The sequence below is a fragment of the Ictidomys tridecemlineatus genome, chromosome 9 (genome assembly GCF_052094955.1).
Source record: "Ictidomys tridecemlineatus isolate mIctTri1 chromosome 9, mIctTri1.hap1, whole genome shotgun sequence".
Classification (NCBI taxonomy): domain Eukaryota; kingdom Metazoa; phylum Chordata; class Mammalia; order Rodentia; family Sciuridae; genus Ictidomys; species Ictidomys tridecemlineatus.
This window is the reverse complement of record NC_135485.1, coordinates 135894595-135966683: the sequence shown is the minus strand read 5'-3', so window position 1 is coordinate 135966683 and position 72089 is coordinate 135894595. Positions and strand designations below refer to the sequence as shown.

At 33.8% G+C, this 72089-nt stretch overlaps 1 long non-coding RNA gene across 1 annotated transcript; it reads left to right on the top strand.

The window, feature by feature from the left end:
• Positions 1-13486: 13486 nt before the first annotated feature.
• On the top strand, positions 13487-56388 carry LOC144366948 (uncharacterized). Its single transcript, XR_013426158.1, has 4 exons — positions 13487-13614; positions 33184-33274; positions 33615-33688; positions 55825-56388. It is a non-coding gene; the product is annotated as an uncharacterized LOC144366948 (long non-coding RNA).
• Positions 56389-72089: the final 15701 nt, after the last annotated feature.

Genomic DNA, 72089 nt, shown 5'->3' with positions numbered 1-72089 from the left:
TCTCTGTAGAGCAGACCTAACATTAAGACTATTTAATAGAGAAATTTAAATGTGGTGAAAATAATCCCAAATGGTAAGAGACATATAGCATTACTCAACCACAAAGTAAGGCTGAGGTGGTTATCATAGCAGTCAGAACAAGAATCATCAAAACCTGACCCAGACAGACCTATGACATTGAATAGTTGATCACAGTATTCCTAGAAATGAAAATTACTTCTTGATCAGTATAAGAATAAATAAATAAATAAATAAACAACAACAAACATTCCAATTCAAGTGAACAAAAGTTTAACCATAATCGCAAAAACAGAGAGTTATGGCCTCTTGATAAATTCCCATAATGAACCCACCCCTCTTGAATGTAGAGGCAGCTGGTTCTCCTTGACAAGGAACTCTGTCACACTGCCAAAGCTTATACTGTTGATTATTCTTCTAGCCTTTTAGAAAGGGACCTATGGTCGTTTACTAGAGCAATTGCCCATGTGAAAAAGGAAATAAGACATTATATAGACTAGTAGAACACTGAGTATTGAATTGACACAAATTCCAGAAGAACTAAAATATCACCCTAGTTGACCAGAAAGTTTAGGAGCTTGTAGTGGTCAGATGTAATATATATATGCTTAAATGGATCAAATAGTTTTCTGAAATCATAATGTGACTACTCCTCCACTTCTAGATAGAGTATAGAATTGGAATAACCATATTTAGGAGCTCACAGAATCCTCCTTTTAGTTCCTTGATATGATATAGCCAAGTGGGTCTACGTACAAAAAAAAAAATTAGTAACCACAGCAAAACTGTATTCCTGGGACAATTTTAAATTAAATGTCACCATCAAGTGTGTGAAATACATAGGGGCGATGATTCCTACTATATCCCCATTCATGTATCCTATTTGGTCTATGCTGAAATCAGGTGAATCATAAGCCATGACTGTGGATTATTGTGAGTTTATTATGTGGGTTCTGCAGTTACAACTAATTCAACATATGTGGCTTCTCTTCTTGAACAAATTAACATATACCTTGCTACCTGATGTACAGTTATTGAGCTATGATCTTTTATCGATATTTGCTAGTAAATATGTCTAGAAGCAGTCTGCTTTCAGTTGTCAAGGCCAGCAGTGCACTTTCACTGTCCTGCCTCAGGAGTAAACCACACCCCAACCCCATAACATTGTTTAGTTTTCAAGGAACTCCATCAACTTTCCCTTACACAAGATGTCATGGTGGTCTATTACATGGGTTAAAACATTCTTACTGGACATAAGAGCAAGCAATGACAAGTACTCTAAACTTATAGGTAAGACATTTGCATTTCAGAGGAAGTGAAATAAATGTGACAGAAACTCAGAGGACCTCTACCTCTGTAAGGGTTCTGTGTTTGGGATTGAAGTGTCTGATAGATTTATGACTGTGGCATGCTTGGTGGCTAGGAAGTTTCTGTGCAAAGACACCGAATACCTGGCTACTGAAAAAGCTTCTGTGCAAAGACACAGGATGCCTGGCGGCTGTAGCAATGTCCTTCATGAGGAGGCTGATCTCAGGCACACAGCTTCTGAAAATAAAGAAACTCTCTTGTTAGGCAACCACAATGTTTCACTGAGCCTAAACCTGCCCACATAACAGTAACTTTATACAGTGTACTTTCTTGAGAGCTACACAAAGCTCCTGACATTTCACATGCAACTTAGTATGTAAGGGAAGAATAAGCTGCAAAATGTTGCTAAGTCTGTAACCTGCCCTGTAAGACAATGAACAATATACAGTAACGATGACAATGACCTACAGGAACCTGTTGATATAAATAAAGCTTGGCAGCTTGGCCTCTTGCCATTCTGTCCTCCATCTTTCCTGCCTCTGCATCTTGCCTCTGTGTCTTGTTCTCATTTTCCTTAGTGAAATTACTGGAAGTTTAGTAGTGCGGGATAAGTAAAGATATCCCTTCTAAGATGAAAGATGATTTCTTTATCTAACATCTCCTGCAATGTTCCAAAAGGAGTATTATGATTCACTGTCCTTATTTACCTTATTGGCATTAGAAAGAATAGACTGTCTCCTTTCTTTTATCTGAAATCTATTGTCTCATGAGGAATTCTCCATAATCTATTGCAAAAGGAAGAAAAAAAAAAGATTCAGTCTGGTTTATAGGTGTTCTGCGTTCTGCAGATACATGTAGTGACCATAAGAAAAGTAGACAGCTTCAGATTAATGGACCATTCCTGGGACATTCCCAGAGAAAAAATGGTAAAGGGAGACATTTTCCAAGTTGATGGCACTTCAAACAGTGCACCTAATCATTTAATTTTCTTGAAAGAAGAAATGGTCAAATTTCTCAAATGATCAAATGGATTTATGAACAAGGTGGAATGGTGGCAGGGATGGAAGTTATATGTGGGCTTAGTAACATGTACTTTAACTCATTGAGGCTGGTGTGACTATTGCCTCTACTGAGAGCTCAGTCTGCCAGCAGAAAAGACAAACACTGAAACTCTTATGTGACACCAATTCCCCCATATGATCAGTCACAGGTGTCCCATGTTGGCCCATTGATTATATTGAAATCTTTTTATCCTCATAGGGACAACATTCTGCTTTAGTGGAATAGGCCCTTATTCTGGAAATGAATTTGTCTTCTATGAATGCAATGTTTCCAACAAAATTTCCATTCCTGGACTTATAAAATGCCTTATGCATTGTCATGTTATTCTATACAGAATTGCTTCTGATTAAGAACTCCCTTCATAGTAAACCAAATGTGACAAAGGGACTATGCTCATGGAGTTTACTGGTCTTACCATGTTTCCCACCATCATGAAGGTGTTGGCTTCCTAGAGCAATGAAATGGTCTTTGAAGGTGTCAGCCAGGTGTAATAACTTGAGTAACATGTTCTCCAGAAAGTGCACATACCTTGAATCAGCTGCATGCATGACACTGTTTTTACCATGGCCAGGATTCATGGGTCCAGAAATCCAAGGGTAGAAATGAGAGTGACACCACTAACTATTATTCATATGACCCACTATCACAAGCTTTGATCTCTACTTACACAATGTTTTACTCTGTCATCATGGAGCTAATTCCAAAGGGAAGAATGGTTAAGGCAGGAGATAAAATTATGACTCTGGAAATTAAGAAGGTCACTCTGGCAGTTGGACTTCTCAGATCTATAATCCACAGGTAAAGGAAGGAGTTACTATGTTGATTGAGCTGATTGATTCTGTATAAGGATTCCCAGTGCATTTAGGAATTCAGTCTGGAATACAGTAGATCCCTAGGGCATCTCTCAGTATTACTGTGTCCTGAAATTAAGGTAAATGGAAATCCATGACAACACAGTCCAGACAGGACCATGAATGATTCAGATCCTTCAGAAATGAAGAGTTGGGTCACCAAACCAGATGAGAAATTATGACTGGTTGAGGTGCTAGCAGAAGGAAAGATAAAGCAAAATGAATAGGAGGAATAAGTATAATCACAGCTATAACCACATGGCCAGTTACAGCTATAATCACATGTCCTGTTACAAAAATGAAGACTGTAGTTTATAGGATTATTTTACCCTTATTTTGCTATAGGTATGTTTGCATGCATTTATATATTTAGCCAATATCTTTTTTTCTTATCTCATTCCTTTATCATGTAGCATGAACTATATTTCATATCATCAAATTAATTCAAGTGTTGTTAATTTTAAGAACATATTATTTTAGTTACAGTTTATCAAGTAGTAGAGCACATATCAAAGGATTTTTCTCTTCTGGGGGAGATTTTAGAACATTTTTGATTGTACAATAAATAGTTAAGTCATGTTGCACAGAAATATAACATGCTATTGTTTATGTTGGCAATAGTATAGTTTAAGCAGATGAGTATGTGTACCAAGATGACAATGAATAGATTTATGAAAGTGATTTGAATTTGAACTTAACAGAACCAAGGCTATTCAGATTTTGGCCAAATGTTATTCTGAGTTTGTCTTTAAGATTTTTCTGTGTAACCGATGTGATTCTGCAATCTGTATATGGAGTAAAAATGGGAGTTCATAACCCACTTGAATCAAATGTATGAAATATGTCAAGAGCTTTGTAATGTTTTGAACAACCAATAAAAATGAAAAAAAAGATTTTTCTGAATGAGATCAACATTGGAATCAGTAAATTGAATAAAAGAGATTGGCTGCCTCCGCAATGTGAGTGTGCCACATTCACTCAGTTTAAAGTCTGAACAGAACAAAGAGGCTGACCATTCTGGGAGATTAAGGGAATTTCTTAATCTGACTTTCTTCAAGCTGGAACATTGAATTTTTCTGTCTTTGAATCAGAACTGTATTATCAGCTCTTGCAGGTATCCAGTCCTTTGGGTTTCACATGATCAACATCAGCTCCACTAGACCTCAGTTCTTCAGAGTTTGGACCTGGAATGAAAGTACAGAATCAGCTCTCCTACACCTCCATCTTGAAGTCAGATATGGATGCAGATACAAATTTACATATAGAAATAGATATGGATATAGATTATTATAGAGATACAGATATAGTTAGTATATTGTCTGAAATGTCTTTTCAGAACACTAATAGAAAAGTAGAAAATTTTGTTATAATTTTGATGATTGTACACTCCAAACAATTTTTCCCCACACAATGTTTTTTTTTTTTTATATGATATTGTTTTCGCATCTGCTCTTCTAAATCACAAAACCGTTTTTTGGCAGACACTGTCAATAAAAATATGGCATTTAGGTTAGGGCCCTATTACAGAAGTCTTGTTGTATAAAATTTTGTCTCTTTGTATTATATTATTCAGGTCTCATAGCTCATCTAAGTCTTAGTTTCCTAATGCAGATTAATAAGCAAGTTTTACTGTGTTTATGTACTTATTTGTGCCATAAAAACATTTAACAATTGGTAGATTAAGCTAATTTCTTTCTTCATGATTTAGTCATCTGTCAGTATTTTGAGAAAAGAAAGCATAAAACTTGGGAGCTTTTAACAAATAGAAGGAGAAGAAATTTGAACTTGTCAGTCATAATGCATAGAACTTTAGACAGTTTTGCTATTGAAAAAACATACTTGAAAATCAAATCTCCTTCAATAGGAGGAAAAAATGAAGTTTTCATAGAAATTGTAGTGAAAAAGTAAAAGGATATTGTAAAAGAAAAATACATGTTCATGAGGGGGAACTTTATACAGGTTTTTTTTTTTTTTTTTTTGCTGGGATGAAGAATTTCAGTATAATGACTGGATTCTTTGCACAGAATTAGACTTGAAATACCATGAAAGTTAAGGACATTGCTGTTAGCTCTCAGGTTGGCTATCTCTGATGGTAGAAGTGTGAGATTCTGTATATTGAATTAATATGGAATCTTAAAACAGGGACTTTTCTCCATATTATGCTTCTCAGTAGCCTGTGGTATGAATATAAAAGATTTAAAGATTTCTTCTTAGTATCTCTCTCTTTCTCTTTTTTTTTTTTCCTGCCACAGGGAAAAGTGGGACTCTCAACTGAAGTCAGTATACCTTAATCTAACCCAAATTACGCCCAAAGGGCCAAACAGCCCTACTATCTAATAGTATATCTTTTTGATGTCTCCTTCAATGGTTGTTTGGTCTTGGGAAATAAGAACAGAGAAAAGAGATTCTTCCCTGTTTAGTGTCAAGGGCAGATTTATTCTTCTCAGCTCAACTAGTGCAATAGTTATTCTTAACTTTTGTATTGAATTTCTTCTTCAGTGAGATGGTATGCAACCTAATTCTCTACATACTTTTTTTGCCACAAGAATTAACTCACATAAATATGAATTTGTTTTGAGTTAAAACTAGAAATACATAAAAGGGTTTTATATCTAAAACAGAATAGTATAAAAGCCAAAAATAGTCATTGATAACCAATGTCTAAGGCAGAGCATGGATTTTTTTTTTTTTTGTAGAAAATAGTCTGAATTTCTATAGTCATTACATGAACTCTCACAGAAACTGAAATTTTTTTTTTAATTTAAGTTTTTGCAGGGCAAATTCTGCTATTATTCTTTTGAAATGGTGAAAAATACTAAAATATGTTTTTGTTACCATGAGAGTAATTATCTAGACAAACAAATCAAAGGAATTTTAGAAAGAAGTCCTCTTGTGTATCTTACTCTTAATGATCATTTAAAGCTGCACTTTTAAAACGGAGACAATTTTTTTTCTCCAAAAATAATTTAGTTTTATTGGGAGGTATTTTGGGTTGTCATACCAATATAGACGTAGAAGAAAATGATTCTACTGACATCCAGTGGGTAGAAGTAAGGGATAGTGCACAGAATCCCACAGTGAAGAGGAATACCCTCTAATAATAAACAAATTGCCACCCGAAATGCCAGCAGTACTGAGACAGCTTCTTTAAATGGTTGAAAGAAAGGTGACTGTTGTATATTTGGAAAATTGAGAGTTGTTATCATATTTATAATATTATATTCAACATTGTGCAATATTAACAATGTAGACACATTATGAAAGGTGTTCCAAAAGATTCTGTGGTTATTTTTCATAACTGTGTTCTATCCTCATTTTACCATGTTTGTATATCATTGATCTACTTAGATGGATCTTGTAAATCATTGCTTCCTAAGTATATGTTGACATGAAAATCAAAATATCTCTCTACACATTACCTTTGCCTATGTTTCCCTTAATTCTTTATTTCTGTCTTTTTTTAATAGATGTAGGTTATTTTTTTTCCTCCAAAGTCTTGTATATATGCATTCAAAACCTATTTATTAGACAACATTTTATGATTCACATGTTATCTACACACTAATTATGAAGGAAAAAGTACAATAAAGAAATTGGTGACTTGCGAAGATTTCAGGGAGAATCAGCTTTTATCTGGATCCTGAAGTTGAAGTCATACAATGAAAATGCAAAAGACAATAGATATCCAACGAGGAGGAAGGTGTAAGCACAGGACAGCTATTGAAGAGGAACATCAATTTGAGGAATAGGAATACATGAGAGCAAATGAGTAAATATTTTTAAGTCAAAACATAGGGAAAGATAAGTGTGCTTATGCTACTGAAGGCCTCATTGACATTCTGAGTGCCAAGCTAAGAAGTCTGGGTTTTGTTTTTGCTTTTAAACAAATGAAAGATGCAAAAATCTTTTGATATAGAGACATGTCACAGGCAAAGAAAGTTTCTAGGATGACTAATCTGTTAGTAATATGTAGAATGGATTTTGTTGGGGGGAAGCCACTGGGAGCAAATTAAATATTGGAGAATGGATTTGAAGAGGAATACCAAGTCTGGAGATAAATATAAGAAGTAAAGACATTAGACTTTAAGTCCCCGGAGAAAATATAGATCAGCCAAGGAAAAAAATTCTAATGACTGAATATTGATGTCTTCTATACAGAAGTGAGAGGAGGAATAGAACAGTGAAGGTGATCCATATAGCTTTTAAAAGAGGGAATAAAATATAGTGAAAATCAGTTATCATCTAAGTGTAAAATCACAATGTATGAATTATTGCAATATGTTCATTATGATTCACTGTTATTTAGAGCTATTTTCATGTTGGTAAACAAGATTGGCTTACAATTTGTCATTGCATATAAACTGTCTGTTCATTTAATACTAAAGTAGAATAAATTAGGAAATCCTATTCCTTGCACTCTGCATTGGAGATTTTTATAGTAAAGGATATTTTACTTTAATTTTCACAGAAAATCTTCAGGCTGATGTGTTCATGGGTTAAAAGTTTAGGAGATGGGCTTTTGCTGCTACACATGGGGGGGCGTCAAAATAACTTTTCTAAGATAAGCTTAATATATGTTTGCATAGTTAATTTATTCCTTCAAAGTCCATTTCATCAAGATTTCAAAATTAATAAGTATGTAATTGATCATAATGGTCTTCAAATTGAGTCCTATTAGCAGGTATTAATATGTTGGAACTTGAGAGCATGCATGTTATAGATGTCATTTCTTTTGTCACTGTGTTTTAGAATGTAGTAGTTTTGCTAATGTCAATTTCCTTTAAAATTTTTTATGGTCACTTTAACAAATGTGCGTATTCAAATGACTTAACTTTTATACGCATCTATACATCACAGTTTTTCTTGGGAATGAGTGAACTATTTGATATAGATTTTGAAAATATCTTTAATTCAAAGGTATTTCCCTTTTTGATATGATTTACCTTTTTTCTTTTGATTCTATTCTCTTTTTCTACAATTTCTCAATCTTATGCTGTGGTACATTACAAATGCTTGACAGAGCCAAGGAAGGACACCAATCTCCCATGTTCATTGAGATTGTCTGCTTACCTCTGGGTGGGCTTCATTCTGTCTATGGAGATTTTCCCTAATGTTCTTTCTACAATCTGAGTATAGACTGCTCAAGTAGGACGAGGCTTTAAATGAGAGAGAAATAATTAGGTTATCATGACAGAGGAATTTTCTACTTTCATATTTTGAACTTATATTTTCTTTTCTGGATATTATGGTGAGCAGCCTCAGGTCTTATCTGGAGTTTATAACACAAAACATTTCTCAGGCATTAATGTGGTAGAAATTAATGAACAGAGATAACTACTGTTAACAGTTTGGAGTAGGAAACACAGTCACATTCTCTGAATACATTACACAGGTTCTGGCTATATTTTGTGTATTTAACTCACTCTTATAAGTACTGTATGATTTCCCCAAGCTATCTTTTTTTTTCCAGCTATAATTTTTTGGGGGCTGTTTTTTTTTTTTTTTAAAAAAAACACTTTTGATGTTTTTAAGGGAAAAATCATTCTTTTTTGTCAATCTTGTCACAATTGTGCTAAAACTAGCAAATTCACTTAGAATTTCTGATCATGTTTGGCACAATTATTTCTCTATAATTATCTCAAGGATTGGTTTATACTTTCATGTTTCTTAATTTATGTTTTAGAACATATTGTGAGGGAGGATAACATAAGAGTTTAAAATTTACCTTTTGACTTGAAAGTTTTAATCATTAATCTTTTATAGTATTTAAATGAATCTTAATATTATACATTCAGAAAAAAAACTTATTTTCTTAACCTATCTAGACTATCTTCATACCCCAAATTACTGTTATCTGAGATATGGATAACTGTTATAATATTCTAATATGTATTATCTGGGTTTATTATATGTATTATTTTTTAATATTTGAAATTAAATACAATTGATACAACATTCTTTTTTATATGATTATTGAGTTGAAAAACATGTTCATAAATTAGGTCATTTTGCCAGCATAGTTTTCTCAAGATTTAGGATATAACTCACAAGAAGGAAAATAGTAAACAAGACCAAAATTGCCTTAGGGAAATCCTCCAGAAATATTTGTACTGACATAAAATTTTGTAATCTTTGTGGTATAATATGTAATTTTGTTGTAAGATATCAAAATTTCATTTTTTAAAATTAATAAAATTTGGGACATTTATTTATTTATTTTACCAGGATTAGACCTGAGTGTACTTAACAACTGACATATATCCCCAGACCTTTTTACTTTTTATTTTAAGAAAGCATCTGGCTAAATTGCTTAGAGCCTGCTAAGGCTGGTTTGTGAGATACTCCTATCTCAGCCCTTCACATCACTGGGATTATAGGCATGCACCACTACACCCAGTTTTATTTATTTATTTAATTTGTGGAAAATATGTGCTATTTGTTGAAACAAACAGAGAGAAGGCACTCACCAAGCATTTTATCAAGATAGAGACTAGATGGTAGAAAGGGGGTTCATAACAATAAAGAATAATTCTTTAATTACTGAATTTGAGGTACAGCTCTGCTAGTTAAAAATAGATGGCCTTTGCAAGGCAGCTCAATTTCTCAAAACCATTTAATTTTTTATAAGATAGTGGTATAGTTTACAAGTTTTGTACAGAATAATCAGGAGGGGAGAAAGAAGAATTATAAAAGTCAATTTTAACAATGACAAGATACTATGCCAATACAATATTATTTCATTGAATAAATACATATTTTATTTGTCTAAAATCATTCTGATTCTGATGTAGTTTACAATGGAGAGTGTATGACAACTTCTAAGGACACACAACACAAAATCCTTAGGTGACTAAGAATGCAAAGGTTTGTCTGGTTACTGGAAACAGAGGTTCAGAAAAACAGGTCTTGCATTCATGCACCAAACCAATGAAGTTGGCAATATATTTTCATATGTTGAATAATAAGCATAATATTTTTATACATACCTTTCTCTGACAATCAAAATGCTCCTTATTATCTCTCCCTCACTTTTTGTATAATCTAAAAAAAACAAAGATAATGGTATCTAGATGAATCTTACTATTAAAATAGATACCAAAGATAATGGTATCTATTTTGAATCTTACCTTTTCATAAAAAGTAGCGGAGGCAGGGGAGAGCAGGGAAAAAATATTTAAAAATGCTTATCTATTTACTTTTAAAAAGACAAGTTCTTCTCCCAAAACCATCTGCCATGTAATCAGATTCACTGGTCATCACAGACAAACTCAGTCAAATCAAAGTACAGATGGCCGTTTATTACAAAACAACACAGGAGGCTTCGAATAGATGATACATTTGGTCATTTTTGCACATAAAGTCTCTGATTAAGTATGAAAAATGTGAACATTTGTTTATCTTGGAAAAAATGCTATTACTTGTCAGGCATGACCAATTAGTTATTTCTAAACTGTTATCCATATAATTAAGAAAAACAACCATCTGTAAAGTCAGAAGTTTGTGTCTCTTTTCCGATCCACATGTAAATGTAATTCCTGAAATCTGATTTACTTGAAAGAGAATTATCAGACACAAAGCAAGACAGATGATAGAAACTGATGTATTTTTTGTAATTGTCATTTTCTGTTTATCCCTTCATTTATGTGATAGTGTAAAGCAAATGTGGCTGAAATAAGGAAAACCAAAAGAACATTTAAAAAAATCTTCTTAAATTATTAATTTTCCAAACATGAAACATTGTTATAAAAATTTTTGAAAATGTCACATAATAAAGTTTTAACTGATTACACTTCAACATTTTACATATTTTGTTAGTCAGTGCTCCAGAAAAAGAGAAAGATATAAAGATAAATGGATGTTCAGATAGATGGTAGGTAGAAGGATGGATGGATAGATAATTATGATGATGAAATAGGATAGATAGATAGATATTAGATAGATAGATAGATAGATAGATAGATAGATAGATAGATAGATAGATAGATAGATAGATAGATAGATGCACAAACACACCGGGAAAGCCAATGGTATAAGTTCCATTCTGAAAGCCTGTTGTCTTGAACCAGGGAATGGCCTACATTTTATTCTGAGCCCAAAGGCTGAAATAGACTAGGGTTCCAGCTCAAGCAGTCAGACAGGAGGAATTGCCTTTGTTAGTCTATAGTTGCCTTCAAGCCTTCAGTAGATTGGACAGTGCCACCACACAGCAGAAGACAAACTGCTATACTCCACCTATCCATGAAAACGTGAATCCCATCCACAGACACCTCATAGACATAGAGTAATGATGGCCAAATGTTTGGGTATCCCGTTTTCCATTCAGGGTAACACTTAAATCTAACTATCACACATACTTAACATAGGGGAAAAAAATGAATACAAACAAGTCTTTAAAAATAGCATGATTGGAATATAATTTTAAAGTGCAATCTGTATTTTAATAGGTACATATAGGTGCTTGATTTTAATAAATATTACTTCATGGTGTATTAACCTTCACTTTTAGATTTATCTAATCATCAATTTTATATATAAAATATTTACTTATATTCCATTTTTTCTAAACAGTGTTATTTAACTCAAGCAATATTCCTACATCACAAAGTTCAAAATCAAATTGTGAGCCAGTTAATTAATTTACATAAGTGCAAAATGTAAAAATATAATTTATATAAATGCAATTTCATCCTTTTCCCCATTTGAATTAAATACTGTCCTGAATTGCCAGAATGGTGGAGGATGTCACGTACAAGAATTCATGCATCACTTATCAACTCCAGATGTCCTCTAACCTAGTATTTTTGGTATTTAATCATCATAAACACAGCTGAATTTTCTTTCTCTTGGACTTTTAAGTATTGAACCCTTTAAAAAACCCACAAATTCTATTTTAATTGAAATTATTAATGCAAAAAGCAAAAGTACTTGGCTTATATCTCTCATAACTAATTATTCTTAGTTACATGTTATTATGGTTTAGAATTTCCAGGAAAATATGAAATTCCTTACACAAGTGGCAGAAGAATAAACTGATAATATAATAATTTCCAATTACTTTTAGTCAGTCAAAAAATAAGGAAATTCAGGATTTTAGTAACATGACACATATATGTATAAACAGCAAGAATTTCTGCCATATATTAAACTGATGTAGCCAGAATATTTAGTCAAATCTCTTTCTGTGTGATACATCATATTTATTACATGGAAGCATTTTTAAAACACTTAAAGCTACTTTTTTTTTCCTTAAAAATAAAATGTTTAATAGCAGATATATTAACATGATGGAGAACACTGAATTTTCATGTTTAAGATGAAGACAGCTTCTGTGGAAGCAGACTATAAAATATTTGTCACAAACTATACTTGTGTGTGTGTTGGGGCGGGGGGTGTTGAGGATTCAAACCCTGAGCCTCACATATGCTATGCAAATAATCTACCACTGACTTATACTTACAGAAAACTATTCTTAGATTTTACACCATTTGCAAATAATCCAGGAAACAGCAACCCATGTATTTCCCAAGTCTTTTTGTGGCATTCCTAAAAGAAAAATAATGTATGGGCTTCAAATTATATATTTGCAAAAGTTTTAAAATGGATTTTCTCAAAACAAACTTAATATGTAAAAGTAAATTCCAATGAGAGAGAAGAAACAATCACTTCAATAAAACACACACAAAAAAACCTGAGAATGGGTTGTTATTGTTGTTATTTTATGTATTGAGGGGAAACTACCCTCTCAAACACTTCCTTTTCCTGGATGCCTTCTAAACCAGGTGTTCTAAAACATTTTGATATTAAAAGCTCTTTTCTGTCTTGGAAACTACTTAATATACAAATGCTCTTTGTCTTTTTTATCTTTAAATTCTGGAGTAACCAAAATTTTTAAAAAGTATGAACTTTGCTATGATTTATGTATGAAATGTCCCCCAAAGTCTCAGGTGTGAGACAATGCAAGAATTCAGAGGTGAACTGATGGAGTTATGTAAACTTTAATCAGTGCAGTAATACTTGATAGGGATTAACTAGGTGGTAGGGTATGGCTGAAATAGTGGGTCCCTGGTGTTGTGCCTTTGGAGTATATATTTTGTCCTTGTTGAGTGGAAATTTCTCTCTCTCTCCTCTCTCTCTCTCTCTCTCTCTCTCTCTCTCTCTCTCTCTCTCTCTCTCTCTCTCTCTCTCTCTCTTTCTCCCTCCTTCCCTCCCTCCCTCCCTCCCTCTCACTCTCCCTCTTTGCCTCTTGGTGCCATGTTCCAAACTGCTTTTTTCCAACACCTCCTTCCACCATGCTATTCTGCCTCGCCTGGAGCCCCAAGGAATGGAGCCAGCTGCCTGTGGACTCAGAGTTCTGTGAACTGAGACATCTGAAACTGTGAGCAAAAAAATAAACATTCCCTCCTTTAAAATGTTCTTGCTATGATTTTTGGTTGCAGCAGAAGGAAGGAAGGAAGGAAGGAAGGAAGGAAGGAAGGAAGGAAGGAAGGAAGGAAGGAAGGCGACAAAAACAAACTTCAATAAAATTATATGTTAAAAAGTTGTAAAATGGATTTTTCTTCTCACTTTCTTTTTCTCTCTCAATGTGTGTTAGAATTATATTTTTCAGCTTTATTGAGTAATACTTGAGTATATCTTTCAAATAAAGATTGTATTTTCTTACAGTGTACAATATGATGTTTTGATTCCTCTATGTATTATGAAATGATTATCAAAACTTAGCTAGTTAAAATACCCATTACTTCACATATTTATGATTTTTGTGTGTGTTGAGAACATTTAAAATCAACTCCTTCGGAAATTTCCATTCTATAGTACTCATAGCTAACTATAGTCCCCATGCTCTATAATAGATATCAAAGACAAATTCAAACTGTCTAAATGAAATTTTGTACCCCGTGACCAACTTCTATCTAGTCCCTTTTCCTTCTACTCTGCCCTGGGAACCTTAATTCTATTATGTGTTTGTGAGAGTTTCTTAGATTCCGTATGTAAATGTGATCATGCTGTAATTGTCTTGCTGTGCCAAGCTTATTTCACTCTTCATAATGTCCTTCTAGTTCATCCAAGACAGAATTTTCTTTCTTATAGCAGAGTAGTATCCGTGTGTGTGTGTGTGTGTTTGTGTGTGTGTGTGTGTGTGTGTGTGTGTGTGTGTGTGTGTATGTTGGGGCTGTAGGCTGTTTCCTTTACCATTTATTCATCAGTAAACACTTAAGATGTTTCCATCACTTGCTATTGTGAATAATGCTGCAATAAACACGGGAATGTAGGTATCCTTTTGATATACTGATTTCATTTCTTTTAGATATATATCCAGCAGTGGGATTGCTTTATTCGGTGGTAGTTGTACTTTTAATTTTCTGAGAGAGTAGCATATTGTTTTCCTAACACATATTTGTGCATAGTAGCTGTACAAATTTATGTTCTAATCATTATTGCATAAGAGTACCTTATTCTCCACATCATCACAAACACTTTTTATTTTGCTTTTTTGATACTAACCATTCCAAAAGTGTGAGTTGATATTTAATTGTGGGTTTAATTTGTGTTTTCCTAATAATTAGTAATGTTGAACATGTTTTCATATGCTTCTTGGCCACAAAAATGTGTCAGAAGACATTTTCCAATTATTTGTATTTTTGTTGTTGTTTCCTTGCTATTGAGATAATTGAGTTACTTATACATTTTGATTATTAACTCCTAATCAGATATGTGGTCTGAAAACATTTATTTTCATTTGAGAAGATTTTCTATTTACTAGGTTAAGTATTTCCTTTTCTGTGCAGAAGAATTTTAGTTTGATAGTATCTCATTTATCTCTTTATTTATTTTGATGCTGTGACTACTTCAGGAAAATTATATCTCTATCTCTACCTATATATCTATCCTTGAACAACACAAGACAATATATATACAATATATATATTCAGCATCACCAATGCCAAGAAACTTTCCCCCACATTTTCTATTTTCTTCAAATATTTTTATACTTTTAGGTATTATATTTAAGTCATTAATCTATCTTGAGTTTATTTTTATGGATAGTGTGAAATTAGTGCAATTTCATTTTATGCATGTAGGTATACAATTTTCCAAATGGCATTTATTAAAGGGAATTGACTTTCTTCTGTTACATGATATTGACAATTTTAGGAAAGATCAGTTGACTGTACAAACATGAATTTATTTTGAGGTCTGAATTCTGTTCCATTGTTTTGCTTATTTTTTATGCCAGTAACATCCTGTTTTATTACTACAGCTTCAAGGATGTTTTGAAATCAGGTAATATTGATTTGCCTATTTGGTTGCATATTTTACCTACATATGAATTTAAGAATTGCTTTTTCTATTTCTATGAAAAAAATGACATTGGAATTTTGATAGCTATACCACTAAATCTGTAGATTGCTTTGGGTAGTATGAACATTTTAACAATATTCATACTTCTAAGCCATGAACATAGATCACATTTTCATTTATTTGTGTATTTTCAATTTTTTTCATAATTATTTTATTGTATTCCCTATATCAACTTTTTACCTCCGTTATGGTTAGACATGGTTTGAGTGTGTCATGTTTTGGAAGACTGGTCGCTAGTGTGGTGCTATTACTAGGTGGTGGGATATTAAGAGGTGAGGCGTACTTGGAGGTCATTACTAACCCTCCACAGTTTTGCTCTGGATTCCATCTCTCCAGGTAGGCTTTTATCATTCTGTTGTCATCCAACACAAAGTCTTCACTAGAGCCACACTGATGAAGTTGCCATGATAATGAACCTCCAGAACCATCCTTTCTTTATAAACTATACAGTTTCAGACATTTTGCTATAATAGTAGAAAGATTAATAAAATTCTTTATTATACTTATTTCTAAGAATTATTTTTGTTGGTCTTGGAAGTGTTATTGGTCTTGCACAATTTTTAGTCTATAGAAACTTCTGAGTTTTGTATGTTTATTTTTGTATCTTGCAAATTAATTTATGGACTCTAATAGTGTTCTGTGGCGTCTTTAAGGTTTTCTGTATATAAGATCATGTCCTTTGTAAAGTAAGAATATGTCATGCAAAAAATGAGCGATTTAACTTCTTTCTGATTTGTGTCTCTTCATTCCTTTTTCCTGCCTAATTTCTCTGGCTAGCACATACATTGTCATCTTGAATAGGAATCTCAAGGGTGGCTATTCTTATTCTTGATCTTGGAGAAACTGTTTTCAGCTTTTCACCACGGGTATGCTGTATGCTGTGGGTTTGTTATTTATTGTGTTTGTTATGTTGATATACATACCTTCTCTACTGATTTGTGAATTTTTATCATAAAAGGATTTTGAATTATTGAAGCGCCTTTTCTGCCTCTTTTTAGATGATCATGATTTTTATCCTTCATTGTGTTCATGTGCTATCTCACAGTTGTTGATGTGTGTGTTTGGCATCATCCTTATATATCACGGGTAAAGCCTATTTGGTGATGGTGCATGGTCTATTAAAAAAAAAAAACTACTGAATTCAGCTTACTAGTATTATGTTGAGGATTATTGCATGTATATTCCTTAGTGAAATTGACCTGTAATTTTCTATTCCTATAGTGTTCTTATCAGACTTTGCTATTGGGATAAAGCTGATCTTATAAAATATGATTTAAAGTGTTCTCTTCAATATTTTGGGAGTCTGTGAGAAGGATTATTTTTTTTTTCCTTCACTGTTTTGCAGAATTCACTAATTGATCCATGAGGTCCTGGAATTGCCTTTGTGAGGAGACATTTATTTCCAATTAAATCTCATGTTTATCATTAGTCTGCTCATTTTTTTATATTTTTATTTCATAACTCAATCTTGGGAGTTTGTATGTTTCCAGGAAATTGTCCATTTCTTCAATAGTAACTGGTTTTTGTCATATGATTAACTGTTCACAGTGCTTTTTCAGATTTCTGAAATATCATGTGAAATTTCTCCTCTTTCATCTTTTTTCTCTTTTTTTCCCCCTCAGTTAATCTTGCTAAAGGCTTTTCAACTTTATTTTTTTGTGTTTCACCCAACTCTTTATTGTTTTTTTCTTGTGCTTTTCTAATCTTTATTTACTTTTACTCTGATATTAATTATTGCCTTTCCTCTGCTGTCTTTGGCTTAGTTTATTTTCTGTTTTGATATTTATCATTTTTTTCTTACAGAGGAATTTATTGCTCTACCCGGACCATTTAAAATCACTTTGGTTGCACTTAGGAGTTTTGGTCTCATATTTATGAAACCAAAAATGAAAAGTGAAAAGTTTTAAATTGTGTTTATTAATCAAGTAATACTCTTAATATAGTTATCAAAAAGTATATTAACCTAGACAACAAAAACATCCCATTTAGAAAAGTAATAAATACTCCTCATTTTTTAAAAATAAATTTTCCCTGATATTTCAGTCAAAAGTAGTTGGATTGTCTTCTCTCCTTTTTAATTGAAGGAACTATGATATTACATGTCATGTAGCATCTAAAAAGTGGTAGTTGTGAAAAAATGAGACAGCCAAAGGCAAAAATGTCATTGAATTGCTGTGAAAATAATTATTTTGGCTTCTAGACACAAAAGAGTTTTAAGAAATTTATGAAATTCCAGTAAACACTGTTTTAAAGTATATGTCACACACTCATCTGATTTTGAGAAATGACTTTAAAGCAATGTTTGTAAGAACATACAATATCATTTGAAATGTCTGTGTACTATGTACTAGTTACCATGTGTACCAGCCATATAATTGTTGATATCTGGTTAACCAAAATATAATAACATTGGTGTACTATAAGTTGAACAGTGATTTAAAAGTTAACATCAAGAAGGCATTGAACTGAGCATTATATTATTGATCTAAATTCAAAAACAGCATTCTACTTTGGGTTTTGCAAATTGACACAGTAGTTCAAATTATGCAATCTGAATTATAAATAAAACTCTCTAATTAGCTAATATTATAGTTTGAGTGTATCCCCGAAAGGCCGTGTGTGTGAAACTGAATCTCCAATCCAATAGTGTAGAAAGGTGGGACTTTTGTCAGGTGATTAGGTCATCAGGGCTCTGTTCTCAGATGGGGCAATGCCATTATCATGAGCGGGTTAGCCTTTGTACAGTGGATTCTGGATAGAAGAATGACTTGGGCCCACTTCCCTTCTCTTTCTTTTATGTTTGTTCTTGCCCTTCCAACTTCTGCCATGAGACGAGTTAACAACAAAGCCATTGCCCGATGCAGGCCCCTCAACGTGGGCCTCCCAGTGTCCAATAAACAAGAAATACATCTCCTTCATTAATTATCCAGTCTCAGTTACTCTAACAGTAATGAATGAACTAAGTAAAGTACTTTAATTTTTACACTAAATAGTACTGGTTATTGCTTGTAACATGATGAAATATTGGCACACATTATACTCATCTCTTGATATGGATGAAGACCTGTTTGTAAAACTCTCACATAGAGTCTTATATGATAAAACCAAAATGTAAAGCACTTGGATTTACACCACTCAGAATCTTAAGTTTTATTTTATTGTTTATTTTATTTTTTTATTCTTTTTAGTTATACATGACAACAGGATACCTTTTGGTAAAATTATACAGGCAAGAAATCCAACTTATTCTAATTAGGACCTCATTTTATTTTAACAAACAAGAGACCTTGCATGTAATGTCAATTCACATTGTTTACACTGTCTGTTAGTCTGTCTAAAAGCAAGAGTGATTTGCTATTATATTTTTAAGGCATAAATTAGTCCTTCAGAGATGACTGCAACTGGAAAATGAGCTTCATTACTAAGTGATCTGCATAGAAATCCCATACGATCATCTTTGCATTAATGCTGCACAACCATGTCAGACTCATCACATCAGAGTCAGGATGATTCATAAAGTTAATAACTAGAGAATAAAATGGTGAACACAAGAAATATGGGTATACATTTTCTGACTAGCTCCAGAACAAGTTGATGACTATGTGGGGAATGAACCAGAGTCCAGAAAGACAGCCAAGGACTTGTTATGATCCCAGAGGAGAGTGAATGACTCTGACTGAGAGTGACTCTAACCATCCACAGACAAGCAAGAGCCTCCCAGATGGGGGGTCCGTGTAGGTGGAAGATAATAATATCCCCTTTTATATTAGTTTCAAAATCACAACTAAGTGTAAAGTTACAGCCCCCTGCCCTCTCAATATCGCCTCCCTGCCCACCATGGTTTTTTTTTTTTTTTTTTGATGTCTTACTTATATGAAGTAGAAGATGAAAGGTGAATTAGAAGAAGTAAAAGGTGAGGATTCATTCTTTCTTTTCCTTCCTTCATTCCTTCCTTCCTTCCTTCCTTCCTTCTTTCCTTCCTTCCTTCCTTCCTTCCTTCCTTCCTTCCTCCCTCCCTCTCTCTCTCTCTCTCTCTCTCTCTCTCTCTCTCTCTCTCTCTCTCTTCTTTCTCTCTCTCTCTCTCTCTCTCTCGTACTTAGGGTTATTTATGATGACCACCCCATTCCACCATGACTCCTCCCAGATACCCCATCCCTTCTCCTCCCTCCCCTTTTCCCTATCTAAAGTTCTTGCACTCCTCCCTTTCTCCTCTCCCACTCACCCACACTGACTGCATTGTGGATCAGCCTCCTCATATCAGAGACAACAGTCATCCTTTGGTTTTCTCAGATTGGCTTACTATACTTAGCATGATATTCTCCAACTCCATTAGTTAACCTGCAAATGCCATGATTTTATTCTCTTTTAATGCTTTATAGTATTCCATTCTGTATATATACCAACAGTTTCTTTATCCATTCATCTATTGAAGGGCATCTAAGTTGGTTCCACAATTTAGTTATTGTGAATTGTGCTGCAAAAAAACATTGATGTAGCTGTGTCATTGCAGAAGGCTGCTTTTGAGTTCTTTGGGTATAAACCGAGGAGTGGTACCGCTGAGTCAAATGGTGGCTCCATTCCAAGTTTTCCAAGGAATTTCCATCCTGCTTTCCAGATTGGTTACACCGATTTGCAGTCCCACCGGCAATGTATGAATGTGCCTTTCCCCCAGAGCTTTGCCAACACTTAATGTTGTTTGTATTTTTTTTTTTGAGAGAGAGAGAGAGAGAGAGAGAGAGAGAGAGAGAGAGAGAGAGAGAGAATTTTTTTAATATTTATTTTTTAGTTTTTTGGTGGACACAACATCTTTGTTTGTATGTGGTGCTGAGGATCGAACCCAGGCTGCACGCGCCACATCCCCAGCCCTTGTTTGTATTCTTTTTTTTTAAGTGCTATGCAAAAGTGTGAGGCATTTTTATTGCTCTTTGTTTTTTTTTAAATTTTTATTTGTCTTAATTAGTTATACGTCACAGTAGAATGCATTTATATACTTTGACATATCATACATAGATGGGATATAATTAATCATTTTTATATATTGTATAATATTGTAGAACCACATTGGTCACATAGTCACATACGTACATAAAGTAATAATGTGTTTCATTCTACTGCTATCTGATATGTATGTGGTAAAACTTTGCTCCCATTCTGTAGGCTTTCTCTTCACATCACTGATTTTTTCTTTTGCTGAGAAGAAGCTTTTTATTTTGAATCCATACCATTCATTGATTCTTGATTTAACTTCTTATGATATAGGATTCTTGAGAAGGAAATTGGGACCTAATCTGAGCTGATGAAGAATTGGACCTACTTTTTCATCTATTAGGTGCAGAGTCTCTGCTCAAATTCCTAGGTTTTTGATACAGTTGACTTAGGTTTTATGCATGAGAGATAGGGGTTTACTTTCATTTTGCTGCATATGGATTTATGGTTCTCTCAGAATCAGTTGTTGAAGAGGATATCTTTTCTCCAATATATGTTTTGGGCACCTTTGTCTAGTATGAGATAACTTTATTCATGTGGGTTTATCTATGTGTTCTCTATTATGTACTATTATTGGTCTAAAAGTCTATTTTGGTGCAAATATCATGCCATTTGTGTTACTATTGCTTTGTAATATAGTTTAAGGCCAGGTATAGTGACATCACCTACCTCACTCTTAGTTTTCCAAATGAATTTCATGACTGCTTTTTCTAATACTATGAGGAATGACATTAGGATTTTTATTAAAATTGCATTAAAACTATGTAGTGCTTTTGGTAGTATGGACATTTTGACAATATTAATTCTGCCCATCCAAGAACATGAGAGATCTTTCCATCTTCTAAGGTCATCATTAATTTATTTCTTTAGCGTTCTGTAGTTTTCACTATACAAGTTTTTCACCTCTTTCATAAGTTGATTCTCAAGTTTTTTTTTGTTTGTTTGTTGTTGTTGTTGTTGTTTTGAGTCTATTGTAAATGGGATTGTTATCTTAACTTCTCTTTCAGAGGATTTTTCATAGATGTACAGCAATGCCTTGGATTTGGGGGTTTTAGTTTTATATTCTGCCACTTTGTAGAATTCATTTATTAGTTCTACGTGTTTTCTTGTGGAATTTTTGGATCCTCTAAGTATAGAATCATTTTTGTTGGCAAAAGTTTGAGTTATTTTCGTATCCAGATCCCTTTATTTTCTTTTGTCTGTCTAATTGCTCTGGCTAGAGTTTCAAAGCTATGATAAATAGAAGTGGTGAAAGAGGGCATCCCTGGCTGTCTTGTTTCAGTTTTTAGAGGAAATGCTTTCAATTTTTCTCTGTTTAGAATGATGTTGGCCTTGGGTTTAGCATAGATAGCTTTTACCATGTTGAGATATGTTCCTATTATCCCTAATTTTTCTTGTACTTTGAACATAAAGGAGTGCTTCATTTTGTCAAATGCTTTTCACACATCTATTGCAGTGATCATAGAATTCTTATATTTAATTCTTGATTTGATTAATTACATTTATTTATTTCCTTATTTTGAACCAACCTTGCATCCCTGGGATAAACCCCACTTGATTGTAGTGAATTATCTTTTTAATATGTTTTTGCATTTGATTTGCAAGAATGTTATTCAGAATTTTTGAATCTATGTTCATTATAGATATTGGTTTGAAGTTTTCTTTTTTTTGATGTTTCTTTGCCTGCTTTTGGAATCAGGGTGATATTGGCCTCATAGCATGAGTTTGGAAGTGTTTCCTCTTTTTCTATTTCATGGAATAATTTCAGGAGTGGTATTAGTTTTTCTTTGAAGGTCTTGTAGAACTCAGCTGTGTATCCATCTGGTCCTGGGCTTTTCTTGGTTGGAAGGCTTCTGATGGCATCTTCTATTTCATTGCTTGTAATTGATGTATTTAACTTGTGGATATCATCCTAATTAAGTTTGGGCAAGTCATATAACTAGAAATTTGTCAATGGCTTCAATATTTTCTTTTTCACTAGAGTACAAATTTTCAAAATAAATTCTAATTATCTTCTGTATTTCTGTAGTGTCTCTGGTAATATTTTCTTTTCAATCATGGATGTCAGTAATTTGAGTATTGACTCTCCTTCTCTTCATTAGCATCATTAAGGAAATATCAATTTTATTTATGTTTTCAAATAATCAATTTCTTTTTCAATTTTCTTAATTGTTTCTTTTGTTTCAATTTTATTGATTTAAGCTCTGATTTTAATTATATGTTGTCTTCTCCTGCTTTTGGTGTTAACTTGTTCTTCTTTTTCTAGGGCTTTGAGATGTAATGTTAGGTTATTTATTTGTTGGCATTTTTAATCTTTTAAGAATTGAATTCTATGCAATAAACTTTTCATTTAGTACTGACTTCATAGTGTCCCAGATATTTTGATATGTTGTATCAGTGTTCTCATTTACCTCTAATAATATTTTAATCTCTTGTTTGATATCATATATATATATATATATATATATATATATATATATGTTATAGATGAACACAATGCCTTTATTTTATTTATTCATTTTTCATGTGGTCCCTAGGATCATACCCAGTGTCTCATGCATGCTAGGCAAGCACTTTTCCACTGAGCCACAACTCAGCCATTCTTTGATTTCTTTTGCAATCTATTGTTCATTTAATAACATATTATTTATTCTCTAGGTGTTGGAGTTGCTTCTATATATTATTTTTTGTTTGATTCCTTATTGTATTTCATTATGATCTGGTAGAATAAAGGATAGTATCTCTACTTATTTGTATTTGTTTCCTAGTAATAAATTCTTTTATCTTTTTAAATCTTTCTGAATTTTTTTTATGAAACAGTTTTTATTTGTCATTGAATCTAGAGCTTAATATTTCTGCATGTATGATTCTTGGTTGGCATTCATTTTCTTTCAGACTTTAGTATATGTTGTTCAAGGATCTTCAAGCTTTCATAGTCTGGGTAGAAAAATTTGCAGGGATTTTAATTGGTTTCCTCCTACATGTAATCTGATTTCTTTCTCTTTTGGCTTTCAAAATTCTCTCCTTATTCTGTATGCTAGGCATTTTCATTATAATTTGTCTTTGTGAAGATCTGTTGTGATTTTGTACTTTTGGTGTCATATAAGCCTCTTATATCTTCTGATTTTAGAATTCATTCTTCATATTTGGAAAATTTTCTGATATCATTTCATTGAATAAATTTTTCATTCCTTTGGATTAGAACTTCATACCTTCTTCTATCCCAATCATCCTTAATTTTTTTATGTTATCCCATATTTCTTGAAAGTTCTGTTCATTTTTTTTTACCATCTTCACTGTGTGGTCAACTTTATTTTCAAAATTATATATTTTTTCTTCATTGTCTGAGGTTCTGTCTTCTAAGTGGTACAATATTTTGGTGGTGCTTTCTATAGAGTTTTAAATTTGTTTTATTGTTTCCTCCATTTCAAGGATTTCTGTTTTTTTTCCCCCTAGAATCTCTATCTCCTTATTGAATTAATCGTTTGCTTCCTGTATTTCCTTATGTAGCTATTTATTGAAATGATATTTTGCTGCTTGTATTTGTACTCTTATATTATCTTTTAATTTATAGAACATTTAATTATGTGCATTTACTCTGCTGTGCTGGCCATGGATAATAATAATGTAGTATCTTGGTTTGTTTGGGGGACTTTCTTCCCTTGGTTTTTTTTTTTTTTTTTTCATGTTGTTCAAGGGTCTTCCCTTCTCCCACTGCAGATGTGAGGTTTTACAGTTTTTACCCTATAGGCTTATAGGGTCCCTGTATGGTTCCAATACCTCTCCTTTAAGGGGGAGAATGATATTAACAGATCCCAACACAAACAATATACAATCTTAAACCAAAAAGCTACTATTACGACATTTATAGCTTTGTCACAATATACAGAAATGTTGTGTTCAAATATTATCTACAATAAAAATAATAGGTTTGCAAGAGGGTCTACAGTTTCTGATGGTGGAAAAAGAATTGGGGTGAGGTATAGGATGAGATGTTAAGGAGGTAGGAGATGAGAATATAGTTATTAGATATGAGGGAGCATGAAAGAGGAATCTAAAGAAGTTGGATAATAGCAGGAGAAAAGAGAGAAGGTGATTTGGGGGAGAAATGTTAAGTGGGAAGACAATAGAGAGATTATAAAAAACAAACATAAAAATTAAGAAAAATAAAAGATCATAAAAATAGGAGATAAAAATATATACAACTCAAGGTTAGGCCCCGGTTTGCCCCACCAACTAGCAGACCCACTCTGGAGCCCAGGCCCTGGCATAGGACCACCTCTGCTGCCCTCCATGAGAGCCCAGGCCTAGGATAGGCCGAGGTCCTCCCTGCCCAACCAGTATATCAATGCTGGAGCTCAGATGCTGGCCCAGGAACACCTCCACAACCCCCTGTGTGAGCCCAGGCCGAGGTTAGTCCCACCTGGGATCCAGGCCTAGCCCACAGCCATGGCCACAGCCCTCCCCATGCAGTAGCCTCCACCTTGTGACAGCCGATAGCTGCATGTCATAACAGGGTATTCAGAGAAGCCCCCTGTGCCATGCAATGTTATGGCTGTCAGCTGTCTCCAGACCCTGTGTGGTGTCCTCAGGTGCAGGCTATGGTGTGTAGTGAACTATGGCAGTAGTTGCAGTGTCCCAAGTTGGAGGTGACCCAGGGGAGCCTCATGTTGTTAGTTGGGGATCCACACAAGAGTGGCATGGTGCATGGGCAGAGGCTGGGTGTCCTGCATGAAAGCAGTGGCCCGGGATTCCAGTGCAGGTGGGTGTACAGGGGTCCTGAGCATATGCTGGTGCCAGGGGTGCTGTGCTGTTCAGGCACAGTGGCCTGAGGTACCATGTGAGCAAGTGGTCGGGAGTCCTGGGCTGAGGTTGAGGCCTGGGGACCTGCATGGTCACAGAAGCTGAGATTCCTGTACTGGAGCAGATGTTGGTGGTACTCTAATAACTTGCAGAGAAACTATATGTCCACACTACTTGAATTCCAGGTCCCGGAGGGACACAGAATTCAGCCTCACTTTAGCCCACCATCTTGGATCTCCTGTGAAGATTCTTCTAAGGTTTGATTTGAAAGCACTAGATTTGGAGTTATATCTGAGATATGCAAATTTATAATGCCTTAGAAATAAAAGCCATGACTGATTACTCTAAAGTTAATATTTTGGAAATCTCAATGCATCTAAGTAAAATCTTACCTAGATAATTTTACTCTAAAGGAAGATATAAATTATCAAATTTCCCAAAATATAGGGAATAATAAAAAAATGGCCTGCAATATCTTCAAGTTTCTCTTTCACAATGTATGTAAAATTAAAAGAAGAAAGTTATAAGATAAAATCGATATTTATTGCATTTAGTTATTTTTCTGTTAGCCAAAGAGTCAACTGACTCTTTGGCTAACAGAAAATTTTTAAAAAAGGAAAGTAATGGGAAGTATTTTTGTAATTTCTGTGAGATGTAATAAGTCAATAGTAATTATGGTCAATATTAATCAATGGATTGATATTGCTTTATTTATCTGTGTATATGATTGCTTTAGACCAGTCAGTATGCCTACTATCTTATCTAAGACTAGATAGGCAACTTGATACTACAATTACAAAAATCTGTAAAAATAATAAAACTTATTTACACTGATTCATTTTTTAGTTTTGTCTATTGCATGACTGGAAGGAGTATCACAAAAAAAACGCACTTTAAAAAAAAAAAGAAGATACACAAATTCCCATGTGGTTACTTGGAAAACATTATACACGAACATAAAAAGATAAATATTAATAATTTGTGTATTTCTCTATGCCAATTCCATCAGGAAAGCAGTTGTTCCTGACACAGTCAATAACATCAATGTATTGGGTATTATTAGTGTGATTTCAAAAGTTCCTTAAACATTCATATTTGTAATCTATAAGAAATTACCATAAATCTGTTCACCTTACTTAGCAAAACTTCATTGTTCTATGGATAAGCCTGTACAAAATTCTGGACTCTTAGTGTTATTACCCTGGGTAATTGCAAAAGTTATTAGTTATCCATACTTTAAGCAAATTTATAAACTCTGTAGAAGAAGATTTGAATTTAGCCTGTGAAGAATGAAAGTACTGATAATCCTTATATGTGCCAAGATTATTTCCCTTCAAAATATGTCCTTCTTTGGAGAAAACCTCTTTAAATCATTATTTCTAGTCTCTTCCTTGACTGAGGCATGGTAAATAAAAGAGACACAATCTTCAAAAAAGACTTAACTACACTTAGTGTAAAATTGGGAGCCATATAAAATAAAAATTTAAGGTCTCTTTTGTTGATTTACATTTTAGACACACCTGCAAAGAAGAACAACATGAATTTGGAAGATGAAAAAAATGAGACATGTTTTCTTTTCACACTTGTATGTTTGTTTTCTATTATAAAGAGCCATACAGTGTGGGGGGTGGGGCATGGAAGGAAGGGAGCAAAGAAATGAAAGGGAAGGAAGAGAAACAAACAACAAAAAAAGAGACAGCATTTTCTATCATGGGAAGTGGTAATAAAGAAATTCGTTTGATGTAAGCAATTGTTTTCCATGAAGCTGATGGGGAAGTAGCGTGAACAATTGCTTTTCATGCCTGTCTTACATCCTTATATAAACCCTCATCAAGTGGCATGTCATAAACTCAGTGGTGGCTATGAGGCAGACTGTAGGGCGTGTTATTATGATTCTGAAAGTTCTTATTCCTGAAGAAGATTGATGATGATAAAGGTTTCTCATCACTCCCATTTAAAATGCTGAAATTCTCCCATAGAAAGCAGCAAGATTTCAGTACAACACTGTAAATGAATATTAATAGACTATGTCAGCATTAAATGCTTTCACTGTTGTCTATTTTGGACTGCAAATTACACAATTTTTAGAGTTTCATCTTGAAAAAAAAAGTGGCCACCATCATTTGCTGCTTTAATTAAATAAGTACATAGTCATCTTGAAATTTATTTCTTACACTTATCAAATGGGTAGCATTGAAAAATATTTCAGAGTAGTAAATTCAGTAATTTTGAATATTTTAATGTGTATTGCTGTATCTGCACTATTGAAGTGTCCTGAAACTAATTTTATTTTAAGAATTAATTTATTTATGTTTTGGTTTTGGCGCTGACAAATATCAACAACATACATGATCTGTTCTTCACTGTGTTCCGCTCCTGACTTTTCCAGTTTTCACCATTTAAAAATATTTTTTCTTAGTTACTTCCATGTTACTTATATTATACTCTAAAGGTGAAAGTTATGTGAGAGAAAGTGACTTATATTTACCTGTTGTGTTACTATCCTATCATTTAACAGGTAGACTATAAAATTGTCAGAGGTTAGCTAAATATGGAATACCATATTTGAAGAGAAAAATGCCTATAGAAACAGGTTAATAATCATCTCTAATTCAGCTCTTAGGAGAGTTGGGTGGTACTTGTGAAAATATTCGCTTGTGCATGGCAATATCTATGACTACTGTGGATCGAAGACTACTACCCAAGCTGGTAGAGAAGGCTTCTGGGAAAACTCTTTGCAGTCTTTGAACAAGAGACAGGACATGTCTGCCTTTATTGCCTTTGGGCATAATTGTGAAATAAGAAATATTGGCACTGGGAAAACAGCTTTCAACCTTCATAAAATAATCAAGATACTTACCATAGTAGAATAAAGACAGTCAAAATCTCTTGAAGGATCCTGTCATTGAGAGTCTATGATCTTCTTGCATCTAACAAGGACCTGTAATTGCTTTGGACAGTAGGCGGACCTTCCAGAGATGGATCCATTCCCGTTTTTCTCTCCTTGATCCCTGGTTCAGGGAACCTTTATCTTCCATGTGAGTAATCCAACTGGAGACACCACAGGGAAGGAGTCTGTCAATATATTGAGAGGAGTGGGGTCTCTGCTGACCCCAGTCTTCCAGACTTCTAGCCATCCTTGCCAAGGCACCAGGCCTGCGAGTGATTCTTTTTGGACCTTCAAGACTAAATCTACCATGAGCTAAATACCACTGAGGAACAAAAGGCTCACCTGGTTCAGCTTTGTCAAAATTCCTGACTCAAATCATGAGAAAAATGAAATAAAATGATTGTTTTAAACCACTAAGTTTGAGATGGTTGATTTTGCAACAATAACCTCAATATGGAATCAAAGCTGTTTCTGAACTGCTGAATTAGCCAGCATTCTACTTCTTGCACTAGTTATACAACACTTTTATACACTGGTTATAACAACATAGTCATGACTTAGTGGTTTATTACAGGTTCTATGTAATAAAAACTGTAGTTCTGTGTTTCAGGATCTCATAAGGACTGTGGTCTTTCGTGCAGGTTGACTAGGGAAGAATCTGTTTTCAAACTGCTATGGTTTGGGCAATATTTAAGTTCCTGGAGGGACATTAGACTGAGGCTTCAGTTCCTTGCTATGAGCTACAGGACACCCTCAGTTCCTTGTCACATAGGCCTGACCTAAAGGAAGGCTTCCCTTCTCAGCGGCATTCAGGAGATATCCCTGGTGGGTGCTTTATAATCTTACGTTGTGTGATCACGTGCACTTCAGCACGTGCATCCATTGCCTCTGCCGTGCTCTACGGATTAGAAACAAGCCATGGTTTCTTTCTTGCTCAGGGGAGGAGATCACACAGAAGCGTGTGCACTTGGTGGAAGAGATCACTGGGGCCACTCTGTGGTTTGTCACACTGCCCCATCTCTAGACTTCTTTTTATGTGACGAGATCAATTCTCAAAGACTTTTGTGATTTTTATTTGGCTCCAGTGTTCTTGTATCTGAAAGAATCCTCGGTGACGCGACAACCAGGACTGCACTAGATTAACAGAACACTGGCTGGAAAGTCTTGGCACTTGACATTCAGCAACAGAATAGGATCCTCTAGCATGGGACTGAGGAGTTTTCAATTTGCAAATTATCGTTTTCCTCCGTGAATTCATATGTTCCAATACTTACTCCCAATGACTAAGCTTATTCCCTATCTGGAATTCTTCTTCTAAGTACTGAATCAATAAAACTTCAGTATAAAAGTAAGAGAAGTCATGGGAGAAAGTGGCTAATTCCTTGATATAATGAAGGAACTCGGGGGGAAAAAATAAAGAAAGAAAGAAACTTCCTTGCTGTTTTGAACAGCAAGGTAGGCCACAATAGCAAGAGAATAAAAATATATTCTAGAAAGCAGTCAACACACAGGAATGTCACTTGCAGAGTTTTGGGACGCAAGACTTCTAATGACTCTGTAAATATAGACTGCCACAGGATATCCTGGGCCCTGTCTACAAGTTGAAATCTGCCTTCAACTTATTGTTGGTAATATATCTTTAGCACATACTGTACACTGACTTGAGAGAAAGAGACCAGGCACTGTAATGAGCACAGGAGTTTAACAAGAGCCAGAGAGATGGTTATAGAGGCAAAGCTCCTTCTTTTTCAGTTTATTTCAGAAAAAAAAAAAAAATCAACATTGAAGATTATCAACCTACACAGTTTCCAGACACTAAATCCATATTCTCAGGCAATCTGAATGGGTGCCAGGTGATGGTTTCAGAGAATTATAGAAGATTCAGCTAGTGGATTCTCTGTACTTTTGGTCTCCTGTTATGCAGGGTCACCCAGGCAGGCAGGAGCCTAAAGAGGGGGAGGTGAAATTCTCACACATTCACATGCTGATCACTGCTAAAGAAGCCTTCCTTAAAGTTCTCCAGGCTCCTCTAGCACTCTTCAGAGCTAAGTCTAAGCATTCAGTGCCAACTTGTCTCTGGTTGCTTAGCCCAGTCCCAGAAACAACCCTGCAAATTCGGTTTACAGAGAAGCTTCTGCCCTTGTTATCTGATCACCCTCAATATCTTAGCATAAGCCTCATCCCCCACCTTTGACCCCTAAGCTCTTGGCCTGCCTTCAGCAAGACTCCTGTCTACTAACAGTCTTCCCTATCTATTTCCAATTTTGCATCCACTCACTCCCTCATTCAGATTAATCACTTGTTTGTAAATATCCAGCTCCCTTTGCCTGATCACTCTTCTCCATTAAAAAGCCTTGACACCTATTTAATGGAGTGGAGTTCTGAATCATCTTTCTTAACATTTTAATAAACGTGAGTATTTTTTCTTTAACACAGTTAACCCTGAGATATGAGCAGGGCCTGAGAAACCAATCCTTGTTAACTAGATATTGGAGAAATGATGACTTGAGCCATCTAGAGGAGACTGATGGTTGGGCAGGTGGAACACACTTGTAATTCCAGCTGCTCTGCAGGATGAGCAATTTGGTGAGGCCCTAAGCAACTTAGCAAGACCCTGTCTCTAAATAAAAGAAATTAAAAGGGCTGGGGATGTGGCTCATTGGTTAAGTTCCCCTGGGTTCAATCCCTGATACAAAAAAAAAAAAAAAAAGATTGCTGAGTAATTTGGTACCAATAATTCATATTAACTTGCCTAAAAGCAATTTCCAAAAGGCTACTTACGTTTATTTCAAGGTTTAGAGATACATATAACTAGGTAGACACAGACTAAAGAGACTAAAGGCCGTACAAAATTTATAAGTTTCGGTCATTGAATTTATTTCTGGATGAAAAATGTACTCTAAGAAATAGTCTCTTGAAATTAGGAAGTGAGTTCTCATTTTCATTCCTGAAGAGCATAAGAAAATCACTAACCCCAAAGCAAAACACATGTGTGGGAAAATTTTACTACTTTGAAGGGAAAGAATGTGTGTGCATGTGTATTAGAAACTGCTTCTTAGCTGTATCTACATTTAGTAGTTTATTCATATTTTTATATGGTCTTTATTTTTTAATTTTGTAAAAAGTTGCCTAGATTCTCCCCAAAGCTATATTTAATGAATAATACATGTCATAGTATTAGCCATTTCAATAAGCCATAATCCATAACATAATATTATTTATAATTTTACCTCAATAAAGATCTATAGTTATCATCATCATCTTCATCATCATCATTATCATTGAATAGTAGCAAGGAGATAGCAGGGGTATAGACAAAATATGAATGTAGAATAAAGGGAGTTATTAAGTCTGGGTCATAAGTAAACAGATCCTAGTTATACAATTCAGTTTAAACTTATAAATTTGAAATTTGCAAAATAAAGTGCTTAGTGAAAAGAAGCAAAATATATGACATTCATTTCTTAGCCTTGACTAATAGTCTTAAATTCTCATTGGCTATAATTTTTGTGAACTAATGATGAGCTTGAAGGTGGTGCAGAGCTTACCTACCTATGTGCAGGTGAAAAAAGAAATTACAAAAGCTCACTGAGTGTCTACAAGTTTCTGTAATAGTAAGTAAAAAAAAAATGTAATCCTAAAGTAAATTAATTTGTTCAAACCTATAGTTAAGTTTTAGGAATACATTCCTATCCAGCACTGGAAAATATTTTCTGAGATATAATGTTCTATGAGATGAAAATCAACATTTTATTAGATGACTAATTTATCTATCCATTCTTTGAGAAGAGCTATATTCATATAATTTGATATATGTTAAAAATTCATAATCCCTATTATACATTAGAATCTCATTGAATAGATTGATGATAAAAAGTAAAAAGATAGAATATTGATAGATAGATCATTATTGCTAGGGTTTGGTTCTGGTGTGGATGTGTCCATCAAGATTCATTTGTTGGATGTTTGGTTCTCACCTGGCAGTTTTGGGAGACAGTGTGAAACCTTGAGGAGGAGTAGCTTTAGAGAAGGTCTTTAGGTCATTGAGGTTGTTGCCCTCAGAAGCCAGAGCGAATGACTGTCTTCTGGAATAAGTTCTGGTGAGAGTGTGCTATTATAGGAGTGAGTCCAATTTCAGAACTGCTTTCTGGCTCCTGTCTGGTGTTGTGATTTCTCCCTCATGTACACTCATACAATCTATGATGAGATTCTAATCAGAGCTGAGCTGATGCCATTCCCATGCCCTTGAATTCATATAACTGTGAACTGAAAAACCTGTTTACTTTATATAGCTATCCTGGTTCAGGTATTTCATCATAGCAATGACAAATTGATAGTACCATTGTTTTCACATTTATGTACATGTTTATGTATAAATATATGTGTATTATATACATATATGCACATATATATATACACACTATGTGTATACACATACACTTACATACATTTGAATTATAAATATCTTATTGGGAGTGATTTTTTGTTTATTTTCTGAAAATAATAGAACAGTTTCATGAATTTTAGGACAAAATCATGATTTTTTATATCTAGAAATATTTTTATCTTCTCTCAGTTTAATATAAAATGTAGAAACTGATGTTTCTCATTCATTTTTCTTTGTTTTTTCTTCTTTATTTTTTCTCTGGCTTCACCTGATTAATCTTGTTTTGATTTTTAGCTTTTGAACACTTGATATTTACAAATATAGTTGCTTTTAAAATGATTAATTCCAGATGACTTCAGATATAGAAGAAATCATCTTAAAATATAGCATCAACATGAGGCTATTACCCTGAACTATATGCTTTCCTCTCAAACAAAAAAATCTTGAAAGACTCAGTAATTTCAATCATATAAATCCCGTGGGAATTTACCAATATCTGTGTTCACTCTTCATTCTAGTGAATCTGCTATTCTCCCCTTGGGTGTGGATATGCAGTGTGGTCCTGCTGTGGGTGAGAAGACTGTCCCCACAGCACTTTCACTCACTCAGGTAAATATACATGTGTAAGACATCAGTAGTCTTGCCTTGTTCAAAGTGTTACTTTCCGCAGTTACAATTACCCATGATCAACTGAGGTCTGAAAATATTAAATGGAACATTCTAGAAATAAATAATGCATGAGTTTTCAACTGTGAGTGGCACGGTAAAATCCCATATACCCCACTCTATCCCACTGGGGACATGAGTTGTCCCTTTATTCTGTATATGCTGTTGTATATAGTGCCATCCCTTAGTCACTTCATAGTCTTTTAAGTTATCAGGGAGACTGTAGAGGTGTTACCATGTGCATGTTCAAATAACTCTTGTTTTTTCTAATTATTCCCCCAAGGTTCAAGAGTAAAGATTCAAAGGAGACACCAGGACATCAAACATGGAAGGACAGGTTAATTCTGGTATAATGTGGTAAGGCTGAAGGGCATTCAGAAAAGTCAAGAAAAAAGCAGTGTGGCTAGCATTTGGTCCTGCATTTGATTTCAGGCACCACTGGGGATCTTGGAATATATCTCCAGGAGATAAGGGAGGTGGGGCTACTGTAACGGCAAAATAATAGTACATGAAATTGCAAATTTTCAGATGGAAATTTCCCTCTCCTTCCTTCCTTCCTTCCTTCCTTCCTTCCTTCCTTCCTTCCTTCCTTCCTTCCTTCCTTCCTTCCTTCCTTCCTTCCTTCCTTCCTTCCTTCCTTCCTTCCTTCCTTCCTTCCTTCCTTCCTTCCTTCCTTCCTTGCTTTTTAAGAGTCAAGGACTAAGCACAAAGCTTTCCATATGATAGACAAGTGCTCTGCCACTGAGCCAAATACCTCAGCTCTAGTTGGGAGTAAATCTAAAAACTAATCTTCAGAAATTTGCTTAAAGTTGTTTAAACAAATTGTTTTGAGTCCGATGTGTGGCACACTGACTCCTGATAACCCAGCCAAGGTTCTCTCTATTTATTTCCTCCTACTTAATCTGATGAGTGGAAATTGCCCTTTGAAATGGTCATATTCATTACTCTTGTAAGCTAATTAATGCAGAAGCTACATTGTTCAGTCTTGTCCTATAGTCATGTTCAAGGAAACAAAAATAATTAAAAATAAATGTCATCCTGTGATTTAAATATCTGGAAACAGAAACTAGGATCTAAATTCATAATCTAGAGACAACATTTCATCTGCTATCTTCTGTTGCTTCAATCACTACCTTTTAACATGTACAAAATGGATTTTATATAGGCATCTAGATTTCTTTATTCTTTATCCTTTTCCTGATACCACAGTACTTTTCAGAGAAAGAGTTTAGTTCAGGAGTAATGGAATGATGTCTTAGTATAGAGAGAATTCAAAGATGGTCTCAATATTTTTATTTTCTTATACAACCTTTGCTGAATTATTTGATTAGATAGTAATCTAGTTACTGATGTTTTCTTGTAGTAATTTTGCAGATACAAATAAGTTCCTCAATCAGTTGACCTAAGAATAGAGAGGTTATATGGGTGGGCCTGTCCCCATCACAAAAACTCTTTAGACCTGGTTCTGAAGGGCAAGATCAGGGACAGAAAAATGCAGAGATTCAATATTATCTATTCTAGATGAAAGACAGAGGAGTCTTGTGACAAATAATGTGGGTATCTTGCAAGGCCTGAGGAGACCCAGCTAATTGTCCTAAAAGAAGACCTTTGTCCCACAATGGGATTGTGGAATTGAATTCAACTGCTTTGGAGTTCAACTTGAAAGTGGGCTTTCTAAAGAATCCCCATATCATAATTCAGCTTGGCCAACATTAGAGTGTGTTTAGTACACATCCCAGCCAGGTAGTAGTGGCCCTCTAACCTACAGGAACCGGGGGGTAATGCTTTGTGTTGTTGTTTTAAACTGCTAATATGTGGTAAGTTGCTATACAGAAACAGAAAAAAAACAACATATCTGTAAACATTTCTACCCATGAAACACCTACTGTATATACAATATATATTCAAGCAATATTTCCATCTTGATTCAAGAATGCAATTTTGAAGAATGAAATAGTTTAACATATTTTGTAGATTTACTGATTGAACCCTATTTTAGTGTGAATATAGCATGATCAAAATTATTTAAAATTTTCCTCATATCCATTGCTGAATGTTCATTTAAATATTTCATTGCTTTAAATCATTTAGATTTGTAACTACTGAAGAAAAAAATATATATATATATATATATATATATATATATATATATATATATATATATATATGTGCTGGGATTGAACCCAGGGCCTTGTGCATGCAAGGCAAGCACTTTACCCCAGCTTTGAAAAAAGGTCCAATTCTTTTTCACATACAAATGATCTGATTGACTGGTAAGGTAATGGCTTTGATCTTCTTTGATAATTTTTAAATAACCCTTTTAAGTGGCCAGAAACTGAAATGTATTTAAATTTTCTAATTTCATCCCTGAGAAAAACTTTGAACATACAACACCTTAGCAAGTTAAACATAACTATACATTATGAAACTATATGCTTATTATGAAATAAGTATGAAATACATGCTTATGCTAACCTGATACAATTGTCAATAATTCTGTATGAGTTACAGAGAATACTTAATTTGATGGTATTCAGTTTCATGACTAGAGATACTTAATTTACCAAATGCAATTTAAATAGAGTGATGATGTTAATTAAATTTGCTTTGTATTTATTGCTTTATCCAAAATACCACAAAGAGTACATTTATGTACATTTATGACAGTCACCTCATACAAGATGGTGTTTCCAAGTACCAATTATAAATTTCCAAAGATGGTTTTTATATGACAGATGTTATCATTATACTATGTATCTATGAATTCAGCATGCTTCTGAGTTCCTATTTGAAAATGGAATTTTCATACTCATGATATTTGAGAGTAAAGAAGCAAAGGGTGGTTAATAGTTCTGATAATGACACAAGATTTTGGTAGACACTGCTAATCATGATAGGCTGGATATGTGGACCTTTAATATATTCCCAAAAGAATGAAAACTCCCTAGTACCAGAATATAGGCTGACACAAAACTTCTCAATATTTAACTATTTTACATTCTAAAGGAAAGTTCTGTGATGTTTTTGATATATGTCATGTTCAGTTATTTATCTAAAAAAATAGAGATTAAACTTACAGTTTTCTGTCTTCATCTATCATCTCATCAAATAAGGCTGCGATGTAGATAACAATGGATAGAAGCAAAACTGAGCAAGCTAGTAGTGCCCTTTATAACTAAAACCCATAGCTTAAAAACATTCTAAACACAACAGGAGAAAACTCCTGAATACATAAAAGCCCATAACTATGAATGCCAATCACAAATTACATCAAGCATGTCCGGATTTAAACATACTGTTATGCCAATCTCTATTCAATGTAGTTTTTAAAACTTAGCTCTACCTTACCATAATAAGTGCAGGGAAGCCACTGAGAGGTCAATTAAAGTTGAATAACTAAGCCCAGCCCAGCATTTTTCAAGAATAACAGTTATAGTTTACTACATATTAAAAACAGTTCATTAAACAATTTGGAGTAATGGCTTGGAGTTTTGTTGTAGCTATTAGTATTACTGACTGTGAAGCAGCTGCTTGATTTAATTGGCAAACACTTGTTCTTTTCATTTACAAGCAAAATTAGCACCTACACTCTTGCCAATAAATTAGACATTGTACCTATTCTGAAATGAGCACCACTAAGTACTGATTGTAATTAGAGGAGGTAACCTCCTGCTCTTGTCTCAGGCCCTTTTGTTTTGGTGTTATATCCACCTTAGGAAATACAAGGAACTGATACATCAAGGACATAGTAAGTTCCTTCATAAATGTCACACTGTCTTGGTAAACAAATGATGGAAAATTCAGCAATTAATCTCTGAGTAGTGTTTGCTGAATGGAGTTCTCTATGGAGCAGCTCAGACATGCAATATGAGATGTTAGTGGAACTATGCCACAGAATTGATTTTGCAAATGTATATTGCACCGTTTTTCTCACTGGATTTCTTAAACCTGGAAAATCACAATTTCAAATTGTTAATAACATGCTTATATTTGTTTAAGAAAATAAGAATAGTCTAGTGTTCTTGAGGATAAAATTGATAAACGTGGGCTTTTGAAATTTCATACACAAATACACACACACACACACACACACACACACACACACTTTTGGGATAAAATCTTTTATCTGGGGGCATATCTAGAAAGGTATAACCACACTTAGAACAAATTTCCTAAATGCTTAATGCCCAGGTTGTTCCTAGGCTGTGTAAAATCTCCTAGCTGGGCTGAGTCGATATCATCTAGCAATTCCTAGAGTGATTATTTAAAGACAGTCTCCAAATGAAGATGAGAAAAGATTTCGGTGAGAATGTCTAAACCCAAGTTCTGTGATAATTGCAAAAAATAAAAAATAAAATAAACATATTCAAATAGATATCCGGTTGTCTGTACCATTTTTAAATTAAATTATAAATAACCGAAGTGTTTCTGTTTATGTATAACAAGCCTACTGATTTTCACTTCTTTCTCACAAAGCATGGCCTACCAGTCATGTGGATTTTGACTTCTACCCTTGAATGGAACAGAGTTCATCTCGTCAGCTAGGAGATAGGTATGGACTTTGTTATGGCGTGGGCCTCCTGTGATGGCACTGGTGATACTGTCACAGGAACCTCAATCTAGGACTGCTCCCTCGCCTTCCCAGGGTAGAGTGGTGCTGTGCTTATTTGTTCTGTTACGTTTCTCTTTACCTGTTAAGAAAAGTATCCTAGCAGTTCCAACTCTCTGCCTGCCCTTCACCTGCAGCCAGTCGGCCCTGCACCCTTGCATCACCAGAGATCTTTCACGTTACTTGCTCCCCTGCTCCCCCCCTTTCTCAGGAATCCCACATGAACACAAATATGTTGCAACTTTGATGCAATAAACCTATAGCCACACCTATCGCCACATCTGAGACAACATTTTAAAATCAAATCTGTTGCTCTTTTCAGCCACATTATTTTTTGAATCAACTCAAGACCACCTATTTCATGGTCTCATATTGCCTAATTATTTTTTTTTCTCACAATTACTCTCTATAACATCACAATTTTAATTGAAAATTTTTCTCTGTAATCCAAACATATCCTTATAATTCCTAGTTTGTACCTTTATAACAAGACACATTCTCTTCCTGACTTTTTATTATCCAACTTCTACTTCATTTTATATATTATTTTCTTTCGAGATTTATCAAAAGATAATCTCTTTCATAATTTTCCTCTATCATTGCATTTCTTATCCATCTCACTTCTATTAGGTAGAGTAGCATTGCATTGTTCTGTAATTCATAGTTTCTAATTAACGACCTAATTTGGGACAATGTTCCCTGATTGTAGATATGTTAATCTTGCCTTCTCCTGCAGAATCGGAAGCTCTTAGAGCAGGTAATGCATGTGTTTTCATTAAAGTGCATAATTTCCTAAAACAACTGCTACACTATTCAGTACCATTTAATAGCCAATGATTAATTAACAATCATTTGTTAATTATAAAGTGAAACTACATAAATATTTTAATTAATCATGTCATGAAATGAAATCTGTGCCCGTATAAATAATAAAAACTTAATCATTGCAAGGATCAAAGTCAATTCAGAAAGAAAATCTTACTTGGAATTTTGAACTAATACCATGTTCTGAATCATTATATGTTTATTTCTTTATTGGTTTTGAATCATTTGTATAGCAGTCATTTGTGAATAGGGAAAAGAACTCTTAACTATCCTGTGTCTAGATATTTCCATTTCAGCTCATTGAAATTTGACCTGTGTATGGAACAACAGTTTCAACTATCAAATGTACTAGAAATCAATGAGAATTATAAGAAGGCATTGAAATAATCTATTTAAACTCAATTTCTACTGAAAAGCTAGTCAGAGTTTCCTGAATGATGACAGAAGTTAGATTTTACAATCCATTTGATATGTATAATATCAGAAATTAATTTCTCTAAAATTTTACTCCATATTTTATTAAACTCACTTGTGATAAGATATTTGAGTACTTTGTCATCAAATTATATTTGTTTTTAGTTTTGTTGTCAGTGAGATTTTTATGGTGAGTATAGTTTTAGGTTTATAGAAAAATTTTGAAGACAGTTCCGAATCCCTATATATCCCAAACCCAGGTTGCCTTACTTAATAAGCATATAGCATTGACAGTTTATTGTTTAGATGCTCTTATAAGTATTGACTCACATTAATGGTTCTGATTGATAGGCATTTCCACCTAGGAAGGCGTTATATTTTAGTCCTGTGCACCCTCAACTGCTGCACTCTCTTGCTTTCTCCTTCACCCTCTTGACCCTCTCAACAAAGTCCTCTTCCTCCTTCCTTTTTTCTACTAGTCTCTGTCCTAATTTCAGGTCATTTCCTTTTAGTTTGTTTTAGATTTCTAGTATATGAAAGAAAAAAATATATCTCTTTCTACATCTCTCTTATTTAATTTTTTTTATTTTTTTAAAAAGATATTTATCCATTTTTATTTTAATTTTTCATGAGGGCTCCTCATATATCTGCCAATTTTCATATCATGTGTATGACATATGGACATACGCACATACAGACATACAACACATAACACTGAAAAACCAGCCTCTATCTCAGAGCAAAGCTGTCCAAGGAAGGGACATGGGCTTTGTCCTTGGAAAAACCCACAGAGCACTCCTAGGCACATTCCCACCCTGCTAAGTTGTTTATCTACAAATAACAGGAGAGATCTGCTCTGCCAGGTGTCCCTGACTCAGTCAGGCTAGGTGGAGATCCATAGCAACCTCCTCGCAGCCACCAATCAGTATGAGACAGGGCCCTCTGTGTCTCCACTGGCTCCTTGGCTGGCAAATTTTTATGCTCCCATCCATAGCTAAAATGTTCACATTTTTCATTTCATTATTTTGCCAATTTGAAGAAAGCTTTTTCCTCAGGTGGTGCTGGAAGGTCATTCTCTCTCCCTATGGTTGTCCCCTGGCAACCTCAGAGGGCCCTGGGGAGTGTCCAGGACTCCAGCTGCCTCCAGCCACACAGGGAGCAAGAGCCTGGAGACTGTGCCTCCTGGTTGGGCAGGTCCTGGGCTCGGGCTCACAGCAGGGGACTCCGCTTGGCCCCGCCCACAGGGCTCCCACCAGGCCTGGCTTGGCCACTTGTCCTGCCAGTGGGCCCTGGGCCAGTGTCTAGGCTGGGGCGCCTCCTTTGGGTGATGGGGCTGGAGGGCACCCCATTACTAGATTAAAGGCTTCCCCTCAATATCATTTGGATTTATAATCCTTTTGTCAAATGAAATCCCTTTTTACACTGGGGGCAGGGTATCTTAGGCAGAGTGTGAGCTTTCCAGACCCTAGAGGATGGTTTCAGCCCAGGGCAAATTAGACCCATCCTCAGAGATGGCCTTTTTTTTTTTTTTTTTTTTTTAATAAGATGGCAGAGAATTTCCGTCGGGGGAGGGATGACAATATGGCGGAGTCCGATCCTCATCCCCACTGTCTACCATGTGTTCCTGGACAGGGGGAGTAAGTGTGGAATTTAGGGAACCAGGCCAAGGATTAGTGGTAGGAGGAATAGGTTCTTAAAAGGGTCTTTGTTGCCCCTAGATGTTCCTCTTGAAGGGCCAGGAGAGAAACAGGCTCTGTGGCAGATAGTCCCTCAGAGGGGGATCCTCTCCCAGGTAAATTTCCCTCTTCCTCACCAACTGTTCTGTGCAGTCCCAGGTGGCCTAATGCCGGAGGGTGGAGTGGGACTGGACAGGGCAGACACCCGGGGCCCAGTGGGGCCTGCAGTAGGCCACAAGAAGAAATGCCTGGGGCTCCTTCTCACAAATCTCTCCCTCCTCATCCCCCTCAGCTATCAACCAGGACACCACGAGTGTCAAGGTTTCCCAGACCTTTTTGGCCTGCGCATCTCTAAAACTCAGCTTTTGAGCATAAGATCTGGGTCGTTATGCCTAGTGTGAGATTGCCCCATTTTTCCAGGGATACCCTTACCTCGGAAAACTCGCTTGTCTTGGCTCGATACTCTCACTCTTGGTGAACTGAGTTCTTCATGCCCCGCATGGGGCGCAAGATGTCGGGGGTTTTTAGCCCTCCCTTCCCTCCTGACCTGTGGGAGAGATTGGGGGAGCACCCCATACCCAGCCCTCCCTCCCAGAGGACAATCAGGGCGGGCCAGTCTCTTATTTTACTTAAATGATGACCTTCACTTTGATCCATGGCATGATCTCATTCTTCCATAGCTGAATGATATTCCATGGTGTGTATATGCAATATTTTGAATTTTATGTACTTATTTATTTTTCGCAGTAATAGGATACAAACAAACCCATGGCATTTTACCTCTGAACTATGTTCCAATCCCTTTATATCTTTGAGACAGGGTTTCACAAAATTTCCCGGGCTGGCCTCATAATTGCAATCTTCTGTTCCTCGCTGTTCACTGGGATTACAGGTTTACGCCTCCACTCCACTTCCTTAGTTACTTTTTCTGTTCTTTTGTGACAGGTATCTAGGATGATTCCTGGCTTTCCTATAGTGAACAGTGCCACAATAAAAAAAAAGATATGTGGGTACCTCTTTTGTGTGTTGACCTCATTCTCTTGGGTATACACTCAGGTGTGTGAAACAGGATCATGTGGTAGTTGGTTTATTTTAAGGAACCTCCACAGTGTTTTCCATAATGGAGTGTACATTTTTTTTTTTTTTACATTTCAACCAGCAGTGTACAATGTTCATTTTTCTCCACATCCTTAAAGTACTATTTTTAAATGGCATTTACTTTTCAAAAAAAAAAATTGAATTAGAATAAAAGATTTGTAAATGGCTAAATGTTTTTTAAATTTATTTGTTTAAATTTTCTTATTTATTCTAATTAGTTATATATGACAGCAGAATGCAATTCAATTCATATTACACAAATAGAGCATGAGTTTTCATGTCTCTGGTTGAACACAAAGTATATTCACACCATTCGTTTCTTCATATTTGTACTTAGACAATGATACCCATCTTATTCCACCATCTTTCTTGCCCCCAGACCCCCGCTCTTTCCATCTCTTTCCTTTTCCAAACTATCTAAAGTTTGTCTATTTATCCCAATGCCCCCCATCCCCATTATGAATCAGCATCCTTATATCAAAGAAGACATTTGGCATTTGGTTTTAGGGGATTGGTTTACTACACTTAGCATGATATTCTTCAACTGCATCCATTTACCTGAAAATGCCATGATTTTTATTCTCTTTTATTGCTGAATAATATTCCATTGTGTTTATATACCACATTTTCTTAATCCATTCATCGATTGACAGGCATCTAGGTTTGTTCCATAGTTTAGCTTTGTGAATTATGCTGCAATAAACATTGATGTGGCGGTGTCCCTGTAGTATGCTGTTTTTAAGTTCTTTGGGTATAAATAAAGAAGTGGTACAGCTGAATCAAATGGTGGTTCCATTCCAAGTTTTCCATGGAATCTCCTTACTGCTTTCCATATTGGCTGCACCAATTTGCAGTCCCATCATCAATGTAAGAGTGTGCCCTTTCCCCCACATCCTCACCAACACTTATTCTTGTTTGTATTTGTAATAGCTGTCATTATGACTGGAGTAAGATAAAATCTTAGGGTAGTTTTGATTTGCATTTTTCTAATTGTTAGAGATGTTGAACATTTTTTTCATATATTTGTTGATTATATATCATCTTATGAGAAGTGTCTGCTCAGTCCCTTGACCCATTTATTAATTGGGTTATTTAGTTTTTTGGCATTAAGTTTTTTGAGTTCTTTATATATCCTAGAGTTTAGTGCTCTATCTGATGTGCATGTTGTAAAAATTCACTCCCATTCTGTAGGCTCTCTATTCACCTGATTGTTTCTTCTTCTGAGAAGAAGCTTTTGAGTTTGAATCCATCCCATTTATTGAATCTTGATTTTCATTCTTGCAATATAGGAGTCTTATTAAGAAAGTTGGGCCTGATCTGAAGTGATAAAGAATGAAATCATGCCATGGGTCAATATCTCTAGCAATTAGAAAAATGCAAATGAAGATTTTGAGCCTATTTTTCCTTCTATTAAGTGCAGGGTCTCCAGTTTAATTCCTAAGTTCTTGATCCACTTTGAATTTTATGCATGATGAGGAACAGGGGTTTAGTTTCATTTTGCTGCATATGGATTTCCAGTTTTCCCTGCACCATTTGTTGAAGAGGCTATCTTTTCTTCAGTATATATTTTTTTTGCATAAATGGCTGAATTTTTATGCCAAGAGGTAAGCCTATTTATGAGTGTAGGTCTTATAATATAACATGCAAAATTGAATCTGTGACTAGTAACTAAATAACACATGTAATAAGGGCAGAGTTAAATACATAGAGCCTTCCATTTAAGTTAAATAGAAAATTATATGTTCAGAAAATATACTTGCCTTAACACATTTTTCCTTTAAGGTTCAAGTTCTTGCCTTAATATATATTTTATGAAGTTCACTTGTAATTACCTTATAATAATATTTTTTACAAAATTTTGCAGTGTCAGAGATTGAACCCAGGGCCTTTATCATTTAGGGTAATACAAGTCTCATTATAGTCATCTTAAAACTGGAAATGTTTTTCTGAATATGAAGACACACAGAGAGAGTGGGAGATAAAGATAAGAGATGAAGATGTAAGAAGGTTCAACTAGATGCATTCTTGCTTGCTGGCTTCTTATCTGAAAGAAGGGAGTTATGAACCCAGGAGAAAAGAGGGCATCTAGATACTGAAAATTGAAAAGAAATGGATTCTACTTGTGGCCACCAGAAAGAAATGTAGTATTACTGACACCTTAAGTTCAGCTTAATGAGGTACTTTTAAGAATTCCAACCTATGAACAATAAGACAATAAATTTGCATCATTTAAAGTTCTAAATTTGTAAATACTTTATCATGGCGGCATTAGAAAATTCATACTATTAACTACTGTCAGTCATCTAAATTTAAAGTAGACAAAAATGTGAATAAGGACCAAGAAAGGTCCTGTTTGATTGCTATTGTTAGCAAGATTAGCACTGGAGTTCTGTTTAGGTTTACTTCATGGATTTGAACCCAATCCCTCCAATACAGAGGCTCTGTAACTCATGTATCTGTTCACAGGGTGAATGATTTTTACCTGCTGATCAGTGTGACTTTTCTTAGGCATCAGTCACACCCCTCTATCTCTCTCTGCCTTTTTTTTTTTATAGTTCTCCTATGGCATTTTAATTTTTTTTTTAATTTTTTTTAATTTGTTTTAATTACACATGACAGTACAATGACCTTGATCATACATTTGAATCAGATGGGATATAATATCTCATTTTTTCTGAGTATACATACAGGTTGCAGAATCACATTGGTCATGCAGTCACATATATACACACAGTAATAATAATGTCTGTTTCATTCTACTATCCTTATCTCCCCAACGCCTCCCCTCCCCTCTCATCACTTCTCTCTACCTAATCTAGGGTAACACTATTCTTTTTTTTTTTCCTCACATCTTCATACAAGAATTTTGTATAACAATGAGGGTCTCCTTCCACCTTCCATGCAGCCTCTCTATCTCTTAGCCCCTGTTTTCCTCACTATTTCAGGTAACCCCCATCTGATCTAATCTAAGTTAACAAGGCTATCTCTTTATTACTTTTATTTATTTATTTTCAGTTTTAAAATTTGTTCTAATAAGTTATACATAGTAGCACAATGCATTTCAATTCATTGTACATAAATGGAGCACAACTTTTCATTTCTCCAGTTGTACGTGATGTAGAGTCCTACCACATGTGTGGTCCTATCTGTACCTAGGATAATGATGTTCATCTCATTCCCTTCACTGGGTAGAGCACAGGCAATTTGGGGGAATCCATCCAGATTCCCATGCTTGTGGGACAGCAGGTGACTCAGTAACTGAATAGTTCAGCCAGAAATCATCTCACTTCCTGTATCTCTATGAATCAAGTTAGATTATGAAGAATATTTTGCCTATGGCTTTGACATCAGGTCTAAAGTTGAAATAGTATCAGTTAGGAACTATTTTAGTTAGAAATAATAGATACTCAACATTATGGGTTGCCAAGGGATTTCAATGTTTAGCCATCAGAATATAGATGTTGTATTTGGCCCAATATTATTGTTAGGATGTGGTTTCTTTTAATCATTCCACTCTGTCATATATGTAGCTTTTGATATATTGCTGGGATTGTCTGTCTATAGGATGAGCAGGAGACTTTTCTGAAAATAGGTAGGATGAGTAGGTGAAAAGATTTCAAAAGTGGATAATAGTTACGCATCTGCCTCTGTTACAAGAAACTTAATACATTTGAGGAACCATCGTTTGTCCAGTGAAATTTCTCTACTCATAAACAATAACCTGCTATTTAATCATTTCATCAGAAAATAAATGGGTATGTTCAATTTTAATTGTGAGCTGAAGTTAATACCTCTATAATGATTAATTATATTATTAATACTAAAGAATGAAAATATAAAGAAAAAATAGCTTTGATGAAAGATTGGCACTCATCCCTACTGCATATGAAATAAATAAAATGTTCTTCAAAATATGGGATACATGAATTCTACAGAAGATGCTCTCATTTCTTAAGAAAAATTCTCTAAATAACTTCACGGAAAATAAATTATCTGATACTATTATTAAGATACTATTAAAGGCTAAGACCAACATACATTATTCATGAATTTTTACATATTCTAAACATTGTCACCAGTATTTGTGATGCATAGTCTACAGTTATACCATCAAGGACGCATAGAAAATATATTTTCTCCAAATTAGCTTTCATCAAGCTGACTATAGCTCCAAGACATGCATTAGTTTGGAAGCAGATGATTTATATAAGTTCCAATAATAGTCTCAGGGTCCTGGATACCAATCAATAGAGTCTTCCTAATGTTTTTCACTTGACTTTGTCGTTTATGCTGACACGGAGACAAAGATCACTGCACAAGTTCATAAAGACAGTTTTGGCATATTAAAATAATGATTTGAAAAAGAACTTTCAATGTTAGTAAAGTGTATTTTAAGGTCCTAATAGAATCGATTAACAGTGTCTTAAATAATGGCAAGACATCTATCTCCTTTACCTCTTTATTCAAAAATTCCCCTTCAGAGAGTTCCCCTCATTAATTCCTTGTCAGTTTGAATTGGTTATCTACTTAATGCCATTATATACAGATTTTTAATTTCTTTCAGATTCTGGTAGTGATGGCAATGACAATATGCATGCTGCATTTTTTATAAGACACAAAAGCCTAAGACGGCATTACGTAAATTGTGTCAGAATTTTTTTAAGTGACTCCGTGGTACAGTGGAGGAAGAACAAGGAGACAACCTGGTGGTTCTACCCCTGAATATTAAAATATATCACACCCTCATGTACTCTCCTGCTCCTCTGCCTAGTCAATAGCTTTTACACAGGAAAAACTCTTCAAGGATATCTTTGTATTAAAAAAAAAAACAGGATTCATTTTAATAAAAGTGAATTTAATATTCTTAAACAATTATTCAATTTTAAGTTTACATAGAGATAAATGAAAAATTTATAGGAAAGTGTCCACAATTATTAACTTTTGCCATTATCTTATAAAATAGCTTATTATTTTTCATCAGAATTTCAAAATACTGTAGACTCCTCCATATGATCCCAAGCTTAATTATTTAAAAAATTAAAATAATGACTGTTCAGGAAGGAGTATTCAATTTACTAATGAATATATATAAATTAGACAAAATTAATTAGCTTAAACTAATGTGATTATTTTGATAAAAAGAAATTCAGTGGCAGTAAAATTTAAGCAAAAGATTCCCAATAACCTCTATGTGTGGAAGTTTGGAATTCTGGACAATTATTTCATCAGGTAAACTTTTAAAAATCTGAGGAATCCTAACTTACTATTTAAAAAAACAAAATGTGTATACACTCTGTCTCTATTTCTTTCTCATGAAAGAGTCATGATGGGTGACCTCACACATTAGACCAGCAACACCACAAAATATGATATTAGAGTCAGATTAGCAAGAGATGGAACATTTTGACTCAGTCAACTTTGTACCAGTGCACATAAAAAGTAAAATATTTCGACATCACAAGTAGTATAGTAGAAAGAGAAATGGCTACAATACTAAACCCATTACAAAGGAGCACATAGAATAATTGAAATCTCTCTCTCTCTCTCTCTCTCTCTCTCTCTCTCTCTCTCTCTCTCTCTCACACACACACACACACACACACACACACACACAAAGTTTCACTGGGTTCTTGAATTGCTTTGAAAACATTTTTTGTGCAAGTGCAGAAATTCTGAATGGTTTCTCAAGATAATAATACTAAGAAATCTCATTTAAATTGGTAAAGAAATGTCTCAAATGTCTCCATGCTTCACGCAAGATACTTTTATTTCTTAGGGTATTTCTTAAGCTCTCTTACACTTATCTGATGCTGTGCCTCTTAATTTATTATGAAAATGTAAATAATCATTTACAAATCATCAAATCTTATTTTTTTACCACCAAACTTTTTGATCAAATCAGCATCCATATCCCTAATTAACTTTTTTTGCCTTTATCAAAAATGCCTCCTGATCAGTCCCATAGGAGTTAAGAAATATTCTTCATGGCTTAAACACAACAGTTTCCTTCTTCCTCTTGCTGGTATATCCATCAGAGAAGTACCCATTGCCCTGCTTCCACACCATCTTTGTTCTTCTTACAGAATCCAGGACCAAAGTGTCTGGAAGAGTCAGTACCTGGAAGTTGTCAGGAAATGTAGAAAAGGGAAGAGAGAAACGGTGCAAACAACACCATCTTGAAGAACTCTTCCCACAGGAAATGCATCATTCCCACCCCAATTGTTCAAGCAAATCACATTTCTGATCTCTTCTCTGCACCTCATCCTGACACCATCTCTTGGAACTTTGCAACTGAAATCCTTCTCTCCTCAGAATCACCCTTGTTATGATACTTTGCCTAATGTTTACATGAATATCTCTTGTGTTAAAAAAAAATGAAAGAGAAAAAAAACGTAGCTTGCATTGAATTATACCATCTTTTATCACCTTATTTTTCCTATTTTGACAGAAATTTCTTGAATGACTCTTACAGACATCGTACACCATATCCTCACCCCACTTCTCTGTTCAACTCATTGCAACCAGATTCTTATTTTTACCATTCCACTGAAATACTGATTATTATTTCACAAATAAATTTCTTTCGAGATTTTAATGACCTATATTTTATCCTCAAGAACTTGTTCTCTTGTAACTGACAGAAAGTTCCTTGCATATTTACAATGTCCCACCTCAGTTATGAGCCATCCTCCCCACCCCCATCTGCCCCAAAACCCATGCAGTTCACAAACTCGCACAGTTCAACAACGTTGGGATTTGCAATTCCAACATCCACCATCAAATGGAAATGATGGATAAATGTCCCATTTTCACATCCATTGGATTATTCTAGGGAGCATTCTGGAATGTTTACAGGGTGCAAACTTAGTTAAGCCCTCATTGATTGTCTCTACCAGTTTTATCATTCATGCATCTCTAATTGGCTTTTCCTCATTCCCTGATTCACTGATACTATTGTCTCACTCTGCCTAGAGGTTATTTTCCATGATATTCTTCTCAAATTCTTGGCCCAGGCACTGTGTTTTGACTCAATCCACACAAAGTATTTGGCCTTAAGAGTGACCACACAAAAGAGACATTTTGAATGACACTCTGAAACAAGGTCATTTATTAATCAGATGAAAGTAATTGCTGATTTGTCATCTAGATGGTGACACATGTACGATGAGTCACAAGTAGAAACAAGCAATGGTTTATGTAGAACCTCTAGTACTGGAAAGATACAGAGCAAAGGTAAAAATTGTGTAGATCTTACTATGATGAATAAATTGCAGTAGAAGCCTTGCAAATAGAGAATGATATGTTCAGGTCATCCAGCTCCCACCTATGACATGCCGTGAAAGCTGGAGAGGCTAGACAGGGGCATATAAAGATCCTGCAGCTACCACAGCAGACTGTGCTGTAAATCATGCAGGAACATTTACATGAGACTGGCACAGTGGCAAAGGACATTGAATGTTTAGCATTAAGTGTCATCCTATGATGAAGTAGGACTTCTGAAATTTAAATACTTAAATTTATTTCAGAATATATATGTATATCAAATTTCAAGTTGTGCATCTATAAGTATTGACAATTTTAATTATAAAATTAATCTCAATATAAATGAGAACTAGAATAAATTATTTGTGTGGTTTTATGTTAGCATCAATGTCTATGTTTCAATTTTTAGATTAGCAAGAGATGAAGCTGTAATTGGCCGGAATATATTTTTAATATTGAGGCCACATTTGATGATGATGGTAGTGGTGTTTATGGAGAAAAGCTAATAATTATTGAAAAGTTGACACATTCTAGACTTGTTACACACTCTATGAAATAGTTTCATTGAACAATATCTAATGGATGAAAACTTCACACCAAGAGACATTAAATCTTTTCTCCCAAATTAAGGAAATGAAAAACAATGAAGCCAAAATTTTAACCCAGATATGTTTGCTTCATTGTTCTATATATTCATATATATATATATATATATATTACCATTCAGTAGAAAAATATGGCTCAGTATAAACAGTAGATTACCACCCGCCCATTCAATTAAGACAGAAAGATGTGTATCTATATATTTTATATATATATAAAATCACACACACACATGCAAACACATACACCCCTCATATCATGCAAATGAGTGTGTGTTTTGTCTTAAAAATGCTGAAACCATTTATGGATCTTTGCAATAGTCTTGATATAGGAGATTGAAATTTATTTTAGTATTCAGAAAGAGAGGACACTGTCTTGTTTTAAAATACTTAGTGAATATTTATGTGACAATGTTGAGAAACAGACATATTGTAGAGAGGATTATGAAGTAGAAATTATAGTTCCTGAAGACTGATTTGATATGGAGTGAGATGTAATCAGGTATAATATTCAGGTATTCAAAAGCCAACACAGATCAAGTACCAATCAATCAGATTGAATGTCAGATCTACCAGAATAGGCAATAGCTATACCAGTCAGTCTTGGCTCATTATTAGTGTGGCTAAAAAAGGAGGAAGAAAATGTGTAGTGCATCTTGATTCTGTCTTAATTGAATGGGCAGGTGGTAATCTACTGTTTATGCTGAGCCATATTTTTCTACTGAATGGTAATATGGCCTTATTTCCTTCAGGAAATAGTTTTCTAAATTGTCCTCAACTGAAAAAAAAGTGAAAAAATTAAAATCATAGTGTTACTATCCTTATAGTAAGTTTTTTTTTTGTGAAGATCAAATAAAATATATTTTGTCATCCACAGAACAATAGAAAAAAATGGATAGGGATTCAATATTTAAATATTTTGTACTTTATACAGAAAATATGTATTTAAAAGATAAAATGCTGAAGTATATTGTTTTATTCTGAACTATAAAAACATAATACCAGAGATTAAATATGTAAGAGAATTATCTTTAGCATAAAAGTATCTCTTGATAAGAGAAATTTATGTAGGATAAAGGTATTTATTGATAATAGCATATTAATTTACATGTGACTTTGGTGACCTATTATAGTTAAGATATTTTAACAAATTATTATAAAATAATAGGATGCTACATGGAAACACTTATTTCTGAAATTTCAAAGTATACACTTATGTTCATATCAAAAAGAACATATGTTTACTTTGTATATAAATATGTTGATAATATTATACTTTATTTTATACTGCTATATACCTCTCTTAAATAGAGGATGGAAGGTAGGTATTGAATAGGGTATTATGGAAAAACAATTGAAATGACAGAAAAATCAATATGGTGCAATTTTCTGATTTTTAAAACTTTTATTTCAAATGTTATTCTAGAACACTAACAAAATAAAAAACTGAATGAGTAAACAGGCAACACTTTCACACATTCTTGATGGGTTGATAAATGGCTTCAGTTTATTTTAGGACAATTTATCAATAACAATAAAATTTTAATGTGCACATATTTGTATTCAGATATTTACTAAAAAAGCACATAAACATATGGTCATTACATCATTGATAATGGTGTAAAATATTTAAATAACTTAAAGTATCCATGGGTACACAACAGATGGTGTAAGTTTTGTGTACCCTGGTACCAATACACAACAAAATCCAAAGCAGTAGTTAAAATAATCCACTTACACAGAATTGCTAACCTGTGGAAATGTTCTCAATATATTGTTAAGTGGCAAAGGATCATTTTCTTTTTTTGGTATTATATAGTATGAATGATTCCTTTGGTGTAGCTGAGAATTGAATTCTATTCTTAGGAAACCAAAGCTGCTTTGTGTCTTGGCTATACCCTGTTGCCTTCCAGCCATATTAACAAAATTAGCATAAATATAACCCTCGTGCCTTAGATTCCCCAGATACGAGGAACTCCTGATTAATTTCACATTGGGTAATGGGTGCCTGGCAATATAGATCATCCTTAATTTGCCTGGAGTCTGTACTTATTCCCAAAAGAACAAAATAAACCAATAGACATACTTGATTACCCTGGAACATTCATTCATAAGAGCTTATAAAAGAATGCTTACAACACAACTTAAGAAACACCTCTAACTACAGGAAATCAACATCACTAAATGTGATACATACAAGCGAATAGAACGGCAATCAAGCAATATGTGGGAAAATATCAGAGAAAGACGGTGGAAGGAGGAATAAGAAAGAAAGGAGAAAGGAGGTGGGGACATGGAAAGGAAGAATAGATGATTTTACTTTTTAGAGTCTTCAATATATGATTCTCACATGGCTTTTTAAATTTATCTCCCACCTACACTTCTAAGCATTTCATAAACCAATGAACTGGATCGTGTGATTTTCTCGGTACATGATTCAATATTTTCAGTTCCCATGATGTTGTTCATACTCTCCCCTCTAGAAATTTTCTTTGTAAAAAAAAAAAATCTTACATGGTTTGCAAGACAAATTTGAGGGCTACCCATCCCACAAAGTCTTTATTTTTCAACATCTTTATTTGTGCATTATATTCATACATAATAGTGGTTTCACTTTGCATGATCCTACATGCATGCAATATACTTTGTTTTGCTTCAGTCCCCAGGACTTACTGTTTCCCACCCTCTGTTCCCTTTTCTCTATTCTACTGGTCTTTCCTCTATTTATTGTGTGTGTGTGTGTGTGTGTGTGTGTGTGTGTGTGTGTGTAAAGGAAATCCACTGTGAAATATCCATATATATATACATAGCATAATTTTGCAAATTTAACTCCATAGTTCCTCCCTTTTCCTATTCCTCTTCCCTCTCCCTCCATTCCCTTTCTCTACTCCATTAAACTCCCTTCTGTTTTCATGATTTTCATCTAGCTTCTGTATGACAGAAAATATTTGATCATTGATTTTCTGAGTCTGGTATATTTCACTTAGCATGATGTTCTCTAGTTCCATTCATTTGCCAGCAAATGCCAAAATTTCCTTCTTCTTTAGGGCTGAACAAAACTCCATTGTGTATACATACCACATTTTCTTTAACCATTTATCTGCTGACAGGCAACTGTGCTAGTTCCATAACTTGACTAATAGGAATTGGGCTACTATAAATACAGATATGCCTATATCACAAAAATGTGCTGATTTTAGTTATTTTGGATAAAAACCAAGGAGTGGGATGTGTGGTTGATATGGTGGCTCTATTCCTCATCTTTTGAGGAATCTTCATACTGCTTTCCAAAGTGGTTATTCTAATTTGCAGTCCCATCAGTAATACCCATACATCCTCACCAGAATTTATCATTATTGTATTTTTGATGATTGTCATTCTGAGTGGAATGACATGAATTCTTGGTGTAGTTTTGACTTGCATTTCCCTGATTGCCAGTGTTATTGTACATGTTTTCATATCATTTTGTCCATTTGTATTTCTTCTTTTGAGAAATGTCTCTTTAATTCTTTTGCCCATTTATTGATTGGGTTATTTGGTTTGAGGGTGTGTGTGTGTGTGTGTGTGTGTGTGTGTGTGTGTGTGTGTAAGTTTTAAAAGGCTTTGTATATTCTTGATATTAATTTCCTGTTGGAGTAATAGTTGGCAAGGATTTTTCCTTAATCTGTAAGCTCTGTCTTCATTCTCTTGTTTCCTTTGATGTGCAGAAGCATTTTAATTTGATGCTGTCCCATATATTGGTTCTTGGTTTTATTTCCTGAGATTTAAATTTCTTGTCCAGGAACTTGGTGCCTGAACCAATGTCTTGGAGTGTGGATTCTATATTTTCTTCTAGAAGTTGCAAAATTTCTGATCTAATTCCTACCTCTATGATCCATTTTGAATTGACCTTTGTGTCTGTCACAAAGCCTCTCTTGACTAATCATTATTCTGGACCAAACTCTCACTGCAATAAGTTCTGAAAGTAGACCATTATATTTTATCTGAAATTTTAAGAACATCTAAGGTGTTCTATAGGTGCTAGTAAATATTTTGTTGTTTTCCTCTGTATAAATAATTTTATTAATAAATAAATAAATAAATTTCCTTATTTTCATTCTGGAAATATTAACATTCTCTTTCCTGTGTAATTTTTTTTAACTTATAAAAGTTTATTTTTCTGAAGTTTCTCCTTTTTTCTCATTTTAATGAATTTTCTAAAAATTCATCAGCTTTCCTTTTAGTTCTTACAGAGCTATAACAAAGTAAAATATTATTGTTGTTTATAAAAACATAGCAGATTAAATTGTATCATCATTACCACTTCTTTTTTTAATATTTATTTTTTAGTTGTAGTTGGACATAATACCTTTATTTTATTTATTTATTTTTATGTGGCGCTAGGGATCAAACCCAGGACCCCGCACCTACTGGGTGAGCGCTCCACTACTGAGCCACAACCCCTGCCCCACCATCACCACTTCTTAAAAACATGATTACAAGCAAGATTTTGACCTTATTATAAGTTTTAAGCATTTATGCAAGATGCCCACTGGAATTCTGCCTTTACAAGTTCTAAAGACTTATAGGCACAAAGTGTCTATGCACTATGATAGAAAATGTGTTATAAAGCTATTTCTGGACACAAAACAGTTTCACTTAATTTTTATATTTACCTGTGTATAATACATACATGATTGTTTATGTGTATATAATTATTTACAGAATAAGTAGTTTTCTGGTGGTTTTAATTTATGAATTTTATAGAATTATTTTTTTGTGAGATAGTAGATGCTACTGTTTAGGCTACGATATGGTAGAAAATTTATGTTATTTGTTTGCTTCATTGCCTCTAACAATAATTGTTTACTATTCCTAATACCCCCTCCATAAACTATGAAGCGACAGAATAGCTCCTTCATCTTATATGGGACCCATGGTATCTGACTCCTGCTTTTTCTAAGCTGACTTGACACTGCTCTCTCTCTTCTCTGTTGCTTAGCCACACTGGCCTTCTTTCCCTTGAATTTGCAAAACTCCTCTGAGTATTAAAGAATAAATGCTGATTCTCATTTTTTATGCTTTTCTCCAAATGAAGTAATAAACTCTTTTTTTTCCTGCCTGATTCAAATATCACCTGTATAGAAGGATTTTCCCAGTTATCCTGATAGTCCTCACACTTTATATCTTCTTATTTTTTAAAAAATTTTCTAGTAAGTGCTATTTATTTTCTTTATAGGGCATACCATTGAAACTGCACTAATTTATTTAGTTTCATTAATTTCAGCAACATCAGAATGCAACATTCTTTAAAAATGGAGCTTTATCTTGTTCAGTGTTGAATTCTCGTACCTACAATGGAGTCTGCCACATGGCCACTATCTAGGGAATAAATTAACATCTTTCAGCTATTCACATTCTGGAAAACATTGTATTGTTTTTGGTATCATTAATGAGGGTGAAGAAGTGTTCTGGTGCCAAAATTAGGACCACTCCACATTTCCAAACATTTTTAAAGGTTCAAAATAATAATGAATACCATTTCTTTCTTTAAATCTTGAATTGCCCTACTCCAGAAATGGGAGAGTTTGATTTAGATTGTTATAAGGGGAAACACTTAAGTCTGCGGAGAGTGATATCAGTTTCCCAGTGAAGAATTTTGTTGCTACATTGGCTGTTCATTTAGAACTGGCTAGTGTATCTTGCACAGCTTTTGCATAGATGATAGAATGAAGTGGGCCATTTGGATCATCCCACAGACATAGAGAAGCACAGTTACTGCTTTGTAATGATGGAGCAGCTGCTGTAGAAGACTAATTGTTGCTAGTTATTGCAGCTTTTTGCAACTTGAATAGGAACTCTGAAAGAAAAAGAAAGGGAAAGTGAGAGCGCAAAAGAGAACAAATTACTTCTGATAAATTCTAAGCCAGGAATAGACAATTTGAACTGGGAATGTGGGAAGTGAAAAAGAAGAGAAAGACAACGTAGGAACAGATGGATATTTACTCTTTTTTTTTTCTCTATCAGAGGTATGAAGACAACAAGAGAGAAATTTAACTCAAAAATTGTGTTGCTCTTTTATCAAAGAACAAAGAGCAGAAGAGGGAAAATAGACCCTGCAATGAAAATTAAGTGCTATGCTTCTGCCAGCTGTCTTCAGTGGCTTGCCCAGTTTTTGAGTGATTAAAAGAGAAGTTATAAACCAGAGTACTTCACCTGCTTACTCGTAGGGGCTTTGATGTTGGGATGCAATAACTCTTTCAGCATGGATGGAATTCAAAGACTTACCTTATTAAACTCCTCTGGGAAGTGAAACTACTGAAGATATTTTATTTTGACCACTGTTAAAATTTTTTTAAAGGAGAAAGCAGAAAACTTATGTTAAACAAATATATGAACTTATAATAAAAAATGCCTATGTGGAAACCATTCCTGAATGCATGTAGCTGTCAGTATAATTAATTACCAATAGGTAAAACATAGATCTTAGGTATTCATTAAGATGATTATAACAACCAAGTACAGAGAATTGAATCATTTTGTTAATCAGAATAACTGTATGCCTGAAAAATAAACTTGATTTGAACAATATTGATTCACATGACTATTACTTTGAGTTGATATTTTTATGAACATATTTTTATCTCTTTTCACCCTATTTTGTATGTGGCATGTTTGCTGATGCATGAACTCTGTCACTTAGACTCTTATAAAAGCACAAATATAGACCCCCAAATGGGTTTGCTCTGTTTCTGCTTATCAAATATCAACTAGAACTATTAAACCTATAGTTTATAGTGAATTTCACACTCCCAAATTATTTAATTTCAACATCAGTAAAATAAATATTTAATTTCATCTCCATTTTGAGCAGTTCTCTCTATTTTTTTTTCCATGACTAATTTTCTACTGAAAAGAAGCCAGGGGGAAATAAAGGATATTTGTATCCCACCTAGTCTTCTGGCTTAAAATTGAATTTAAAACAACAACAACAACAACAAAATAAATGCTTTAGGGGGAATATTAAACTTAAATGTGGCACCAGTATTAACAGCATCGATGTAGTACAGATCTCAAGTTTAAGATGAAAGTAGTAGTTGCTGACTTAGTTTTCTCAATTCCTTGCAGGTTATCAATTTCACCCCAAAGAATATACACAAAGAGATATACTCAAAATATATTTTATTTATCTGTTTTGTGTCATTGGCAAATAATTCCTGTTGATTCTGGGTCCAAAATATATGAAATATATTGACGTCTCTACTTTTCTGTTGTCATCACTCTTACTAGCCTGAGCTCCAACAATATTCCCCTAACATGTATCTATTTTCCCTTTCATGTCTTTCATTTACCAGTCACACCATCTTATCAAAGTATACTGAGAATTACTCTCTTGAGTAGTTTGTATAACTTTATATTTACTAGGTTATTTATAATTTGGTAGAAAATGCTAAAATATGAACATACAATTCCTTTATCACTGCTTTTCCTTTTAAAAAAAATTATACATTGTGCTGAAATGTACATGATATAAAATTAATCATTTCATTGTGAATAATTCAATGGCATTTAGTACATTCACAATTTAGTAAAACCACTAAGTCTAGTTTCAGACAATTGCATATACTGCAAAATAAAACCTGTACCTATACAATATTTTCTTCCCATTTCTCCTATGCCCCAGCCCTAGGAAATGACAATTTCTATGTATCTATAAATTCTGGACATTTTATTTAATAAAGTCACAGAATGTGTGAATTTTTTTCTGGCTTATTTCACTTAGCGTAATGATTTTGAGATTCACCCATGTTTGTGCATGCATTGGTGCTTTATTCGTTCATTTGTGGCTTAATAATATGCCATTGTATGTACATATCATTTTTTTCATCCATTAATAGACTTTTGGACTTTTTATAGCGTCAGGTGAATAGTTCTGCTATGAAGAATTACAAATATCTCTTCAAGAACTTTCTATTTATTTGGTTTTTAAAAATTTATCTGTAGCTGTTCAGGATTGAATCTGGGCTTTCCACTACTGATCTACACCCCCAGCCTTTTTGATTTTTCACTTGAGACAGGGTGTTAAGAACATGCCCAGGCTGTCCTGAACTTAAAATCTTCCTGCCTTGGCCGTCTGGGTCACTAGGATTATAAGCATGCACCACCAGGTCTAGAAAGATCCTGCTTTTAATAATTAAAAATAAACACCATAAATGAGATTGCTTGATCCTATTGGGTTCAATGGAAACTCTTTGAGGAACATTAATATTGATTTACAGAGCAGTCCCCCTATTCTGTATTTGCTCCTATAGTTCAGAGATGTTCCAGTTTTACATATCTTTACCAATACTTGCTTTCTGTGGATTTTGCTGTTGTGTTATGTGGTTTTTGCTGTTCATTTGTTTGTTTTATAATAGTCATCCTGATGGGTGAGGGGTTATATCTCATTGCCCATTTTATTGGTATTCTCTCAGTTTCTGAGATCTCAATTTGTTTGTGTATTTCAGAACCATTCTCTTGTGATCACTGTATTTTTATAATATGCTTTGAGAAAAGTTAATCCTTCAATATCATTTTTTAATTGCTTTGGCTATTCAGGGATTTTTGAAATTCCATTGAATTTTAGTATGTTTGACACTCAGAATGATATTACACATTAATATCTATGCTTTCATGAAGAAAATTCTGATGATATTTTGATAGAAATCAGTTGAAATTATTGTTCCTTTTGGGTCATGTGAAGATCTTAATGATGTTAACTCCTTCAACACATGAACAGTGTCTTTCATGTATTTATTTATTAATTTTTCTGAATCTAGCCATGAAGAAGCATCAAAGAAATTCACAAAAGAGTTTTGATTTGAAATAAAAATGAGAATAAAAACAAAAATAGAAGTATGGCCAATAACATCAATTCATGAAATGTAAAGAAAAACTGAAAAATATTTTTTAGGTAGACTAAAACTGACAACTTCATAATGTACTTGACTCTAGACTAGACACATTGCTGAAGAGAACAATTGTTACACATATCATTGGGTCGATTGAAAAACTAGAATATGAATATATATATATAACTAAATTTGCTGACATCATTCATTCCACTTATGGCTATGGAAAAGAATAAATTGATGACCAGCAAATGCGTACTCTGGCTTTAGGGATACAGGGAAACGACATAAACAACTTGTTCTTCGATAATTCAGAGACAGGAAATAAAGATAATTAATGTCTTGTTTTTCCATTACTATGACAAGTATCTGAGAGACTCAACTTAAAAGGAAGAAAAGCTTATTTAGGCTCTTATTTTCAGAGGTTTCAATTCGTTGTCAGTTGGCTCTGTTGCTTTTGGGCTTGTGGAAATATGGTACATCATGGCAGGGAACACGTGGGGTGGAGAGGTCTGGTCACCTCATAACAACCAGAAAGTGAAAGATAAGAAGAAGTAAGGTCTCTATAGCTCCTTCAAGGACAAATTCCCCATGACCAAACCTCCTTCCTAGGCTCCACTTCCCTCCCAATAGTGTCAGGGACTGTCCACCAAACCTCTACACATGGGTCTGTGGGGGGACATTCAAGGTCCAATGTAGAGAATGGAGAGAGAGAAAGCAAGGATGAAGGATAAATCAATTGAGTTAAAATGTTAACAATAATTCAATATGGCTAAAAGGTTAATGAGTATCCTTTTTATTCAATATGGGTAAAGGTGAATTAATGAGCATCTTTTGTATTATTCTTTAAATTTTTATAGGTTTGAAACTTTTTACAAATGAAAGTAAAAATTGAAAATGGAGTCTGTTGTAATTTATCTATTTTGTATGTATTTTGCAATGTGATTTTTTGGGGGGGTATGTTTTTAGAATTTCTGTAAGAAGTGAAATATTTTCATGTTTTACCCCATGTTTATTTCTTGACATATAATATGGATTTTTTCCACAAAATAAGATACATAACAGTATCCTCAAAGATATTTGAAGAATTTTCTCTTGCTTTGGCTTTGATCACAAAGTTTTTCCTGCTAATGATACTTTTTTCTTCCATTACTAATTCCATAATCTCCCTTTCAAGTTTGTCATAGTTAAACCAGATTAATTATGCATTTGTATTACTCATCCAATTTTGAGCTAATTAGATTGTAAATAGCTTGATCTCTTTCATATTTTAATCTCTATTTTAAAAACCTGTGCATTTTAATTAATGTAGAAACACTCTCTGAAAAATTAAAATTACAGCCTTCTGCAGATTTTTCTGATGCATAAGATACTGTTTTATGTGTTTTGAAATTGAAACAAGTGGAAGGATGATAATATTAAAACAAGTGCACTTATTGCACCTATTTCACCTTCTCACACACCATTAATGCTTTGAGGATGAGCAATATTTATGCAAATACCAAATGTTTCAAGCTGATGTGTTTAGTGGTGGGCAGCCTCCAGTAATGAGAAATGATCATGAATATGCACAAATGAACCCACCTGTTCTTTAACATCCTGGTAGTACCCTAGGACTGATGTATTTCTAAACGAGTCAACACTTTTTTTTTTAATTAATAGAGGAAGAATTAGGCTTTCTGGCAGTAGATAAGAATTGCCATCACAATGATCAATTATCCACACCTCTGAAAAAAGGGGAAAGAAAAAAGTAAAAAGAGCCTATTAACCATGTAAATATTTTGTCAACATCGAGGAATAAGGCAGTCCTATGTGAGAGTATTATACCTGAAGGATTTGAGTCATAGAAAGTGATAGAATGAAAAGAAGATGATTACCTGTGTTTAAAGGTTGTATATTCTGCAAAAATCCTGATGTGTATGCACGAAATTAAAAACATTTTTATCATGTTTTCCAGCACTCAAAATCCTTTACCCTCCCTACATCTTACCCTTTCCATCTATTATACACTGTAATTTCAATCTTAATAATTCTGAAATCTCATTGCCCTTCATCTAAAGTTAAGCATACTTTCCACTCTGCACTGTTTTTTTTTTAATCTCATTTCCAGTGATTTTCTCTTTTTCTTCACTTTCCCACATTATAAGTGGGATATTGATCTGCCCTATTTTTCATTGGTACCAACCTATCAGATCAATTTTAAAATAATTCTACATGACCATATTCCATAGTTCATTATTTTAATAACCTCATTCCCTTTTTACATTCTCATTGCCCTTATGAAACAAATCCTAACCCTTGATCATTCTCTTTCCATTTCTTTTTTTAATTGATTTTATTTTTTAAATAGATGACAGCAGAATACATTACAATTGCTCTTTTCACTTCTAAGTGAGATTATCCATACGCTTGGGGGAAAATTACTTCCCAAATATGAGCATTATCAGTACACATTATGTCTAGCATCCTTGATGGTGGTCATGTTCACCTTTTTTATTAGGAATTCTATATATTCTAACTCATTTGAGATTTACTTGTATTTAGCACAGTCTTTCAACAATAGTCAATGAAGCAAGCTCAGGTCATATCATGTCTAAAAAAATCTACTGGACTGTATATATCCTCTATAAACTACCTCATCATTTTCTTCTCTTCATCTCAATTCAAGATTTCTTCTCCAATTATCAAAACGGTGCTTGTTTTAAGGTTCTTTACTTAGGACCTTCTGGATGCCAATTTAAAAGCATATTTTAAATTTCTTAGCCATTGTCTTCATCATTCATTGTTTGAAACATTTCTCTTGGATTTTGCATTCTAAACCCCACCTATTGTATTATACTATTTGTGTTCTGACTTCTTGATCTGATTTACTGAATCATGAGTTCTAAATCAACTCTCTCTCTCTCTCTCTCTCTCTCTCTCTCTCTCTCTCTCTCTCTCTCTCTCTCTCTCTCTCTCTCTTCAGCTTTCCATCACCGTCATCAGAACATCCAACAAAAACTATTAGAAGAGGAAAGTTTCTTTGGGCTCTCAGTTTTAGAGGTTCAGACCATGGTCCACCTACTCCATAGCTCTGGGACCAAGATGAAGCAGAGGGAAGCAGCTCAGCAAATGATACTAGAAAGCAGAGAGAACTCTGAGCACCAGGGGACAAAATATAAATGGCCGACGCCAAGCCCCAGTGATTTACTTCCTTCAATCACATCCTACCTGTCCATAATTATCACCTTCTTAATTCATATGAGTGAATAAACCACCTGATTAGGTCACAACTCTCATAATCTAGTCATTTCCCCTCTTAGGGACCTTGCATTGTCCCACACATGAACTTTTGGGGGACCACACACACGCAAAACATAGCAGTTTCTTAACACTGGAGTTTCTCAAGATTCAGTGTTATCTTCTCTCCTCAATCTTAATTCACCTATGTTAATCACTTTCACTGTCTTCTATATATCCTCTACAGGTCAGTGAATTCCAAATTTATACTTAAAGTTCTTCATTAAGCTCCAACTGTCTATTAATTCCAAAAGGAACTAAAATATTTCCTGGCACATAGTAAAACCTAACCTATATGTCAAATAAAGCCCAAAATTATCCAAATTGAACACAGTCCAGACTCTGGATCTTGTCAGCCACAGAAAATAACCATGTCTTCTCCAGGGGTTGGCTCAGTTATTCATGTAGTACTTAGTTATCCATTACCCACCTTCATGAACGTGATAGATACTGGTGATCACACTAATTACAAAGCCATGTTTTTCTCCAAAATGCCACTAAAATCAATTTTATTCCCTTACATCTGTCACCACACTTGTTGAAGAATTGATCTAGAATTTTCCATTGTCTACTATTGACCTATTTTATAACTAGTCTAAAAATAATATATTATTGTTATTTTTTTTCCTCCTTGGAAGACATCACTTCTATAATTTTCTGCTTAAACTTGCAATCATTTTGGTACTAAACTGATTTTCTCGTTTTCTTTCCTTTCTTTTTACTTTTTCTTTCTCTTTTCATCTTTCTTTGGTGGAGGGATTCTCTCTCTATGTAAGTTACTTAAGAGCTTTGCTGGCAGTAACAGGGGCACATACCTGTAACCCTAACTACTTGGAAGACTGAGCCAGGAGTCCCACAAATTCAAGACCAGCTTGAACAACTTAGTGAGATCCTGTCTCAAAATAAATTTTTTGAAAGGCTGGAGATGTCACTAAATGGTAAAGTACTTTTCTAGCATGAACAGGATTAATTCCTAGTACTGCAAAAAATAAAATATAAAAAATGCACTTTCCAAACTAGTAAAACTATAAAGAATTTCTAGTTTTCATGCAGTCACACATTATGAACTTTCATTCATATAAATTGTAAATTTTTTTGCTGTGTACTCACTGTAGAGAAGGGTCTACATATTTTCTTTTTCATACTACTTTATTCCCAGTGACTATTACAGTTCCTGGTACCAAGTAAGACACAAACTACTGTTTACAATCAATGAATGCAGTGACATAAATTCTTTCTCATTGGAAGACATAAATATTATATGTAGTTTTCATTTTCTAATAAAATAGGTGGTACAACTCAACTAGTTAAAACACATCAAGAATTCTAAGAATAAATACCAACAAAATACTCTATGTGATTTCTATATGAGGTTCCTCAGGATACATTAATGTAAAGGATAATAGGAGACAGTAGGGTTTCCAATATATTTTATAAAATAATCAATATGATCTCTAATGTAAGCTCAGAAAAACTTAAAGTAAACATTAATTCCATTCAATTCAAAGCATTTCTACAAAGAAATAAAATTATTTTTGTTTTTCTTACATAATATAGCACAAGAAATTAGAACATAAGTTCAGAATACTAAAATGTGTATCATCTGAAGTAGAACAAATTAAATCTCCCAGGATTAAGAAAGGGATTTGTTTCAGGATCTTGGATATAGCTAAACCTCTAGGGCTGTTAGCTTGTTCTAGATATGTGGACTGGAAAATATCAAGAATAAGTAACCAGGAAAATAATTACGGATTTTTTTTCTATGTCTTAAGTGAGGTTTATGAAAGTCTTAATTGTAAATAATTCATAGTTAAATCCTTTGCTGCATGACCAAAATGCAATTTTTTTGGTTGCTTATTTAAAATAATCCATATGGTTTAAATACCAGATGTTCAGATAACATAGTAGATAATTGTGTTCTAAAATATATAAATTGATATTTACTTCTTTCCAGTATGAAATATAACCTTATGATGATATGTCAGATAGGTAAATATGAGCTACCATGAACTGTAATATTCACAAATACGTGGGAGTGTGCCTGATACAGTGACTTATTCATAATGATAAGATGATAATGGTGACATAATTGCACACTTGCAACCAAAAATAATTATTTTACTATCGCTTTAGAAAATGTAAATTCATCATTACACTCATCCTAAAATGTGGTATTTAGTTCTAATTATATGCATCTAAACACATTTGTATGTTATTTAAGAGACATTTCTGAAATTTATTGGATAAAGTTTGCTGAAAAATCACATACTATCTCTAACTCACTTTGTTGATTACATGTGTCTTAAAGGTTAATTGAGATTACTTGAACCATAAGTAAGTAATCTATGAATGAATAGCAATCCAAGAAGTTGACAGTTATTTACAGATAAGAAGGCAGACTTTTGAAAAAATATTCATACAACTTCAATCAATTTACCTTAATATATTTACTCCAACAAATTTACCTTAGTAAATTTAATTTATCAAATGAATAAATTTAGTTCAATATACATTTTAAACTTTTGCTATACTGACAGTATAATAAGAATATTGGAAGAATAGAAGAACTACTCAAATTGTGTGTTCATTCTCAAAAAAATGTTATGTTATTTAGAAGTCATTGACAGATACACAACAATAATAATAGTCACAAAAAATGCCCCAAATATTGGCACTTCAATTATTAAATACCTCTTCAGAGTATGAATGAGACCACTTTTTATATAAATTTATAAGTAATACAGTTTAAGGATGTTCATTCTAGGATTTTTCTTTTTCTTTTTTTGTTCTGGACATGATTAGATAATCTTCAATAGTTTTAGATCTTTTTAAAGTTTATTGTTTTTAGTTACATACAACACCATAATACACCCTGACATAATCACAAAAGCTGGAACACACCCAACTCCAATTCAATTCTTTCACTCCACTGATCTCTCTTCAATCTATTTACACTTCACTTTTTTTTTTTTTTAATTACTGTCCTTGGGCTGGGGATGTGGCTTAAGCAGTAAAGTGCTCGCCTGGCATGCGCAGGGCACTGGGTTTGATCCTCAGCACCACATAAAATAAAATGAAGATGCTGTGAACACCGAAAACTAGAAAATAAATAATAAAAATTCCTCTCTCTCTCTCTCTCTCTCTCTCTCTTAAAAAAAATACTGTCCTGTGGATACGTCCAATGTTGGGACTCACCATGCTACATCCGTGCATGTACATATGAAAGTTCAGTCAGATTCATTTCATGGTCATTCCCTTCTCCTATCCCTTCTTCTTCCTCCTCATTCCTCATCTATTGGTTTCTCTATTGATGTTTCTTCTATTTTGATGAAATTCTCTTTACTTTTGTACTTTATCTTTCTTCCTTTTTATACTCCTTCCCCTCATTTTGGATTAGCTTCTGTATGACCCAGCTACCTCACTCCTTGTTATATACCAAAAAGATTTAAAATTAGCAGATTACGGACAGGCAGACATACTGATATATATAGCAACACAATTCACAGTAGCCAAACTATGGAACAAACCTAGGTGCCCTTCAACATATGAATGAATAAAGACAATGTGGTATATGTACACAACAGAGTATTGCTCATCTATAAAGAAGAATGACAAAATGGTGATTGTTGGTAAATAGATGGAACTGAAGACTCTTATGCTAAGTGAAGTTTTAACTCTTTCAATAACTAAAAAACATCTACGATAGTCAATTGGAGTTTTATATTAGTCAAGGTAATTTTCAAGGGGTGACTAGGTTCTCTCACTCCTGTGTCTCGTGTTTGCCTTTAATTACTCTGTGTTCAGGCATATTTTTATTAAGAGATAAAGTGCCTTCCTATTTTGATTGTTGCATTGATAAACAGTGCTTACTGAACAACCTGGCCATTTTAGTACAGGGATTGTCTCCAAGTATTCCTAAGCTTTCTATTCCCACAAATCATGAATCTCAAAAATGAACAAAAATCCTGTGCTTCTTAGTTTGTAAGTTGTCTCCATTCTGAAATTAGGAAAAAAAGAGAGGGTCTATACTTCTTAAATAACTCTTAAATAACGAGGCAAGTATGATGATTATTATGGCCCAATTTAGGGGGCCACGTGTTGTCCAGATTAGACATTGTTTCAGGGGCTGGAGATTGACCTCAGCAGTAGAGTTCTGCATGTGTGAGACCCCGGGTGGTTGGCATCAAGCAACCCATGAGGGCTTAAATAGAAGAGAAGGAGAAAATTGCCCCTTTTTTCCTGCCTTGCTTGTTTGAGCTGGGCTATCCTATATCAGCTCATCTTCTTCTGCCTCCTGATGAGGGTTTCTATCATCAACTCTCCTAGTTGGACTGAATTACACAACCTACTTTCCTGGGTTTCTAGTTGTTTTCATACAGAAAGTCATGGGACTTCACAACCTTCCTAAATACATGAGCCATTTCCTTACAATAAATCTTTATATATAAAGTCTCCCTTAGTTCTGTTTCTATGGAGAATCCTAACTAGTACAGATTTTAGCACTGGTGAGAGTGTTTATATAGAAATGTATGTTAAGGTTCTAGATTTTCAGGAATTTCCTCTCTAATCTGATTAGATTAAAAAGACAAATCTATTTCCAGTAGAAAAGGGAGTACTGGTCATCTACTGAGTGATCTGGTACTAGAGACAGGAAAATTATATTCCTTTAATGTGGCAAATCATCTGTTTACAAGTAACAAAGAGCTGTATAACTCTGTGACATTTTCAAAGATTTTTTTTGAATAATGGATGAATGAATAACACTGATTGTAGATCCTAATGATGCTAGGAAAGGTTTTTCAAGAAAAGAAGCTCTGGGCTTCAAAGTCTTAGCTTGAGGAGCACATCAACAACCTAATAACTTCTCTATGTGCCCTGAAGGAGATCTGTATCATCGTAATGGTTGTGTTCAAATTGCGCAAATGCAAATGTAAAACTTCATCTTACAACTGAATGGATTACAATGCAAGTTCAACCATGTATCTGGGAGGTGTTTAGTGCATTCCCTGTTATATGCCACATAATAGTCTCATGTTAGATAAAACTGATTTTTTAAAATTTTCTTTACTTGGAGATTAAGTATGTTTTAAAGAGATATTTATGGGTATCAAGTTGACTGTGGGTGGACTTGTGATGGTTAATTTTATATGCCCAATTCTGGCTTGGAAGAATTTTCATTTTTGTCTTTGGTTGTGTGCATATTTATGATAATGCACCCACAAGTATTTTTTCTTATGTTTAAGTTACTGAAATTTATGGAATTTCCAGGTTGTGTAGATTGATAAATATGATTCAATAATTTTAGAGAATTATCATTCTTTATCTCCTCATATGATTATTTCTATAATTCTTCCTTCCTCTGTATTTATTCCTCTAGGTTTCCTACTCTCCATATATGCTAGTCTCTTTAGCAGTTATATCATTTAATCTTATCTTGATGTTTCAGTTATTTTACCCACTGTGTTACTTGGATACTTTCAATTGAAAACGTTGTGTTAATCTGTGTTTAGTTTTCTTATGACGCCTTTTTAAAAAAATTTTTTTAAAGTTTTATTCTTTTATCATGAGTTTTCAGCGGACACAACATCTTTGTTTGTATGTGGTACTGAGGCCGGGCCGCACGCATGCCAGGTGAGCGAGCTACGGCTTGAGCCACCTCCTCAGCCCTCTGATGAAGTTTCTTTTGCAGTGTTCATCTTTCTTATCACAATTCAAAATTATGATTTCTTAAGTATTTTGTACATTTTGGTAATATTGAAACTCTCAGGTGCTTTCTCTTTTGTTAATTTTCCCTCCATTTATTTTAAGATATTTAATTATTGAATTTTAACATCTTTGCTTACCCGTTTTAGTGATTTTGTCATCTAGTATAATTATCTGTTCACTGTTTTTTGGTTCACTAGTCCTACTTCCATGCCTCTCCTTCATTTCTAGTATTTATGAGTGTGTTTTTATGGAATGCTAGCCATTATTGATAAATATGTTGTTAATGTTGAAAATGATGTTACATTCATTTTCAAGTGATTGTCCCTCTTTGCTCATTTGAAACCTTTGGGAAGAAACAATAGAGTTATATTTACATCAATACATTTATTGTCAAATATTTCAATCAGTTTTTTTATATATTTATTTTTTATCCAACAAAACTTCTTTGATTGTAAGAAGTTGCCTTTTTCCATTCCCTGGTAGTTTTCTTATTTATGTTTTCACATTTAGGCAACGAAGCAACATAAAGTTCTGTTGTGTAGGTTATGATTCTGTGACCTCATCTCGCTGTTTTTGTTCAATTTGGAATGCAAACACTCCTTACAAAAACTTGGACTTTTTATGATTATAAAATTATTTTAGATGTTCACCTTTAAGATTATACAATTGCTTCTGCACCATCTACTAGACTTGGGCTATAGCTCTACTTTGGAAGCCTCGAGCTGGACCATTTCCCTGTATGTTCAGCAGTTTTAATCCCTGAATTCAATAAAGTGACATGAATAAATTACAATGCAGTTCAGTCTGTGACTGATTGAGGAGAGATCTAAACCCAGGAGTTATTTTGATTTATAAGAACTTTTTCTCAAAAGTGTAATTGTTCTCACAATGTTGCTCAAAATATGGCACCTTGACCTCAAAAGTACTATAATCTATCCAGTTTTCAAGATGCTGATAGCACTAAGTCCTTTATTCTTGTTCATTGAAAGATACTTGTTATTTTCTTTCCTGTGTTAGTGCATATTTGTGTAATAATTCATGTGTTTCTATGTTTGCTTAGTGTATGCACTCATAAAAACAAATAGTGACTGCTCATCTACTGATTCTGCTTACTTAGACGTTTCCACATTTGTTTCCATAATGACATTGAAATAGAAACAAGTTTAGTATTCTAATCTCATTTTTTATTTATCTATTTACAAATATCTACAGGAAACATGAAACTTCTAGGCATTAGGAAATTTATAAACTATTATTGAAATTGAAATTGAATACTATTAATGAACTTGTCCCTTAATTGTAAATTAGTACCCTTGGGTACTAAGATTATTTAAAACACTTTTTATAAAGGAAAAAGAAAAAGAAAAAATAAAGCTTTAGTTATATTTACTCAATGTTATAAATTTATCTCTATACTTTATATGATCAGTTTATTCTCAGAGGCATTTCAGTTTCTCCTGAATTAAATTATAACTGTCTTACAAATAGGTCAAGTATATTCTACTTTTTTGAATGAGAAATTAAAACAAAACAGATGTAAAGGAACCTATCAATTTGTATGAATTTTTATATTATTTGAAATATTTTCTTTTTTATACACAATGAGTATACAAGTGTATTGCATGTGGAGAGAGTTTTAGAGGCAAATTAAACCTATTTATTTATAACTAGTTTATTTAAGATTTATCCTGAAGCTTGATATCAGTTATTGTGGTTTATCCTTATCCTAATGCTGAAAATTGTTAATGCACTATCATATTACACATAAAGAACTGAGATTATATCTGTCAAGCAGTCAAGAACAATATTTTTACTATAATCATAAATATATTAATTGAAATTTTTCAATAGTTAAAATGAAAACAAATTTTTTACAGCGAAAAAACAAAATATTCAGCTTTATTTGCAACTAAGAATATTATTAGCAAGAGAAGAGAAATAATTAACAGTCATTTTTAAACTGTTGTTCAGTACATTTATTATTTCTTTGGTAAATAGATTTTTTTAAAAAATACAAAACATTTGAATAAGTGACATTTCAAAATTTTCATTTTTTTTACTTAGTTGCTTCTATAATATCTTTCAAACATTTTTCCCTTCTGAGATAGCAAATAATTTTCTTTGCCATGTGGAAATAAATGATTGAAGGACAGTGTTAGAAAATATTCTAAAATCAAATCAAGGCTAGAAGGTTGAGTCATGCAGCAGAGTGTACACAGATACCATGGTGGGAGGCATTAAAAAATATGGGCAGAATGTTTGCTGGCCCTGTTTTAGTTCTTTACAACACCTTCTATCAGTCATCTTATCCAGTACATCAGACAAGAAAATTTTATGGCTATTACTATGATATTTGGGGAGAATTTTTTTAAAAATAAAATACAAGTGAGGGATAGAAAAATATCAAAATCATCATAAAAATATGGTTGTCCTCTTATTCTTTCAAAATATTTTATATGCAGATGTTTTATGGCATGATTAGAAACTTGCAAAAAATGTTTATAAAAGTACAACTGTGTGTGAGATAAGTATGTCATAGTAATACTATCAATGTTAAGTTCCTGTTTTTATAATGATGTGATTAGATAAGAAATTATTCTTCTTAAGAAAAACCTTCTGAAGGGTTAAGGAAATCCACATCAGGTATTCCACATGTTTTCAAAAGTAAATGTGTGTATAATTCACACATATATGTATAAATATATGTTAGGTATGTTCATATTTTAACAACATTAGAGTTGTCACAATCAAGTGATTCATCTGTTTTGTTTCATTTATATACCATATTATATGTAGATACTACAAATACATATATAATTAGTAATTTATTGTTTTATTGGCTGAATATATTATTTTTACATGACTACTAAAATATATATATTTTTAATATGTTCATACATCATCTCCAAAATTTGTCTCTCATAAGAAATAATGCCATGATTTTTCTGTAATTATGTTTTTCAGCATAGATTTCTCAATTAATCTAACTAAAAATATTGTGGAAACTGAACAAATTAAAATCTTTTACAACAGAGATTACCTGATATATTTAGGCAATTATTACCAAGGTTTTCATCATTCAATAAATGCCATAAGAATCATTCTATTAAATAGACTATGTACTAGAAAACTATATTTTTCTAGTATAAGGCTACTAAGATAAACAAAAACTTATTTTTATGTTGAATGTATTCACAGTTCTCAAAAGTTGATTTAAATAATTATCAGCATAAAATCACTATTTATATCACTGTTGCCTAAGGAAACAACACAGAACATTTCAGGCTGCTCATTGTCTGAAATCTTCATTATTTAAACTTCATATTCATACACAATCCTTGATTAAGTTTTATGTAAGTTGAAAATTGTGATTGTGATTACCAGAAATAACTTACCTTGCATTTTTGTCTTTTCACATATCATGCATAAAACTTAGCATTAAACATTCTCCTGTACTTTAATTCACCATCTTTCCTTAAAATCTAACTCATATTAACAAAAAGAAAATTTCAGAATATTTATTTCAATATTCTTTTAATAACATTGATCTGGAAAATATTGAATGTTTAGCAACAAATCAATTATAGTTAAATTATTTGTATTATATTCAAATAATGGGAAGGGGTTGGGAATATAGCTCAGTTGGTAGAGTGCTTGCCTTGCATGCACAAGGCCCTGGGTAAAATCCCACAATGACAATAGCTGCAATTATATACAACAATGTGAATATTACAACTATAATCATAAATAATAGCAGCTACTTACAAAGAAAATTTGCTGATTGTTTCATTTACATAAAGTCCAAAAAAAAAATGATGTTAGAAGTCCATTAGGGATTATGCTCTGGAAGAGTCCCTGAGGCATTTTCTAGCTCTTCATTAAAGGAATTAACTCAATTTGGGGAAATTCACTGAGCTGTAAATTTGTAATATATATATTTTGAATACATTCTATACATTCACTGATTTTTTAAAATCTATTTTAACTTCTACCCAATTCATTCATTCAATCTTCATTCAACAATTACTTTTTGCTGAGAAGTGTATTTTGTGTTGGACAATTACAGAATGTGACATCTGAGCAACAGGTCCAGACACAGATAACTAAAACACACTGTAGAAAGCCAAGAATGGAAAGAAAAAGCCTGAGAGATCAGGAAAAGCTCAGTGTTAAGGAATTAATGGGCCATAAAAATAAAGAAGGAGTATTTTGCAGCCAAATAACTGGCAAAACCATGGAGCATTAGTCAAGACAGAGATGATAGAATTCACATGTTACAAGAAAGGAGATTTCAGAAATTCAGAGCTTGCAAATGTGGCAGGATTTTTACAGATGAAGCTGAAGAAATATACAGAATGCAAAAATACTCAGATCTAGTAAGTACCTCCCAGGTAGAAAAAGAGTGATGAAACTGAA